Source organism: Spea bombifrons, chromosome 1, assembly GCF_027358695.1.
Source record: "Spea bombifrons isolate aSpeBom1 chromosome 1, aSpeBom1.2.pri, whole genome shotgun sequence".
NCBI lineage: Eukaryota > Metazoa > Chordata > Amphibia > Anura > Pelobatidae > Spea > Spea bombifrons.
Window position 1 is genome coordinate 119151266 of NC_071087.1, and position 72089 is coordinate 119223354.

Genomic DNA, 72089 nt, shown 5'->3' on the forward strand with positions numbered 1-72089 from the left:
GTATTATTAAATGCAAGGTATTATTGAGGTTCTTTCCTGGAGGGTTCCTGCGAGTACAGCTACAAAGTGCTATGGGATATTGGGAATTCTGTGCAGTTACTGCAGGTGCGAGATCTCATTCCATTTATTAAATCTTTATTAAAAAACATTCCTATACCAAGGGGCCGCTGCTCGGATCAGAGATGCAATACATACAAGGTCAGGAAAGTTTTAAGCATGTAGAGATTTCCGTACGGGCTTTGCAATCGTTATGGGGGGGGGACATTTGTTTGAACTTTTCCTAAATTGAAAACTGTGGTATTTGAATAGTTATAACATACACAACATAGTGAAAAACATAATGACGATTAATATTAACAACATATATAACACTATTAAAGCAGAATAAATGTATTTAGATATAATTCTCCTTAAAAAAAAAAAAAGCGTAGGTTGTGCCACTGGAACAATGAGAGGAAGTTGTTGGTCCCAGGGACCAGATCTTCTGCCCAATAAAGTCTCTTTAAGGCCAGTGGCCACCAACTAACGTAAGTGTGACCACACATGACATTTTAATGCACGTCGCAGGATGCGGCTGTGTATACCCAACAGGTAGCTGCACACTGTAGGACCCGATCTGCCACTGGAGCAGCAGTGTCGGTAGGTATGTCGCCCTATCAGCCACCGGCCCATTCGGTGTGCAAGATGGCCAGTTCAGGCCTGGTACTATACAGGTCCTTTTACACAAAAAGCTGTTTGTGTTATTTTGGATCTGCTGCAGCACAGGGAACTAAGTAAACCCAATTGAGGTTAGAGATATCCTTGAAAAATTCCACACATTGACCTCAAAGGATACATTTGGCAAGATTCAAGGGAAAATGCAAGTAATCGTTACAACATCAGCAATCGATGGTCGATATACTCCTTGGAGACAAGGCTTTCCCACACTCTCAAACTATTTATATTATGAACTCTCATCTAATCCGCTCCCCTGTATAACATCACAGAAAGCTTTTTAGTCTTTTGTATCCAAGTAATGATTTAATGTCAGTCTACGTAATTTTCCTTTCTCACTGCGCCGTGTTCAGGATAGATAAATGGATACATGATCATACCCTTGTGAATCTTTCTAAGAAATTTGGTTTATTTATCTGTGTGCAATATGATTTACTTTGAAAGCACCTGTGAATCAGTACCAGACTGGAGCTGTAAAATCAGCCCTATTGCTTTTATTAGCCAGCGGACAATAAATCGAAGACATGATGCTGCACACTTAGGGTTTGCCGCCATTTCCTGAGCGGTTTCCTGGATGCTATCGGGTGTGGGCAGGTGTGGCCATGGATGTGGTTTTACTGGTGACAGCTAAAATGTTTAGTTTATTACATATAAAGTTAAAAAAGGAGAGACAAGAAAGAAACAGAGAAATAAAGAAATGAGGGGAAGGAAATCAAACTAGAGGAGAAATACAAACAGAGAGGGGGCGAGAAGAGAGAAAGGGAAGATAAGAGAAAAGAATGGGTAAGAGAGTGAGATGGCTAATAGAAAGAGATGGGAGAAGGAAAGAAAGAGTGAAAAATAAGAGAGAAATGAAGAGAAAGATATAAACAAAAAAGATAGAGATGAGAGAAAGAACAGAGGAGAGGGAAAAAAGGAAAAGAAGAAAGAGAAGGAGGAGAGGAGATAGAAAAAGGGAAGGCCTATTTGCCCACACCAGTTTAAAACTGCCATCTAATAAGAAATGTTCAGCTCTTTGACTTGCCATAGTTAAAAAAATGCAGAGTAAATCATTTCAACTGGCTAACTTCACTCTGGTTGCTTACTCAAATAAGAGGGGGGTTACAGGAGAGTTGCAATATACATTATGAAGAGCTAAACCCAATGAAGCAGCTTATAGGCTAATCTTACTGGACCTTTCTGCTGCTTTTGACACTGTGGACCACCCTCTTCACTTCAAATACTTCATGATCTTGGCCTCCATGATACTGCTCTCTCCTGGCTCACTTCCTACCTCTCTGATCGTACCTTCAGCGTCTCTGTCTCCAGTAACACTTCCCCTCCCTTTCTCAGTTGGGGTACCATAAGGCTCAGTTTTAGGACCCCTTCTGTTCTCTCTTTACACTTCCACAATTGGCAAACTGATCTCATCCTTTGGCTTTCACTACCACCTGTATGCTGATGACACCCAGATCTATCTATCCTCCCCTGATCTCTCTCCCATTGTCTTAGATCATGTAACTAACTGCCTTGCATCTGTCTCTACCTGGATGTCTGCACGTTTCTTCCTCTCCAAAACTGAACTCCTCATCTTCCCTCCCTCCAATGCTAAGATTCCCCCATCTATCTCCCTCATTGTTAATGGTGCCATCATCTCCCCGTCTACTCATGCACGCTGTCTTGGTGTCACCCTTGACTCCGACCTTTTGTTCACACCCCATTTTCAGTCTGTCTCTAAAAACTGTCGTCTCCATCTTAAAAACATTGCCCGCATCCGCTCCTTCCTAACACAGCATGCCACTAAGGCTCTTGTCCATGCCCTAATTCTCTCCCGTCTTGATTACTGTAACTCTGTCTTAGCTACCAGACTTATCTTCCTCTCCCATCGCTTTACTAGCGTCTCTCCCCTCTGTCACTCTCTTCACTAGCTGCCTGTGCGCTTCAGATTTCATTTCAAAATCCTCACTCTTACTTTCAAAGCCCTTCACAGCGGTTCCCCTCCTTACATCTCCTCACTCATCTCTAAATACATTCCTAACCGGTCTCTCCGCTCATCCAACGATCTCCTTCTATCCTCTCCTCTGATTTCTAGCTCTCATGCTGCTTACAAGATTTCTCCAGGGCTGCCCCTATCCTCTGGAATGCCCTCCCCCGGCCTCTCCGTCTCTCCACCTGCCTTTATTCCTTCAAAAAATCCCTCAAGACCCACTTCTTTAAGGATGCTTACAACATAGCACATTAACGCCCTTCCATATTCTTTTAGCTCACCTTTCCTAGTCCCTCTCCTGCAATACTTTCACTAGTGTGGCTGGTCTATCCCTAACAACGGCACTTTTACCTATTGTGTAATACACCCTAACTCTCTCTAGATTGTAAGCTCGTTTGAGCAGGGCCCTCCTCACCTGTTCTCTCTGTTAGTCAATTTGTTATATTACATTATTATTATTTTATTATTATTTATTGTTTTATATAGCACCATCAAATTCTGTAGCGCTGTACAATGGGTAGACAGGGCATAACAAGTAGTATGTAACATGCCAAATTGAGTAACAGAGACAACAGGTGAGGGGGGCCCTGCTCAAACGAGCTTACAGTTAAGCATATTAGCATGTACAGTGTAGCATATTACATGCTACTTGGTATGTCCTGTCTTCCGTTGTACAGCGCTATGGAATTTGATATAAAACAATAAATAATAATAAATAATAATAATATATGACTCTATATTAAATGTACAGTTAAATCAATGAGGTTTTTTAAATACACAAGGGGGCAATAGGACAAGCATAGGATAGTTTACAACATATTTAACACTGCTTTTATGTGAGTTTAGATATATAACATCTTAAAAATACTATTTTCTGGTTATCTTGGGTATTATATCTATGTACATCCATATATATTCCTTAAAACTGTAAGGTTACATTGTTAATATAGCTGTCAAATTGTAGTATTTTCTATTGTATTGTATTGTGTTGCATTCAGTTATTTGCCAAATGTTGCTGTTTTGTATGTTTGTATTAAATAGTTTGTCATTCAAGAAGTACAATGGTAATCAAATAATGCAAATAATGATTTAAATATAAAAAGACCTACTTTAAAAAACTGTGATTTTTTTTGCCCCCTGTAATAAGGAAGCTTTAATAACAAAAAATACAAAACAACTATATTCAGAATATGAAAAGAAGTGGTGGATTTAGAAAATTAAGGTGAAGAGGTGAAAAAAGAGACATTTAATTTACAGAAGAGATGCTTTGGGAAGTGTACATAGATGAATGTTGAAAAGCAAGTAATGTGATGCATTGTAGGTTGTAACTTTTCTTATGTAAAACTTTTAATGGTTTTCTAATGTTAATGATTATTGCTTCTTTCTTTTCATTTACGTATTTGCTCGATTATAAGACGAGGTTTTTTCCAGAGCAAATGCTCTGAAAAATACCCCTCGTCTTATAATCGGGGTCGTCTTCTAATCAGACCCCAAAAAAATGGCTGGGGCCATGCTGCTTACCGGTCGCGAGCAGCGTCTCTTCCATTAGAAGCAGGAGGACAGGAAGCTTGTAGCTTCCTCACAGAACTCTATCTCCCCCTCCCTCCTCTGGGGGCGGGGCCAGAGAAGTTGCTGGTACAGCCGGTCCCCTGCAGAAGTCTTCGAGTGAGAGATCTGCAGTTCAGGTAAGGGGGTGGGGGAGGATTTTTGGGTAAGTATGTGTGATTAATGGAATGAATGAGTATTTAAATGTTTGTGAATGTGTGTTTGTGTGTGATAGCATGGATGTGTAAGGGGGGTGGGGGTTGTAGCATGGCATAGGGAGGCTGTAATCCCACTACTATCATCCCCAGGTTCCAGCATGTACTGGCTGCCTTGGCTTGATAGGAGTGTGATTGCTGTTAGCAACAATCACACTCCTATCAAGCCAAGGCAGCCAGTACATGCTGGGTTAAAAGGCATATCATGGGGCTGAGTGGCATATAGGGGGTTAAAATGCATTTCTGGACCTCCAGAAATGCATTTTAACCCCCTATATGCCACTCAGCCCCATGATATGCATATATATACCTCCAGAAATGCATTTTAACCCCCTATATGCCACTCAGCCCCATGATATGCCTTTTAACCCCCTATATGCCAGAGTGGCATATAGGGGTATAAGGCATATCATGGGGCAGAGTGGCAAATAGGGGGGGTATAAAGCATTTCTGGGGGCAGAGTGGCATAACTGGGGGGGGCAGGTTGGCAAATAAAAGGAAATTTAAAAAATATATTTACATGAATTAATATTTACTGGTAAAACTTTTTTTCCTATAGGGTCGTCTTATATTCAGGCTTTTTGTTTTTTTCCTAAATTAATATTTTGATTTTGGGGGGTCGTCTTATAATCGGGGTCGTCTTATAATCGAGCAAATACGGTAATTTGCGTAACCGCCTTAACTCTACTTTTGATAGTTGGAAGTAAGCATATGGAATTGGGTTTAAAATATGCTGTTTCCTTCCTAGCCAACAATAACAAAATTCAATACAAATGACTTAGAAACATGGAATTTGATGGCAGATACAAATTATTTGGCCCATCTAGTCTGCCAGAAGTAGAGACCCAGACCTTAATCAGTTCTTGGCCTACCTTAGATTCATGCCTATCCCATGCATGTTTAAACTACCTCTTTGTATTAGCCTCTACCACTTCTGCTGGGAAGCTGTTCCACTTATCTACCAGTATAAGGATACATTAGGCAAGAGATATGGAGGCATAACACAATTTGGTTCACTGTGCCCTGAAAAAACTGACATAAATATGTATTAATAATTCTAGTTGCTAAGACAACAATGACTACAGGTCAAACATTAAGTGCTTAATTTAAACCTAAATAAATGCTGTGATTTTTAAATTATGATTATAATTACCTGTCCAATAAATTAGGTTTTATGACCAGAAAGAAGGAAGCATATTTTAATTGTTCTTCTAATAGAGCAGACCCTGCTGATGAGTGGATACACCCAATCATTTTAGGATTACCTGCCGTCCTTCAAGCAAGTAATTGTAATTTTTCTACTGCGTAGACTCACATAAAGAGGCAAATTGATAGAGCTTTGACGTGCAGTGCTTGTTTATAATATATAGATATCCCAGACCGCCTTTGAAAACATATTTAAGATTTGTATCTCGTCAGCACAATATACTGTGGTGTGTTTTTGTGTTTTATAAGAGAAAGCCTTTAGTGAGTAGGAACTAGGCTGGGAGCAAGCGAAAGAAGACAGGGAGTATCCCACTCCAACCCTGAGAAAAAGAAAAAGCTGACCCGGGAAAGCAAGGCTTCACTCATGGACTCTTGGTCAAACCCTTGGTGTTCCCAGCTATGGTAATCTGTATTTCTAAAGCTTGTTTGGGTACCACAAAGGATGTCAACAAAGGTACACAATGGCAAGTCACAACTTCTGCTTGATTATATGTGTGACTTCCTGCAAAATGCTTTTTAATACCGGAACAAAGCCACAAGCAGTGGTCTTGGTGGCTAAACTCAGCAAATGCCCCAGCATATGCATTATTACACAGCACCATACACCACTGGTAGACTTTGTGTCATACAACATGTCTATGTTGAGCATATAGTAAAGGTTAACAAGTCATCTTGCATGAGTACCAGAAAATGTAACACTTTCTTAGGCCACATCCTGCCATAAATGCTATCTGGAGACCTGGGCAGACCCCATCATAAAATCAGTGGAACATGAAGAGCACCAAAGCAGGGTATCTTCAAAGGATGCCAGATGTTCTGTCCCGGGTGCCATAAAACCCTACAGAGGACCAGGCACTGGGGTCACACAGAGGACACGGCATCTAGCATCTTCAGAGTTCCCTCAGAAATACAGTTGGGTTTTTATTATAGAATTATGACATAAAGATTTCTGTGTACTGACAGTGTGCCCTCCATAATGATAGGAAGCATGGCAGGAGGGGGTTAATTTGGACATAAGAAATAGCAATGGGTCACCTAGCTATGATTGTTTAGTACCCGTATATTTATAATGACATAGGGGACAGGATCAGCCCAGAGTTATTAACGTACAAGGTACCATAAAATTGTCATTGCTCATTTCTAGCTGTAAAATGATATCATGTTGCATTTAACTCCTGTTGCTCTGAGAGTTCATTCATCCAGGACATCTGGGGAAATCAATTATTATAATTTATTGACTACTGGAGTTTGTCATCATGGTGGAACTGCTTAACAAAAAGACTGGAAAGGATGCTTGATGATGCTTTGTTAAGTAAATGGGTGTATACATATGTTGTTCCCAGGATTTGTTTACTATAGAACTTGTATTCTTAGTTTTACTTTAGAGATGCAACAGTATTAATTGTATTGTAAACAGTGTTGAAATTGCATTGGCTCAATATTCTTGAGGAAAAAAAAATCTACATTTTCTATTTAAAAGCAGACAGTAGCTTGTTCAGTTATTGTTAATCCATCAGTTGAAACAGGTGAATAACAGTAGTTTATAACCCGTTCTCTGCCACGTCCACCTATCCCAATGCATTGCGTTCATCCGAATCTAGAATTTCAGAGATACAGTATTTTCGGGAGTGAGTTGGAGGAATCCATTACTAATAAACGATGCTGTGCTCCTATGAATTCACATTAATTGCACATGTCTGGATCCCCTGGGTGAATCTCGTATCGGACCAGATGTTGTTGATTGTAAATAGCTTACAGAGTGTGCAGAACATCTGTGAGGTGCTGGGAATATGGGGCTGCCTTGGTGTTAAGCTACGCATGTATCAGTTTTGATGAAGGGATAGATGACGTGTCAACAATTTGTAATCTGAAGCAATCCGGAACCGCTTTCACTATAGTGGCTGATTGAATTCTGCATTTCTACAGAATGGATGTAGAACTGGAAAGGAAAGATGGGGACTGACTGAAAGATTCTGTTTGGAAAACATGCCAATAGATGTTGGGACTGAGAGGCAGTTGTTGTGGGTCTTGTACCCCCCTGTTCTGATTGGAAGATTTTGGGCTAATTCCTGAAGCCTGTTCTATATTTTACTTGCAGTTCCACATATAGCCATAAGGGTTGAGTAATATGTCTGAAGACAGCATTTACACCATAACTGCATCCTTTCTATGCTTCTTTATGGCTTTCCCAATTTCAGTAAATCTTTTCAACAGGAACGCAATCCATACTGAGTGTGTTGTCTGACAGATATGCCTTGGGCTGCTTTACTATTGGAATGAACCTGGCCCTCAAAGTGTATGTTTCCAGCCATAACTCCCTGGGTCATAGTGATCTGCCTATGTTGCCCTGGGGTAAAGACAGCCCTGAATGGTCGAATGCAGAGCCACGAAGGAGTATTGTGTATTGACAAAAGTTGCCATCTAGTAATATATTTGGAGTGAGATACAAAATCAACGTAACTGTTTCTTTGCTCACTTCTATCCCACTCTCTTTTTCTCTCTCATAGTTTTTGTTACGCTCTCGATTATTTTACACATGATACACCATTGCTTGCATCCTGCCACTTTAAATAGCTTTACAGCTTCCATTGACCACTTTTTTCCAGTGCCCAAGTGCACAAAGCAAGGTCCATAAAGACATGGTTGGATACGTTTTGGTTTGGGAGAACTTGACTGGCCCGTACAGAGCCCTGACCTCAGCCCCATCCAACATATTTGGGACGAATTGGAATGGTGATTGGCTTTCTCGTCCAACATCAATGCCTGACCTCACAAGAGCTCTACTGGGTGAATGGGCAAAAATGCCCGCAGAAACTCTCCAAAATCTTGTGGAAAGCCTTACCAAAAGAGTGAACGCTGTTAAAGCTGTGAAGGGGGATCAACTACATATTAATGTCTATATATTTAAAATGCGATTTCATAAAAGTCCCTGTGGATGTAATGGTCAGGTGTCTCAATTCTTTTGTCCATGTAGTATAGCTCCACCTTTCCCTGCAGCCCCTTCCAGGATTTAGAGACCATGCATATTGTATGCATTTGAAACCTAGACTGTTGTTATTCGAGTTGCTCTAGACAAAGATTCTCTTATTCTGGATAACTTGCTGTTTCCAGCTATGCTGCCTCTTGATCACTGGCTTGTCTGACATTTCCCTTGGCCTAGCCATCTAGTCCTGATTAACATTAAGGAATCTATTACACAATCCAGCATCCATACAAAACTTTAGGCTGAGCTCCTCCATACAGTGTCCCTGCATTGGGCGCAGGAACATAAATCGGGTGGACATGGGACAGAATTGTACACAAATAATTTCCTGACCACTGTTGAGGACACTGCCATTTCCCTCTCACATAAATGTGTATATTTGACATTTTAAACTATACAAACGCAAACGTATTGTGTGGGCACAGGATGGGCAAACATGTTTTTTTTTAATTATTTTTGACATTTCAATACCAAAACAAAGCAAACATACCCATGATAAACACATGTCTAACAAAAATATAAATTCTAAAATGCACCTTTTCGTACATTGTGTACCACCCTATTTGGTTTGCCTTTGTCTCTCAGCCATCTGATTGCCGTCAGTAAACAAGTCCAGCTGTCACCCCCACCACAGTGGGACAAAGAGAATGTAGAACACAGCTGGGCCTGCATAAAATGCAAATTGTAGCCAGTGTCACGCACCTGTAGGGCGCTGTTTCGGTACATATACTTTGGTGGTATTAATCTACGTAAATGTACCCCATATTATAGTACCCAACAAATCTTAGAGCACAATGGAATAAATCTGGCTATGCCTCTCAGCTTAGTGATTCTGCAACATCCATGAATTAATGGTGTTAATTGTAATCACCTACCTAGCATTAACCTGCTGCATTGCACTAAGATTCAGATATTGGGGTGAATATGCATATTTGGGGATACTAAGGGGTTGAAGCTGGAATACTCAATTATCATTTGTTTCAAAAGCAAACAATGTACTTGAGATGATCCGACCCTGACCCAAGTGGCAGCTCTGATATGGTGAGGTTGCAACACCATGGAGTCCTGACTTGAGGACTAATACCACAGATCATAATAATATTTGTTTTTACTTTCTATAACTCCAGCACATAACCTTAGTTCATGCTTTGTTTTAGAACAGGAACCCTTTAAACTTTCCGTCAATCCCATAGCATAACTGTAAATAAAAGCATGATGTAAACGATAAACCTATGCAATTGCTGAGGGGATTTGCTAAATACCTGCAGGTAAATGTTATATAGAAGGCATGGACCTTACTTTCATCCAATTGTTTATGGATCCTACCATGCATCATCCAAGGATGCTCGTGATAAGGAACCACTCTGCTATGCATATATAAAGTGAATCTGGAAGTGATGCTAGTTCACAAATATCATTAATGTACCTTTTCAAATGTATAAAATCCATATATTTACCAGCACAGCAGCAAAAATAAACCAATGGGGCTTGGGTTTGTTTACTTTAACAAATACCATCTTCAGAAGTAGATCTCCTCTCTTTTCCCCCCTAAATTCTGCAGCCATATCAAAGTTGAGTACCAGAAGCAAGAAAAGGCTGTTTGTTTACGGCTCTTGATATTTTAGCTCCCTCTAGTGCCCAAAAGATAATCTGCATGAAGAGGGACAACAGAGCTTCACGGTAACTGTGTTTAAAAAGATTTAGTAGCAAAATAGCCAGACACTGGTGTAAACATAAAATACCATTTTTATTACACCAGTAACACAATAAAAGGCAATGTTTATTCACGCCAAATCTTACTTAGGTACAATGTTTCTACACTGGTGTAAAAATAAAATAAAAATTTTATTACATGAGTAACACAATAAAAGGCAATGTTTATTCACGCCAAATCTTACTTACGTACAATGTTTCTACTAATTTAAATGGCTAAAGTCGGACATTTCTGTTCTAAGGATGTAGCTGGTTTGGGGGAAGGTTTTTTATGAAGACTTTATTAGACTTCCTGATCTTAATATTTATAACAAGTTCAGCCATTCAGGGTAACAGGCACACCCGACTGGCCATCTGGCACACCAGGCAAATGCGAGTATAAAAATGTAGTGTGTGGCCAAAATCAAACTAAAGAACATGTGTGCCTATGTGTTCTAAAGGGTTTCTGGGGGACCTTCAGGTCCACCACACATGGAAGTTTGTTCCTGGAGAACCACATGCCATCCAGCTGTGGCCGTCACCTGCATTCGGTATAGCTTTGTAGGAGTGATGTACCACTGCATCAGTGCTCTGCAGGCAGTTCCTTGTGTGTGGTACACATGGAGATCACTGCCAGTCTTGCCCTTCCATGAATTGACCAATGTCCTCCTCCCATTTTTTGATGTACTGGAGGCGAGTTCTCTGTCTGTCCCTGTTTAAAAGTGCTTTGTATATCTGGGAGATTCAACCTTTCAGAAGTATGGCATCTGTACATTGCCTTTCAAAGCAGGTGAGGGGAAAATTTTCTGCGGCCCTGACCTCTGTGGAAATGTTGAGGGGGGTGCAGGTTTTCAGGGAGCCTAAGGTCCTCCACCAGAGTGACATCTCCCAGTGTATATTTGTCAAAGGTTTGAGGAATCATACCTGGGGGGGGCTGTTTTTAACAATAGGTATGAGTGGGGGAAAAGCTGTAGTGCATGTTTCAGTGAATACCGGATGTAAAGGGAATAAAGAATGGTGGGGCAGCTGGTACGTTGGTATGTCTTGCTACTTTAGGTGTCCAGATGTATCTATGGAGCGTATCCTGTCCCAGCATAACATGTTCAATGTCCACCCATCTGGGATCTATAGGGAAGGCATGTGTTGAAACAATGTGAACTGTACAGACATTTTTACAACACATTCAAAAAAAGAAAATGCATAGAAATCCTTAATAGGAGTATAGAAATGATCTACTCATCATGACTAAAGTCCTGCTCAGCTTACTTACCCTGGTGACTATTTGTAAATTTGCAAAGAAATGCAAAACAGCTAAACAAAAAAAGCATAGAAAAAGCTAGTAGTAGTGGTAAAAAAAGTAGCTTTCCCAACTCCATTGTCAGCGCTACTCTGCAAAGTGTGTATAACGTACTAATACAAGCAAATACAAAACATCAAGAAGAAAAATATATCATAAGGTTAGCTTATGTATATCAAGGGGGAAGTAGAAGCATTGCAAATAAGGTCAACAAATATCAACTTTTGTCTCTATATCCACTTTATCCATGGATCCCTTGAGAGTAATTGCCCACTGTAAAGGACACCCTTTAGACAAACCCCGGGTAAGAGGTGCAATAGCCAGATCACCACTCATGGACAGCTGTTTCATCCTTAATGGGATTCGTCAGCATGAGGTTGTGATACTGGCTTAATACTTGAGGCTTGGGGTAGCCAAAAAATACCATTACATAAGTTATGGTGGGTAAAGGTGATGGGAAACCCTTCCATTAAAATTAAGGGGGTAGTAGAAGCATTATTAGACACTCATTAGTATATCAGTATACTCTAACATTAACCAGAATGTGCCTTTATTTCCTAAATGTAAAAACTCTTCTAATTCACAAACGCAGACAAAAGGAAGAGGAGGCGTGAGATAACGTCAAAAAAACATAACTTCATTAAAAGTGACAGAATAAACACAAGAAAATAAAGCCCCATAAATAGAAGGCAGAGAGGATGTGACTTTGTCAATATATTGGTACTTGTAATACATAAAGGGGATTTGTTACTTTTCTAGATTTTACAGTTTGATATGTACTTCATAAACCTAAACAATGACGTTTAAGGGATGAAATCAAATGAAAAGCCAGTGAGTAAATCCATCATTACTACTTGTCACAATTAACACAGGTTTTTGATTATGTTTGCCTCTTTGGCAGAGAGACTGCCAAAAAGGACGGTGACTTCAAAACAGGGAGATAATTACCGTATTTGCCCGATTATAAGACGAAGCCCCCCAAAATTTGAATATTAATTTAGGAAAAAGAGAAAAGGCCTCACTTTAAGACTACCCTATAGAAAAAATGTTTTACTAGTAAATATTAATTCACATGTAAACTATCTTTTTATATTTAATAAAAACTATGATTGAGCAAAATGCATTTCTTGTTTTTATTTTCTTTTATTTGCCAACCTGCCCCCCTTGTTATGCACATCTGCCCCCAGATTTGCCACTCTGCCCCCCAGATATGCCTTATACCCCCTATTTGCCACTCTGCCTCTCTGATATGCCTTATGCCCCCTATATGCCTCTCTGCCCCCTATATGCCACTTTGCCCCCCCAGGTATGCCTTATACCCTATATGCCACTTTGCCCCCCCAGGTATGCCTTATACCCACTATATGCCACTCTGCACCCCCCAACTTACCAATGCATTCCCAAGCTTCAGACTCCCTGGTGTCTAGTGGGGGCAGGCGGTGAACGACTGCACGATGCGAGTAGACAACCTCCGCTTCTGCCCAGCAATTCCGCTGGGGCTTCTATGACTGAGCACCAGAAAGTCATGTGAAGCCGGCACTCCATCATAGAAGCCCTGGCAGAAGTGCAGGGCAGAAGCGGAGGTTGTCTACACACATCGCACAGACATTTACCTGCTGCCAGAGAGGAGGATCCAGGTCCCCTGCAGCACTTCGGGGCATCTGGATCTTAGTCTTATAGTCAGACCTATATTTGAGTATAGATAAAACAAGGATAAATCCAAAATCCACGTGTGAACAAAATAATACTAATAAAGAATACTCTCCAAGATAGCAGCTTCCAGAAAACACCCTTCCTCAAGGTGCTCAAAGACACAACACGATAACCATGGAGCGCATATACATGGAGAGAAACAAAAACAACACTAATAGTGTAGCAAGTAAACACAAAAAAATAAAAAAGAGGGAGGGGGGGTTTGTGTTTTTTGTGTTTTTTTTTGCATTTTTTTATTTATTTATTTTATTTTTATTTTTATTTTATTTTATTTTTTTATTTTATTTTATTTTTTTATTTTTTTTATTTTTTTGTGTTTACCCCCTATATTTGAGATCTGATTATAAAACAACCTTGAATATAACATAAGGGGTATTTTTCAGAGCATTTTCTCTGAAAAAATTTTGTCTTATATTTGAACAAATACATTAGTTTTGCAGGATTGGTATTTAACTCTGCTGGAATAAACCAAATCCCTAACTAGATGTTTTCGTTGTATTTTCTTAAAAAAATATATTTTATAATTGTTCTCTGATTAAGAAATAAAGAAGCATGATAATCAGATTAAATGTCAACCTTCAAGGAAATTGTGTAATCCAGAATAAAGCTTACTCAGATTATTTTGCAATTTGATGACGTATGAAATGAAGCGTATGAAGTACGTGCTGTTGGAAGGCTATTTTTGCTCTTGCCAGTTTCCTGGTTTTATGGTGCTATGTAGTGATACGGTTGTACTCATAGCAACCCTTAATTGTTCTGATTATATCCCATGTCACTTAATTAATGTTGGTTGAATATTTTGGTTAAAAGTTTGTTCATTTCTAGTAATGATTCCATATTGGCCAGAGTCATTTTTCACTGCCTGTTGTTCTGTCCCATGCAGTCCTACCAACAAATAATGCATTAATATGCATTCTTTATCTTTAGGAGATGCTGCAGTTCCAAAGCTACAGTACACGGCTCTTACTGTGATCTTGTTTTAGCACCACTTTTGGCAAGGGGGTGCCCAACATACCAACTTGGCTGAAGCCCCCCTTTGCATGCAACTGTGTGCGTAGGACTCTGGGGGGAACTTTTTTGTCCAGCTTTTACCCGCACTCCCTCTAGAGCAGTGTGTAATAGGAAAAGTGGGACAGCTCCATTCTTTACAACGGGAATACACCCTTTTCACCTGGATTTTATCAAGTGTATCAAGGAAAACTAACTAGATAGAGTAAAACTGGACTTGCGTTCACCTGGGGTGGTTTAATAAGCTCATCAGAGCCAAGGACATCATGGCGCAGATTCCAGGGCTCCCTGATTCCATAGCAGAGACTGTTTGGACTAACGTGGCATCAAGCCAGTTGACCAATAGACACAAGGACATTGCATGGATGGCCATCAAGGGAGGCCTCCTCCTAAGGACATTCACGCATGCTATGGGGCTGGGCAGATACAGACACGGCCCACAGTGCATTATAATCTAGAATACTTCATTACATTACACTGGCAGTGTTCTTTTGCACCGACTTTGCTGGGATACCTGGAAAATGAACTCAAATACACTCTGTTCTGTATAGACTTTTTCCAGGAACTCACACAGAGGGTCCCATTGAAGAAGCAAATGGTTTGTGTTAAGGACACTTTGTGGTTGGCTAGGAACCGCCTGATGCTATGTAGGGAACAGATCACTGTCACACGTTGATACTCCATCATCGACAGTCTCAAGGAGGAAGACTAACTGCTACAGTACCTTTCATCTGATTCCCTTAACCCCAGGTGTCACTCCTGCCATAACACCACTGCTTCTCTGGAACTGTTTCCTTTTTTGTGCTATGTTGTTGCTTCTTTATAATATGGTACAGACTAATGTGCAGATACTTGTAGGTTATATGCTGCAACACAGTACCTACAAATGCATGATTGTTTATGATGTGAAATATGTTGATTGTACAAATGACATGCCTGTATATACATGGTGAAGTTGTAAAAGTTTGTGTTCTGTGCTTTGTCAAAATGCCTTGTAAATTAAATGTATGTCTGGCGTATGAATAAACTCAGTCGAGCAAGAAAGCACTCCCACTGATAGCAATAGGAACACTTTCTGTATGTGGCCATGGGGGTCTCGTTAGATCCACTAGGAACTCTTGGACAAGTCAGCGCTGCACCTGGCTGGCAGTAAGTGTGCAGTGGTAGCCAGGAGATGTGTTCATTCAAAGACCTAACCTGAAAGCCAATAAGCTATGGGCAGCGAAAGAGGAGAATAGTGGGGGAGGGGATTCTGCAGAACGGCTAAATGCTTACCTATCATATGCACTATAGTGCATACAATAGGTGGGGTGTCCCTTTATTTCTTTCTTTTTTTTCTTTCTTTCTTTTTCTTTCTTTAAAGAAGGGGTGTCCCTTTAAAGACAGGTGGCTTGAAACATAAAACGACCATATGCTTTGCAAAACAGATGAGCTATCCTCTAGCTCTGTGGAAATGCACTCACAACATAAGGAAACCTAATGAGCTTATCCCTGAGTATTAGTCTTCAACATTTCAGTTCTTTGATTACATGTATTTATACAAGTAAAAGGGGTAAGAATAGGAAGTGAGGCAGAGCAATGTATGTAGCGATAATAACAAAAAGGACTACAAACTACCACAAAACAGCATCACAAATGGCAAGTGCAATCAAAAGTACATGCATTCTGTACCTTAAAAAAAGCCACTAGCCTGATAAAGACACTATAGCTCCAGAGCTACAGCACACCACCTCCTCTGCTCTTCATTATTTGCTCCAGTTTTGCCTGCTTACCGGTCAATGATACAAGGTCCACCATGAGCTCATATAAGGTGCTTCCAACCTCAAGAAAAGTGACTATATTTTAAGGATTTTGTTTTCCATTTGGATTAGTTGTGTACATCTCAAAAAACTACACAACTATAGCACATGGTAAGTAGGATGTCAGAGATTTCCCAGCACATTATTATATAACTGTTAGGAATATCTGGAGTGAGAAATCACTCCCTGTGTCTACCTTCTTCTGGATCACACCTCTATACCAGTAATCACATACCAAAAAATCCCTCACGATAACATCTGTTGAATGTGGGAAAAGTGATTATTCCCAGATAGTGGAGGATGCCAAACCCCCATCCATGTCACAAAATATAAGCTTTCTTACTAAAGAGCTGCCAAACCCAATATGTTGCTGCTTGGGCTTCAGTGCATTAAAATCACTGCTACATCTTGACTGCGCATCGCCCCAAACATGGTTTTCAGATAACTGCTACCCAACCACCACATAAACTGACCAATAAACTGAATAATGCATGTGGCGCATTTGAAGGAAACCTAGTCGCTTGTCGATTTCAGACCTTTCATGCTGTATTTACCTTAATGTGTTAATATTTAACAGATAGACAGCTTGCTTTATATATCCCCAGATTTCCTTGTCCGTGGCCAATCTTCCAGCAAGATGCATCAAATTACATCAGCCACACCAACAGCATCATAAAAAATACTAAACTGTACACCAATGGCAACTTCTCGTAAACAAGCGCCTACATTAAAAAAAAATATGTGTGTGAATTCATGTATTGTGCCATTTTACAGCCAAGGCTGATGCTTTGTTTAGATTTTGTGCGCAGGCGCTGCTCAAATCATGTGTATCCGTCCCCGTGGTGAAACAATTGGGGAGAAGGGTGGGCTAGTGCTCCATTCCTGTCACTTTGAACAGACTGGAAGTCCATGGTGAATTTTGAAGGTACAGCCCAAGACTTTGATGAAACCTGCAAAAGATTCAGGAGATGGATATTTGAAGGGGAACCTCCCACCATTTTTTACAACTAGCATAACATAAAAAATGATATCATAATATCAAAAATAATAAAAAAAAATAGTTCTGTTTTTTGCATAATATAATGTTTTCAGGCAGTTACATATTGGAATACTGGGAAAGGGGGTTGTCTGGAGACTCCGAATGAGGTGCCGTTTCCCTGGGTCTCCGGGTCGCTTCAGGGAAACTCCGGGCCTGGCGTTGCCGGAAGCCCCCGCTCCCTGCACATCTCGCCTCCAACAATTGCATGTCATCAGGACTACCCACAACATCAGTGACACCACCCACTGCGATGTCAACTGGACCTCCTACCCGCATCCCACAAGGGGCTCTGGGGTAGCCGGAGCCAGAAAAGTCCCAGGTATGCATATTAGTTATCTATACATGTTCTACCTGTTTTACTGTAGCCTAATCTACTAGACAAACACCCCACTCATACTTTACCTGTGGTAAATAATAGAATGGCTCAGTCTTGATCACATAGATACTGACTAGAGAAAATCTATGGAGGAATAATCTTTGGTTTTGGGTCCAACAACACTGAGTTATCTCTATCAGAATGGAAGCCATCTTTTGGCTAAACAGAAGACATATTTGGGCTGAAAATATTGAATTAATTAACTTGCCACATCTGATTGGTGGCAAAGCTGTACAAAGTTGTATCTGCAAACCAATGATTTTTTCCTAACACAATAGTTGTTGAATTTTAGTTAATTTAAATTATATTTTTTTATTGATGGTTTGCATGAGGATTCATTTTAAAAATATTTGGTTACCATTAACAGGGAGTTACTTTTTTGAATCATTGATGTGTGTTTATTTGTTGTAAGGTTAATAAACAACATCTAACCATATGAATTTGACATTATAGAAGGCTACCGCACCCCTTAGGGCGATAAACCTGCTGACCTGGCTTGCATTATGTATGTTTACTGCAGTGAGATGTCACTTTTCATCTTACTGCAACTCACCTAAAACTCATTATTTGGAGAATAACCCTATTTGCAACGTGCTTTTGAAGTGTTAACACGTAAAAGGATCTCGCTCATCCTAATTTAGAATCATCTCAGATATTGTGCTGTCTAACAGGTATTGGTGAAAACTGTCATACAATGTTTGCGTTTCCTGTAGATTGCGTAGAAACGGATACACATAGGCACTTTATGTTTCACATGAGTTAAAAGTAACAATTATTTGCATCTCTCCCATACAGGCTAACAAACATACTTCCAGCGGGAATGGGGGAGAATTATACAAAAAATGTATGTAACATCCCCTGTCGATAATAAATTAATGGATTAAAAAAAATATATGTATGCAATAAAGACAACATGAAAAAGGCAAAGAAAATTGTGATGATGCCTATGTATCAATAGCGTCGGGATAATATTTCTAGAACCCAACAGTGACACCAAAATGTAAAGCTGTGAAATAAAAAGTTTTAACTGCTGCAGATCCTTAACTCACAGCAATTGACCTGGAAGAACCCTTGAGGTGTTATTTTTTTTATTTAAATTTGTATTTAACGGCATAGGAGGTCCATAGGAGCACAGCATTGACTGATATTTAGTCCCCACAAGCTTGTGGGGACAAATATTACCCCCTGCAATCCCGTCATACACAATTGCGGCATTGAAGAGGTTAACGCTGCACGATCGCTCTTAATGGTGGGGAGGAGCTTCTATGATCGCCCCTGTGGGAGTGATCAAAGGGCTCGTGGGGCCTCTTTTTTGCTGTTGCTGGAGCATGCAGCAGCAGAGCCCCGTATAAAAAGGGTATTAACCCCTAAAATGTCGCATTGAAGGGGTTAATGCTGCACTGTGACTCTCATGGAGCGATTATGCAGCAGGGGAATGTTGTGTTAAAATCACAAACCCCTTCCCTGAATCTGCCTGTGGCAACTGGGAATGCGATTGCCTGCAGAATCACTCTTGTGGGAGTGATCAAAGGCTCGGGGTGGCTGTGCTCGTCTTCCCAGACGCCTGTGCAGCAGCACCCCTGCGATCACAATTGTGGTGACGTGGGGGCATTATTTATGCATGACTTACCAGGTATGTCACAGAACGAATGAGCCCCGCTTAGGCATGACGTACCTGGTACGTCACCGGACGCAAATGGGTTATCTACACATTATACAAGGCCAACAAGCTATTTCTGCAACAGAAGATCATTGCAGTTGCACTTTCTAAATGATTATTGAAGTACCGGAAACCACACAAATTTAGTGAATAGACCCCAAAGGCAACAACATTACATCCGTAGCGCGGCTATGTAAAAGGGTTGATATTTCCTTTTCGCACGTTTTGTTAGTGTTCCATTTTTATATCGCACCCCTATAGTGGATGATGGTTGTAGTCTGTAACACTATAGATATACATTCTAGATATAAACACACTTATTAGCATGTATCTCAGCAGAACATATATAATGACACCTTCAAATCCTTTAAAGGCCCCTCATCACATCCTAAGTAAATACTGCACATGAATAGCTCCCAGCGCATAAGTCTTGTGTAACACCCAGCAACTGATGTGTGTACATGTAAATATACAGGGAGTGTCACTAGTCATGACACATGTATGACACAGAATGCACATTTAATCTTTACTTCATTTTGCTTAACTTAAATTAGAATCTAAGAGACGCTTCATCTACATTACTAACGATCCTACTTTAGGCCATTTATAAAAGTAGGCGTTCACAAGAAATAGATTTATACTGCATTTATTCGAGTTACCGGGCGTCATCTTATGTTCTGTAAACGTTTATATGTGTACAGTGTGAGCTCTACAAACATGTTAGGGATCCAACCGGGTTACCCACATGTTTTAAACACCCCCCTTTTGGTTGCCCGGTGACCCGGCACAGGCGCACCAGGAAGTGCCGGCCCTTTAGCCGCAATGCATTGTGGGGAAATCCACTCAGATCCAAGATGGCGGCCAGCAGGAGGCTGATGAAGGTAATGGTGGGGAGATAGGGCGGCTCTATCATTGAGGCGGCGGGTGTGTAGGGCCGTAGGTTCTTTTAGGATCCCCGACGTGAACCAAATCCCATATCGGAATCCGATACCAGACGTCTGTAAATATAATCGTTGTAGACACAGGCCGCAAATCCTCGGCCTCCACCCGCGCCACCGCTGAGCCCGGCACTCCTTGGCCCAGGGGTAGTGGGTAGCTTGAGTGTGCGGTCTAGTGTAAGCTACGGCGGGAACCTGCGCTGCCGGGCCGCATGGGATTGTGTAAGTGTGGCCCGTGTATCTTCCGCCGGCAAGCCCTGGCTGTCGTTGTGTGGCCTGGGGAGCCTCCGGGTGTAAGATGATGAAATAAGGTTGTGTGACCGGGCTGAGCTGGCTCCTGTATAGTACTGTCTCTCGGGCATGAGTCTCTGGGTCCCACGAGCACCGGAGAGAGAACGCAGCGAGGAGGGATGTATCCGGGTGGAGATGACTCTGAATGCCGGCTGGCGGTGTACATTTCCTGGTGGAAAGTCACAGCGGGTAGTTTCGGTTTCCTCACAGCTCTGTTCACACAGTTGGATCCGGTCCCAAATCTGGTTTCATAGCCGGGTATAAATATCCCTCCTTGATCCATAGACCGGTATACCGGGTGTGTAAATTCGGATCACCCCAGTCAGATGTATGTTAAGGAATAAGCGCTGCTGCTGCAGTGTACACAAAAGGCTCTGCTGGCATGTAGGAAAGTGGCATGCTTTCCTGATCATTTTTATAAATAACAGACTTTAATGTGGAGATTCCGCTTCAAGCTCCTAATTTCTGCTGAGTAATATATAGTGTCGCCCCAGCAATGGCTACCATTATTTTCTCCCCACTGGAAGCCAATTACATTTTTTTACCCTGTGAATTATGAGGGATCTACCGTGTCATGTGAGGAAGTTCTGCTATCGTTACGATGAAGGATAAAGGAACTTACTAAAAAAAAACAAAAAACTAGTCTCGCTTTTGCTTCTAAGTGAAACTGCATTATAATTGCTATGGGATCTAGATGTCATGATAGATTGTTAAAAAAAAATAAACAAAAAAATAGTATAACGTTAATGTTCTTTTATCAAAAGCTACAAAATCCAATGTCTCCAATACTTTTATGACACTTCCCTGGCCTTGATAAGTCTACTTCTCTGCTTCTACTAATCTCAGAAGGGCCGGCTATGCATTACGCAGGGCCGTCTCAGTTCAATGTATAGTGAAGCCTGGGGTGGAGATGTCAGATCTGCCCGTTCCCAATTCAGTGAAAGCTCCTCCATGTCTCCATTCAAAGCATCCACAGGAACAGACGTACTTTGGATCAATTTCTTAACGATATGCCGCTTCCTCCCTCGGCCGGTGCAGATGTACAGGGGGTGCCTGGAGCCCTGGCTGGACAATATTTCAGGCTTACTGTGAAATAACCGATAGGGTCCTTAATTGATATAAAAGCAGATGGCATCCATCCAGTGGCATTCTTAGGGTTGTTTTCCTTCTGATTAATGCTAGGCTTTCTCACTGAGCAACAAGAGAAGACTGCTGCTTCTGTAGCAAGGTTCCTCTGGGGTCTCTTAGGCATGTCTCAAACATATATTTGTTATTCTCCAGCCCTCGTATGCACTCTAATGCATCTAACCGCTGAGTGTTACCTTAAAACAGACCTTCCTTTACATCGCAGAAGATGTATTCTCCTGTTCAGCAGAGCACAATTGCTTGCATTCAGATCCAGCTCTGGCTCAAGCAAGATTTCCAGGGGTCTAATGAGAGCCCCCCTTATGCATACACATTTTCTAATGTCACACCTGCCAGGAGTCTTGGTCAACATAAACAAGCATGGCGTTTTAGGGACTTAACTCACCGGTACTTTTAGCCGTGCTGTGAGTTTGGCAGATTGCACCAGCGTCTGTACTTAATTATTTAAGCTTGTCATGCTTTTTGAAGAGAGTTGAAATTCCTAAAGCAATGAAAGAAAAGCTCTTTAAAAAGTATTGATTTATATAGCGCCATCATATTCTGCAACGCTGTGCAGTGTGTATGCAGGACATAACCATTTGGAGCTACAGAAACAAAAGCTGAGGAGATCCTACTCAACAATCTTATAATCCAGATAGATTTAAGGGGTGATGGTGCATAGGGTGACCACTAGTGGCACTTTTATTACATTGTGGCTGTTTTGTTTTTGGGGGGTGTCTCTGGATTATGTATTCAGGGTTTGTGTCTGAGAAGAGAATTTGATAGATGACCTAACTAAAGTAGTGGCAAACCTGGCTGTTATGTCATGCAGTTGGTGGTAGAGGTGCCTTTGCATGGATGTCTTCATACATGAGGTGACAGTTCTTCTTGAATTTTAAAAACGTCCATCATATATCAAACAAGGAAAAAGATTGGTGGAAGAATTTCCAGTGACACTTTTGTCCATGTGTTTAGATCCTTAGAATCAATAGGATAACTGGTTAACTAACACTTTAAGTTGGACTTGATGTTTATGGTAGAACAGTTTTACAGAAATAATGGTGCACATGGAGAGTCCTGCAGCGTTGATATTGGCAAGGACTGAAGAAATGTGGCTGTCCTTAGGCTAAAACCAGGTTCTGTAAGGTTTTGCTTGCACTGGTAAAAAAAACTCCCACACTAATACATCTAAAAGCACCAAAACTAGTACACTACTTCTTAAAACATTTATAGTCCCTTTTCTGAAGGCAACATTCTTAAAGCCAAATTAACCATGAGGGTACTGGTAATGGGTGACACCCAAGCTCCATGGCTTTGCCAGAGAATCAGGCAAATATCCAGAGGCAGGTAGCTCCTAAAATATTACTCGTTGCCTTTTTTGCGCTGCTTCTTACTGGGCTTGTGGACATTCCTTCCTAAACTGAAAGTTACCTTTTTGTCCAGCCCCCCCCCCCCCGGAGGTTGCTAATGGCCACGAAGGTCTCCTGTTGCTGAATTGAACCATCATCAATTAATATGTTGTTTTCCTTGTCCAGGAGCTTGAAGAGATCCGCAAATCTGGGATGAAAAATTTCCGTAATATTCAGGTGGATGAAGCCAATTTGCTGACCTGGCAGGGACTCATTGTGCCAGTGAGTATATGGCCCATGTATTGGTAGCCTTGGTGGGATGTACATGTGTCTCTGTTTCCTATACATTTATTTCTCCTGTAGTCAGATCGCTGAGCAGTGGATGGTTTGACAGCCTTCACATCCTAGTTTGGTAAATGGTGATGGCTCCACACCTGTATCGCTCATGCTTTAAAGGTCATAGTGTGTGTATATATTATACATACATACATACATACATAAACACACAAGTCCTTTTCTTGCATCACAAGGCTGTTTAACCTGTTATTAATTTATACAAGACTGCACAGAATCCATACATTTTTTGTCCTTTCTTTTAATCTTCCAACTCTATATCGCACATTTTTCTGACAGCACTTTGTAACTGCTGCATTTTACAATCCACCTACCCCCATGTATATATTATTCCTTTTTATAATCCACCAATCCCGTGTATAAATCGTTCACATAAGGTTGCATCCCCTAATTCTAACAACCTCCTCCTCGTCACACCAGGACAATCCTCCATATGACAAAGCCGCTTTTCGGATTGAAATTAACTTTCCAGCGGAGTACCCATTCAAACCACCGAAGATAACATTTAAAACCAAAATCTACCATCCGAATATTGATGAGAAGGGTCAGGTATGCCTGCCAGTGATCAGCGCTGAAAACTGGAAACCAGCAACCAAAACCGACCAAGGTGAGAATCAAAATTTGTTTGAATTATAGGTGCCACCTATTGTGTCACGTGTAATTGGAATTCATGAACCAATATATCAATCTGATTTAAATTCAACTGTCGAGGCATTTTTTAAATGTAAATGTTCTGGCATTCGTTCTTAATCATTTTAGTAATCATGTAGCATGTAATATGTACAATAGTTTAACCGATACATAATATTATGGCAATATCCTTCCTGTCAAAATTATTCCCACAGAATATCTAATAGGTGGTGGTGAATATCTATCATGGAGGATTTTTTTGTTAACTTTTTATTGAAGTCGTACATATTGAATACAAAACTCACATAGTAAGAAGTATTCAATATATATGATCTGAAAGTGCCTTATCCCATACTCCATCTGGGAGAGAGGGTTTTTTTTAGCAATGATCCAATGGCAGATAGGAACCAGTTTGGCCCATCTAGTCTGCTAGTTTGTCCTAATGTACACACTGTCAAACTGTCTAGTCCAATCCCTATCCCATGGATGTTTAATATTATTATTAACCTCTACCACTTCTACTGGGACGATGTTCCACTAATCTACCATCTTCTCAGTAACGTAAACCTTCCTTGAATTATATCCAAGCCTCAGACTTTCTAGTCCTAGAGTATGACCTCTTGTTCTAATATTTATCGTCCCTTGGAATAAACTGCCCTGTTGTGTTTTGTTAAATTGTTTTATATGTTAATGTTTGCATCACAATATCCTTCTGGGGATGAGATGCCCAGAACTGTACACAATTCTCTATAAGGTGTGACCAGTCATCTGTAATGCTACTAATGCCACTAGTCATACAACCCAGCACCCTGTGTCCTGTTAGTGTGCACTATTCCTCCTGTGTGAACTGTGTAGTGCTGATTCAACGTGTATTGGTCCACAAATACACCTTAGTTTTCAAGTTTCAAATATTTCAGTATATACTACTATAGCTTATTCTATTTTATTTTATTCCCAACAGTATTCATTCAGTGTTTTTCCACTAGCTAGCTCTAGCACAGTAATGATGAACTTATATAAAGGCAATGTATTAAGAAAGCAGCATTTGTGGAGCTATGGTGATTTACTGTAAGAGTAGTGGGACAATAATGCTTTTTGAATGGTGTAAGGTTATGATTTTAGCACAAATACAAAGGTCAGTGCAGGATAAAGTGTGAAAGGGTAGAGCAGAATCCAATTCATACATAAGCAAGCTCTACAGTCCAAAGCTTTTATATAATGTATAATTTATCATTGCAAAGTAGCAGTTGGAAGTTATGCTTGTCAGTGGTATTTTAAATGAATTGCCTCTCGGGAAGCTGCAAGCTGGAATTGGCCTTCGGGGAAACAATTTTGTAAGGATGGCGTGGTGCATTCATCGAGATGATTTTTTTTCCCACTTTCACCGGTTTAATCTCATTGTGTTCATTCTTGTCCTAGTCATCCAGTCTCTCATCGCCCTGGTCAACGACCCACAACCCGAGCACCCACTGCGTGCAGATCTAGCCGAAGAATACTCAAAGGACCGTAAAAAATTCTGTAAGAATGCCGAAGAGTTTACAAAGAAATATGGAGAGAAGCGGCCAGTGGACTAGAAATTTGGGGCCGAGTGCCAGAGGAAAACACACACACACAAAAAAAACACAAACACAAATTCAAAAAAACGCAACTAAAGAAATGGAGTCAGTGAGTTCAGAATCCCCTCCCTCACCCCACCATGAAATTAACACATGAGGCAGGACTCCGAGGGATCATGGAACGGAGGCACAGAGTCAACCCTGCGGTTAAGCTCTTCACCAAACTCTATCTAGATAAACTTGTAAAGAGGAGGATTAAAACATGGGAGTACAGTTCTGCTTTTATGTGTTAAAACAAAGTCCCAACAAATTAATTTACTACTTTGCCATACTTAATGTTCTACATTTTTTTTCTCTCCTGTTTTTCTTACTCAAAATGTTCTCGCAAAAACATTTGCATTTGTTATCCTAGGGTTTCAGTGTATAGCTGCATTTTAAAAAAAATATCTTCCACCAATTACATTGTGGACACTCCTAGACAAAGGTCCTTTATTTGATTTTAGTTTGTCACTACTCCTCCCGCTGTTATCCTTTCAGTGTCAGAGAAAGTGTCCTACGCCTGACACCGAAGGGTGTACAATCACCTGGCCCTCGCAGACCCCTTCCAAGGGAGGGTATAGTTGAACATTTGGCTCTTAGTTTTCCTTTCTTTCAATGTTGCACTGTGCTTTGTGGGACGCGGTAAGTTCTCCTTCAGTTTGTAACATAAAGATAATAAAAAAAATAAAAAAGGAAAAAAATTCTAAATGCTGGAAATGAGCCCGTTTTTCTGTAAATCTGGCCGATGTTGTAATAGTTAAATGAAGGGGAATATTGATTTGCTGGGTTGGGTCTGAATCTTCAGGTGGTTTCTCTCAACAGATTTTACACCTTACTAACACGCAAGGGTTCAAAGTACATTGAAGGCAGGTGGTTTGGGGGGGCTGAGTAGAGACGCTTCTGTATTTGTATATTAATGGTGAATAAGATGAGGGTTTAGATGTATTCAGAACTTGTTACAACTGTTTATAAAACTCACTGCAACCAGAATCTTGGCGCTATTTTTTCCTTGTTGCTGTTGTCTCGGAGGAGCATTTTAGCTCCATTTGGCATGGACATTAATTTATAGGGAAGAGCAAAAAATAGTTGCGTAAAAGAACCAACATAAGTGCGCCCATGTTTTTGAGACATACAGAAAACAATGTTTATCCAGTCTACTTTTTATAATAGAAATAAATGAACATCTGATTTCTTCAAAAGACCAGTAGTGACAGTTGTATTGAGCAAACCTTTGATATATTGGTAATATATAAATAAAAATTGAGTGAGATCACAGATTTTTTTTTTTTTATGGTTGCATATTTTATATACCCAATTATGGTTCTGTTTTTGTGAGCACCCACCCACAACATCCCCACGGCCTAGGCATTTGTACCGTAGTTCTAGGAGATATTAGGTAACAGAATTGATTTTTATTATAAGCGTTTTTAAGGGGTTCTTCAGCAATGCCAACTCGGATCACTGGGTGTAGGTTTGTTGGTTAGACTTATTTATGAACTTATCGCAATTCTTTACCTTAACGACAACCAATTATACATTGGTTGAGGTTTTTTGTGTGTGACATATAGTTATTCAGTAGATGACATAAGGACCTGAAGATTGCACGGTGTCTTTCTAAAATATAACCGGCTGTATGGTTTACATTTCTCTGCAATCTTATTAAACACTCAAACCTCCTCTATATAGTGCAAAGGTATGCATGTTCCAGAGAAACATTTCATTTTATACATTTTCTTTCTGGTAGATGAATATTTGTGGCATTCTTCTCAACATTTTTACAGCTTTAAGAAGCAGTGGCACCAAAATCCTAATGTGTCCATGCTGAGCAGCTGCTTTTAAACGCATATAACATTCTGAGATGACAAATGGACCTGCAAGACCCAAATTGGCATCACGGTTCCTATAAGTCTATAAGGGGATATATAATTCAAGAATCCCAGAAAACTATCGTCTTGGTTTGGCATGCATTTACCCGATGGTAGGCTTTTCATTTACTAGCAATAGTACATTTGTATGGATAATTGAAGTTGCTAATTAGTTGACAACTGGAATAAGTCGTGTTCCTGTTGACAAGGTTACTTTTGTAATATGTATGAAATTGCAACCCATTAGACATTTTTACTGGTCATGTAGAATGAGAAGTTCCTGCAATATCAGGCTAACTTATACCTTTGGCTGTTGCGCATAGAAATATATTAAATAAGTTAATGTTTTAAATGTATAACCAGCCCTCTATAGTTTGTAAAAACAAAGGTGATTTTTATTATTATAAAGGTGACAAGTGTGAAAATGCATTATACACATAAAATTATGATTTTGGAATGGATCAGTCACATCAAATTTGGATATGTGAACAAAAAGGTGAGAATCAAGTCATAGCATGTCATATAAATATTTGTCAGTTTTTTGTTTAAAAAACAAAACCATCAACAAAAGGAAGTACAAAAGCTCCAAATTCTGTTTCCACTTGCCATTATCCTCCATGCACAATGTTAGGCATTGGATCGACACGTAGTTGCAGTACCTATATAAATCACCCCAATATATTTAGTGATTTTTATTGTTATTATTTAGATCCAAAAATATGTTTATTTGCGGTTGTTACATTTGAAAGGCTATTGGTTTTCTCTTATAAATTATTAAATAAACCACTTATTTGCAGTACTGTTGCACTTGGCCATGTGTAACATTTAATAGGAGATCTTACGTCAACTGTATATGAGCAGGGCTCAGTGCGGTCTTAACACATGGGCACGCTGGGCAGTTGCCCAGTGGCCGAGCCCCTAGAACACCAGCATATCGATATGGGGGCGAACGGTGAGGCTGCCTCCCCTGGGCCAGTCGTCTGGGCCACATCAAGGCAGGTGGACGCTTGTCATCTGCCCTGGGGCACCTGCTTCCCAAACCAGCGCTTGTGGTGGCTTAGTACAGTGCGCATCCAGGCACCGTGACTGGTGGTGTGGGTAGGAGGCGCAGCTAAGCAGGGCCTGTTGGGGAGATCGCAATCTCCCTCTTTCCAGCCCAACATTAAAGGAGCGCGAGGTTCATCACTTAGACCCTGGCTTCTGTGCTCCCTAATCGCTACACCCTGACAATTGATGCTGAGCTACGTCGTATCCCAGCACTCTGCATCAATTGCGGGCGCATGGTGATTAGAAAGCACCAAAACAGAGGTTTGGAGTGAGGTGGAAGACGGAAGATGGATGAGTAGAAAGGTAGGCGATTGGGAGAAAGGGGTGCTGTAATGGCAAGTATGACCCTGTATGTGCGTAAGGGCAGTGTATGTGTACATGTGTGTGTATGGGCAGGCGTGTGTACTAGCAGTGTATGTTTATATGTGTGCGTATGGGCAGGCATGTGTAAAGTTAATGCTGTTATGTTACAGTGATGCATTCATGCAGGCCCCACTTCACTACTTACAGGACTTAAAGGATCTGCTGCTAATGTCTTGGTGCCAGATACCACAGCACGCCTTCAGAGCTCTAGTGGAGTCCATGCCTCAACAGGTTGATGTTGATGTTCCCTGATGTAAAGACTTAATTAGTTCCTGGTAATAATGTAATCATATCCCATGCGTGTTTGCATCCCCTTACTGTAACCCCTGCCAAATCTCTGAAAGGTTGTTCTGCTGATCTACCACCTCTACATTATCTTATTATTACTCACTATACAGTGGAGTTCCCAAGGCAACTGCTCAGAACAGCATAAGATCTGGTAGGTGACTCCATACATCACCTGTTCCTATACACACTGTTTAACCAATTCACCTTATACCTTTTCTTATCCTAAATTACTACTGAACCTACACCTTTCTTCTCCATGAGACTGGACTTTGAACCTCTGTACAGAGACATCAACAAGGAAGATGGAAGGAACCCCTGTAGAGCATGTAATACACCCAGGGGGCGTACCTAGAGTATTTGGCAGATCCTGTATGTGACACCACCCAACACAAAAAAAATTAATGTTGGCAAGAATATTTGTCACAAATTGGTAAACTGTATGTCAACTGGAAAAAAATAGGAATCTTAAAAAACAAATAAATGATAAATAAGTTTAAAAAAATAACATTAACAATCACTGTATACTGAGCTAGACATTGATGGTGGTACAGCGTAACTCCTATCACTATACACTGAGCCAGACATTGACGTGGTAGGCCTCTGCCCCTGAAACAGCATGCCTGTGCCACCTCTGCTCCTGAAACAGTCTGCCTATGCCACCTCTGCCCCTAAAGCAGTCCGCTTGACCGGCTTTAAATATGTCCCAAATAGGACATGGGGCAGAATAACCAGATTTTTTTAAAAAAATGGTTTTGAAATAACAATATGCTTACCTATAACAACCTCTACAGATCATCCTGACTCGATCAACTCATCCATATCCAAGCAAGCAGTGCTCTCTCCTACCACCGACTAGATTGTAAGCTCGCAAAAGCAGGGCTGTCTTCTCCTTTACCTTTCCAGTATGTTATTGTTTGTGATTTTAAATTATTGTACTGACTGTAAAACTGCTACAGAATCTAAGGCGGCTATGAAAAAAAAGGTCATGTAAGATCTGAGTGTCTCCATCAGAAAGAAATAGGTAGACTGGATGTGCTTAGTTGTTCTTACCTGCTGTGAAATTATACGTTTGTATCGTTAAAATCTAGCCTGTTGCAGAAAATTGAGACTTAATGCTAAAATCAAGTGAGCAATTCAAATCCCCAGAAATTATTATTCGATACTCATAGCGTGGCAGGTACTGTTTCCAACAGCCAGAATCTAATAAGATCATGGGAAAACTTCAATATGACACAACCAATAGTGAATGAATAGATGCATATCAATTGTGTGCTTTTGCAGTAATTCATATATATAGTGGTCTATTGATTACAATGTAGCTGTGCTTTCTTTCTTAGTCCGGAGTTGCTATTTGGGGTTTAACCTGTTCCTCCATAGATTTTCATGATTAATTTTCTCTGGTTATCAAGGTTGAGCCATTCTTTGGTTTAGTACGAAGAAGTATGACAATAACAACGGCACAGTATTTTTTGACTTAATTTTAATATGCTAGTAATTAAAAACAATTGTGGGAGTTCTGCTTTCACCTGCTTACTGGCTGCCGCCTTTCATTCTTCTTGGTGAATGTGTGTCAGACAGGAAAAAAGAGATTGGGGATTGGGTAGGCCAAATGCGTTCTGGACTGCAACATCATCGGGATGTTTGGCTGGGCTTGGTCCCGGGCCGAATGCTGCCAGTATTCCCTTGGATTCATTTACCAGTTTTTATAAAAAAAAATACAAACGCATAATGTATACAATATTTATCATTATAGAATGTAATTATTAAAACTGACATGGATATTTCACTTTTTTATTATGGCTGCAATTCACTTGATCAGTAGAAAGCATAGGCCAAGGCATTTACCAAGGCTGCAGCGCTTCACACTTACATTTCGAGAGGTTGTGTGTACCCTCGCTAATTATGGATGTGAATTAACGCCCTTCACCTGATTAAAATGTAATCTGCTGGTTTCTGGTGTAGGTTACCATACAACCTGTTAATCAGACGCAACCCCTGACATCAGCTGCTGGCCAAAAAAAAGAAAAATGGTTCAAGGTAAAATAGAACCAGCCAGTGCTAGTCTCTTACACTTGTTGTGTCAGTAGAAGCCAAGTTATGTATATTCTCAAAAGATCTACATTTGGGCAGCCCTGAACTACTGGAGGAGGTAGATGGTACTAGAACAATGTTGAAAACCAGTACATAGCACGCATCAGTGATGATTAAGAGGCACAAGATGATTATTTTGTGGTGTTTCATTTGTCAAAGGTCTTTGAAACTACACAGGCACATTCCAGTTTTATTAAAATAACTCTGTAATAATGAGGATTTTAGCACCTCTAACTCGTGAAGTCTTTCACTTGACTGTGAGAAATCATCTGGACCCTCTCCACAGCCCCCTTCATGGGGCAAGCTAGGGTACCCCGGATGTGTCATGAGTTCAATGCTTACACTGGTACCAGGCTGCCAAGGCAGGCTCTGCATTGAATGCACTTCGGATAGGCTGCTGTCCAGTGACTCTATTCCATATTCAATGGCTCTCTGAATGTTAAATACGGACATTTTGTTCCCCATGGTGCTAAGGCCAATGTATAGGTTGGGCCACCTGTAAAACACAAGTGAATTGATTATTAATCACTGCATCAGATCTCGTAAGGGAGGATAATCCATCTGATCTGCACTGGATTTTGTTTGGGATTTTAAGACGCTTCAACAAAAAGTCCTCTTATTTAAAGATAAAAAACATTGTAACATGCAGCAGATGAGTCTTTGGTGGCATTGAATGCATTCTGTTTCACTTTATATATTTACCATTATCAACAGAGGCTAAGGGAACGTAATATGTATAGCATACATATTGGAAGGAACAGTAAAATGAGATGTTGATTTAGCAAAGTGCAGTAGGGAAGTTTATTTCAGAGGAGATTTGTTAGAACAAGAGGTCAGTCAAAAACTAGAGAGTCAGAGTTTAGTACGGAAGTTACAGGGTAGTAGTGAATGGAAAAGCCTCTCAGCAGAAGCAGTAGATGCTAATACAGCGAGAATTTAAACATGCACGGGGCAGTCATAAACCCATCCTGAATCCAATACAAGAGTCTTGAGTCATAGCAGGAAAAACAAGCAGACTTCATTTGCTGTCATATTCTAGATTTCTATCAAATTACACTCCGCGCAGAAACAATGTAACTGCCGACTTGACTCCCTGCACAGCTACCCCACAACGCAGCTATGTCAGGATGGGTTAGTGTGATGTACTCAGCTTTTATATTTCCAGGAACGGAAGGGACACTCCATTGTTCCAGACAGCCTTTCTAAAGAATATTAGTAGTACTTTGTAACTGTACTGTACCCCTGTAACACTCACTGGGTCAGTGATATTACTGACTGCGGTTCAGCTGAACACACCTACTTGCAAAGCAAATAGCCGGGGAGCAGGGAAAGAGACAAGTTCATGCATATCTGAAGGGACCACTCGGCTATTATATGCATTAAAGCACATATGATGGCTGGAGTGTCCCTTTAACATACACACTCACTAGGTACAAGTAACATTTGAATGTTAATGTAAATGCTCTGCAGCAGTACAGCATGGAAGGATATGCCTGCATGCATGTGTGTGTGTGATCCGATTATATGCATAGCATTTACATGTTACCATACATAACAGTTAGGAGTTGCCAAGTTTGGCTGGATAGATTTAATATGACTGGATAGATTTAATATTTTAATCTGAGACAGGTGTCACAGGTTTTGAATACCCCCTGCAGATATCTCACCTTATGGCATGGCTCCTGAACACCTCCACTGAATTCAGGGCATCTTTCTCTACCCCTCTGTTGAACTCCATCAGTTCCTCCCGGATCCAGATGCACCTGTGAAGTCCTAGCTCAACCGGCAGGCGTGTGTAACGAACGTCATTCTCCTGGAGCACACGAGCAAACTCTTCTCTGATTCCTGCTCACACGAATACCGAGTTAAAAGACAGCCGCGCTGGATTTATGTGATGCACTAACAATACCAGAGCATGCAAAATATTCCATAGTGATTTATTAGTGATTGACAAATACTGACACAAAAGCGCCACCAGAGGAAACAGAATTAGACAGAACACAGGCATTGAATCATTACGTGGCACAGACACAGCGCTTTTCCCGATAACGTTTTTCAGTGTGTTTTCGGAAGCAAGGCTACTTATGTAATGACGTCAGATCAGATATTGTTCATTCACAGCATGTGAAAAAACAAAACACATTTGATTTTGGTGTTGTCATGGAGGCTCCATAAACACTACCTGCCCACTGACCCTCACGTGACATTAAAACCCTTAAAGACAGGGCTGTTTTATTTTTGTACCCTTCATGACAATGGCTGCCTTATGATTCTGCGGTGTTTGTGTTTAAGTGTACCCACACAAAATATATTTTTCCAGGACAAGAAGGGCATTACAGCCATATCAGCTGAGTGAAGAAAGCAATCGTTCTTTCGTTTCTATGCTTGTTTAACCCCATGACATACCGGGCATGTCAGCTGTCCACAAGGGAATGCATTTCCATGGAATTTAAGGGGAACTTGTGAGTAAAAGAGTCAATGGGGGGGGGGACCCACAGCCTCACTTGCTTTTAACCCCAAATCTGTTCACCCTAAACCACCCACCTTCCGTCATTTGGGGAGGCACTTTAGAACACTCCTAATGAGTTGTGTCATATTTTGTTGCTAAGGTACCTTGTATGTTAAATTTGGGGTGATCATGTCCCACATGTTACAAATATTGCAAACGTGTAAGTGGTGAACGTCAGTTAGGGTAGGGATTTAAAGGCTCAGACCTCTGTGATCAGCATTCTAGCATCTAGTCAGTGTCTGCTTCAGTCGTCAGCAATAATTCGCAAGGAGATCGCTGCTAGCAGCAGCCCAATAGAGAGCGGCTTTATAAATTCTTATCAGCGGCGTGCAGGACTACACTGTATCTACAGCATAGCAGTTAGAGGCTCTTCTCTTCATGGAGATGTCACTCATTAACCGTTTGGTCTCCTGCATGTTGAGCGGTTTAGGCAGGCTCTATTTAAGATATCCAGCCTAATTAATAGAATAAAAGTTCTGTTTTACTTTTTGTATAGGCTACACCTTGATCAATTGGTACCAAACACCCCCTATCTACCTGTCAGCTTGATGGGCCATTGTTATTTCTCAGGCTCAGTTTAACCCCTTCCTGCCATGTTTCCTATCATACTTGAGGCCACCATATTTCTAACATAACTCTGAAGATGCTAGGTGCTGTGTCCCCTGTTGGATTTAATGGCACCCAGGACAGGACATCTGGTATTCTTCGAGGATTCCCTGCTTGAATGCTGTTCATGTTCCACTGATTTTATAGTGGCGTCTAGCTAGTTTTACAGATAACACTCATGGGAGGATGTGTCCTAAGAAAGTTTTTTCTTTTCTTATTCATACAAGATGCCTTGCTAACCCTTAAACATAGGCAAAAAGGTTCTGTTCTGCCTTCTCTGGTCAAATCCTGATCAGTGTAGAAGCGCTACAGAATTTGATGGTGCTATATAAAACAAATAATAATCATGTCAGATTTTGCCTGTAGTCCTGATGTGTTGGAAACTATGATATGCTGGAGGTAACTCTTCCCATGCCCTCATTTTATTCGGTCCAAGTGGTGTTACACCAATACTGATTTATTGACCTTTGGAAATATGATTATGTTTTAACATGTTAATGCTGTCCATTCGTATATTGCCAATTTTACAGTTTTTGTTAGTTTTGACTCCCCTTTCGTAAAAGCTCTACCGAATCTGTTAGTGCTCTATAAATAACATGTAATATCGTGATTACTGTTGCGGTTACCCGTGCAGGCTTTGTCTTTCCATATTGTAGATCCACTGTACTAAAACGTCTATGTGGAAAGAACAATTTATACCATTCCCAGATCAGCAGTATTAGTAAACTAAATACTATGTGATAATCTTTAATTGGGAGCAAAGCCTAAATAAACAAGTGTAATACACAGAACATGCAACAGCAATCCACAATAACCGACAGTATGGGAAAAAAGTGGTTCTGACTAGACACAATGGCACCAGATTTTCAGAGAGAAGCCTGATCCAAACCCCAAGTGGTAGGTCCGGTGACTTCACATGCTGATAGATTTAAGTATCTTGTGGAACTAAGGTAAGATAGGTGGAAAGATGTGTTTGTTCAAAACATTTTGAGAGAGATTTTTTTAATAATTTCCCAATATTTATATTGGTAAATGATAATAAAAAGTATGTTATTACTACAAGTTTATAATAATACAAATGTTTCATTCTTCTCATGTCATCTTTTTCAGCTAGTGTAGGTTATGGTATGTGAAGTTCTGCTTCCAAACACGGTTAGATGTAATATTTGGGCTGGGCACCTTACCTGGTAATATATGAACATGTTGATGTCCATCCATATGTTGAGGATTCTGTCCTGTCAACACACGAAATAAACTGATCTGTGCCTGCAACTCCTGCCGAACCTACAAACATTCATTACAACTTAATTAGACCTGTATATACCTTCAAAAATTACTACAGCAAATCCTCATCCTGTAAGCAGATTGTAATACTGATTGTATTCATGTGTTCCTGAGACTTTCCTGTCTATTACATTTACCCAAGTCAACCCCAGTGGGTCGCTGCTAACACGCACTCCTAAAATTCAAGACACATTTACCGGTTTCTATAACATATGTAAAATGGACCCACCTCTGACATGTTTAGTAGTCCCTGTGCCAGCGATTTGCGTATACCCATCTTCCCAAGAAAGACACCCTGAGCGTTGATGAGGGTGGAGTTCTGCCGAAGCTCTGCACATACCGGTAATCCTTCTGAGAGGTTGGCATGAAGACCAATGGGAATCTTAAACCTGGAAAAAAGGTGATACATTGGTACCTGAATGTATTTCTGTATTGCATAACACTACTGAATGGAAAAAAGTCATGTGGGAGTGATAAGGAACTGTCTAAAATAACTGCAGACGGAAGGAACAGACTTATCAATCACTATATTCTGTATTCAAATACATTTTTTTCAGAACCACAATGCCCCAAATTAACTATTTCTAGGCCAAAAACCAGATGTTCTCCCATGGTCCACCCATAGTGTAATGCTGTGCCAAACACCTACTGCATGAACTGAAGAATGTACTTTCCATAAGAAATTTAGAAGTGACAAGGCTGCCCTATCCAGGGACAGTGTACATCCATTCTAACCTAGAAACAACACTTTCATTTTATTTATTGTTTTTCATTTTTATGATACGCACCACAGAAGAGAAGAAGGGTCACACTACAAGTTTCCCAAACTCATAGTCATGCGTTTGCCAACAATTACAACAAAGTATAATGTTCATTTTATTTACACATTCAAAAAAAATAAATAAAAAAACCGCTCTATTGATCATTTAGTATTGTTAATTAATTTTAAAAAGACACTCACACTTACAAAAAATAAAAAAAAAGTTTCCTTGTTTGCAAGGTAAACAGACTAATTTGTTTGCTTTCCATGTTGGCTGAAGTCTTACCTCCTTGCTAGGTCAGCCGCACTAGCTGCAGAACTACCATTCACCAGAAGAGAGACGTTGGACAGGCCTCCAGCATGGAAACACTCGACAATGCCCATATCTCTACGAGGACAGTATCCAAAATCATCTCCGGTCACCACCAGCTTGATCTCTGCACTCGGAGACATTCCATGGAGGTTTGGTCTGCAAGTGGAACCAACACGGAAAACATTTTTTGGCAAGGCAAATTGTACAAATTGTTACTAAATATTTCATTACATTACTTGCTTCTGCCAACAGCTAAAGTTCAAGGCGTTTAAGCATTAAAGGTGCTGTTCTACAAAACATTAACACATTCTTTAATATATTAAGCAATATTTTTTCTGAAGGCTTTAATCACATAATAAAAAAAAACTCAACCAAAGCTTCTAAAAAGAAACTTATGTTTCTATGGTAGAAACCTATCATTGACTATTTATGTCACGTGACAACCCGTTCCCCTCAAAAATTATCCCTGGGACAAAAATTAACATTTTATTTAATATTACAAGATTTATTGGAAAGGTTTGGGCATCCAAAAATACTAGCAACAATGTTTTGAATAGGACAGAATCTATAAGAGGCTGATTTAGAGATTTAAGAACTAATTTAAAAATAAGACAAATCATAACCCAAATATTTGGTTCATTCCACTTGGTGCCTGTGTTGCCACATCTCAAATTATAAAAAGTGTGCTTATTTTTTCACCAATTCTGCTTTTTATATATCAAATTAACGTTTAAAGTGCATTTTAGTAATTTTGGACCTTGGTAGTGCTTGATATGCCATAGCTTGCAATCCTAACACACAAACCATTTTATTTTGTTTTTATGTTTTCAAAATAAAAAGGGTGTTTTTTTGTGATTATCAAATTAAAAATTGTAAACATTTTACAAATATTTAGCGTCAAAGTCTACTTTTTTTTCCTGGCCAGGCTTAAGGAGAATAAACTACCATGAAAGAGCGGATTTTGGATCAGTTCCACATCACCGGTAAAAAGATTAAGTTTATAATCTAGAGATCAAAAGGATTCAGCCACTTTTCAGAGTCACTAGCGCCTAGCATCTCCTTTCTTCTACCTTTCTTCTATCCACTCTACTGTTTTGGAGTAATAGTGGTGCTTACCTTCCGCTCTTGTGTAACGTGGAGCACTCGCTTTAGAATGTGCAAGTCACAGTAACAGGGAACCTTAGATAACTTTCCATTACGTGTCACATGCCCTCCCATGGTTAAAGTCTGACTCCATTTAAAAAAAGTTTTACAGCTGTTTGCCAATCAGCTTTATTTCCAGTCACACCCACAGCCTCCTATTATGCAGAAAACAAATTAAAAAAAAAAAAAAAAGCTTTTTTTGGAACAAACCCCTCAGGCTTTTTTTTCCCCAAGGAGGAGCATCATATGACCTCCCAACATCACCCCAGTTACCATCAACTAAACTACTTAACTTTCCCTCCAGGAATGTAAAAAGCTATGTAATGAGTAGTACAGAGACACAGTTCCAAGAGACACAAATCATTGGAGTTCTGATGAATGAGATCCAAAAGGGACGAGAGGAAGAAAGATCCCAGCCTCTAGAATAATGGAGGAGAGGGGGCTGGATTCTTGGAAAGAGAGAAGAGAATGTGAAATAGTTCTAGACATCTAGATTGTAAGCTTGTTGAGCCGGGCCCTTCTCACCTGTTGTTTCTGTAAGGCAAAATATGTTATATACTACATGTTTGTCCATTGTACAGCGTTACGGAATATGGTTGCGCTATATAAGGAGTAATGAATAATAAAGAGAGACATAAAATACTGGAAGAGGACAGGCGGTTACAGGGCGCTATAAAGATGGGTAGACAGAGACGGGTAAGAAGGTATTTGGTAACGGGTGGCACGGACCGGCTCTGGTCTGCAGCATGGATATATTGTAATTAGAGGCGTAAAGCAGAGAGTTTTTATAATAATAAATAGCGGCATGTGGCTGCATTGAGAAGAGTAAGAGAGATAAGCAGGGGGAGCCTGCCTGCATGTAACCAGTAGCATACAGCTTCCCGGGCCCTCACACATAGGGGGCAGCGTGCCTCATAAACCGCCCCCCGTGCATGCCTGCTCTATTTCTAATCCCACGTACCTGCCCTGTATCCTCGCCGGGCTGCCCATGCCTCGGCCACGCTCTTCCCGGTGCTTTCATTTCCTCCAGCACGCACCGGTTCTGCGGGTTATTCTTTCCCACGCCCACAACTGCTGACGTCACCAGCCCTAAGGCTCCTCCCAGTCCCCCCCACGCTACAGCTGAACCTACCCTATCACTTACAGGCGTCATGGCGGAGTCGGGTAGTCGCAGACCCCACTGACATGCCAAAGCGTGCCACGCAAGGGTTAATTAAGATACGCTCCCGTTCCTTGTATATGCTCAGTGGGTTTGAATCGGTATGTGTTGCAGCGGTGAGCGCTTTTTGCTGTAATTCCGTTTATACCTAGCAGAATGTCATCCATCTGTAAGTGGAAATGTTTCTCTGGAGGGTATTCACGAAGCATACCTGCCAGCATTTCCAATAGCCAAAGAGCTTGCGTGGCACGTTTCAACTATAGTGTGATTTTATGATTATAATAATTATTAATAATGTGGTTTTATCATAATGATAATAATAATGGAATTTCATGATCTCTTTGTGGACTTTTATTTTATTAAAGAATTTAGAGAATACTCCATTTACCTAAATTAGAGAAACATCCCCTTGTGTTAAAGCCACATTTCACTTTCGTTGCCATCCAGGATGTCTGCGTGAAGGCGAGCATTATAATGGGTAGCGACAGGTTCAGTACAGAAACACAGGGCTGCACTGGGAATGAAAAGCAGCCCTGGGTGTGCCAGCCCCATACATTTTATATGTTTTTTATTATTATAATCCCAGGAACCAAAAGTGTTCCAAATATGGCCAAATAAGTACCTGGGGAACAACCACCCTTACTTCCCTAGCATATACCACAGTGCCATCTTTGCCCTCAAACAGCATATCTGTGCCATCTTTACCCCAAAACAGCCTGCTGGTGCTATTTTTGTCCCTAAACAGCGTGCCTGTGCCTTCAGTGTCTGTCTGTGCCATTTCTGCCCCTAAATAGCCTGCCTGTGCTATTTCACCCCCCAAACAGTCTGCATGCGCTCTTTTAGGGGAAGCCAGAACACAGCAAAGTCTCACTACATGACTGTGGTAGGTTGCGGGCTCATGCATGCAGACAAGCAGTGGCTGCATTAATAAAAGGCGGCCATCGGGCCACATAGATGTCAGTGGTGCCACCTCTGCCCCCTAATCAGCCTGCCTGTGCCCTCTGCCCCCCAATCAGCCTTCCTGTGCCACCTCAACCCCCAATCAGCATACCTGTGCCATTTCTGCCCCTAAACACTTACGTACTCACTACTAACTTACTAACTTCATTCAATCACCCACTAACTAACATTCATTCACCCACTCACCTATTCACTCTCCCGCACCTCCTTACCTCTGTTACAGATTTTACTGCTCCGTGGTCCGGCTGAGCATCAATGGGGGGCCGTGCGCCTAACGCGGGTCTGCAGGTTACTTTTGCACTGTACAAGGAAACTATATTTCCGCCCATGTTCCTACTCCCACTGTGCGGGAAAAGAGTTTCCTCATGCAGTACGCACGCGATACAGCAATAAGCTGCGGGCCCACGTTTAGCAGCTGTCAAGCCGCCGGATGAGTGGCACCCGGGGCGGACCGCCCTGCTTGCCCCACTTTAGGTACGCTACTGCTTGGGGTGGCAAAGTGCCACCTGGGGCAATTGCCCTGCTCTGCTCCATGGCAGGGCCAGCCCTGCACCCCACCTTTCTCCTCTCCTACCCAATACCTCCTTACCTCCCTATTGCTTACCTTTGTCGGCTCAGTAGATATTTATGTGTGTATGTATGTACTGTATGTATATATGTATGTATGTATGTGTGTGGTCATTTACTCAAGATCCAAATAGGACCAATGCCTACATTTATGTTTATATACTTTTTCTTTATGCATTTTCAGTGTGTAGCAGGGAAGGTATCTCTAATGGTTTGTTGTTGTAGGTGGCCAGTAAAGCTTTAGGAACACCACCCTCCAAAATATTCAATAGTGAGTCATGCACCAATATGGTCCCAATTGCATCTCCAACTACAGCCTCCATCAGCTCTGACCTCAACAGAATGGCAACTTATGTAAGAGCCTCTCGTTACCTACGTGTGGCAGATACTGTGGCATAGGGTTATAAAGAAGAATATAAACCAATCGAAGATGACCACTATCACCCCGTCTCCAGGATTTCCTAAAGGCCTTCAGAATTATTGAAACAATTCGGGTCTTCAGCTATCCTATACCAAATAAATCCCCAATGCTGCTGAACCAGATGAAAGGAGGCCACTCTTTTCTGAATAAAAGGGGTTCTGGCCAAAGCATTGCCTCCATAGAGTTATTTTTTGGCTATGAACTATGCTTTTAATTAGATCCCAGCCTTAAGCAGAAGTTAATGTTCTTAATCATTGACTGTGTGTTTTTTTTCTTCATTTAGAATGTGTATCAGAAATCTCGAAACGTTTGGAATCCTATAAATTATCCAACCCTGGAGGAACCTGGGAAAGTTGGGTACGTACCCGACGTTCAGGAGGAGGCTACTCTGGCGTCAATCTATAAGGGGCAGCTGTAAGAGTCGCTCTTGCAGACTTATAACTCCTGGCACCAAAGGGAGGAATGTGAATTTGAGTCCCCCCCCCCCGGCAAACATTTTACAAGTTATTTAAGCATTGTGATAAGTGCGTAACATTTCCCTTTATTTTGTTAAGGCTGTTCGAGAACCTCCACTATTTTTGTTGACCTCAGATCGCTGATGAATCAATCCTTCCACTAATGATTGCCACGTTTCTGTCTTTGCAGTGTCCTCTGGATCGCAGGATGTATTAGGCGGCATCCATTCTTTCAGAACATTGATTGGGAGGATATAGAGAGCCGCCGTTCAACTCCTCCGTACCAGCCATCAATACCAAATCTCCGCTTGCAGGAGATTCCGTTAGTTTTGGACACCACAGAGGACTCTTCATCTTACATGTCCTCTTCATGTGACATGTCCTCTGCATCTTGCACGTCCTCTTCATCAGGCAGCCGGAGTCTTTCTGGCTTCTCCTTTGTCACTCCAGACTGGATGGCCTGAAGGATGGACGGAGCCCTGGCCAAGTGTTTCAAGATCGGTTGTTTCCAAGTAACATAAAATCATAATAAATTTGAGAAACACCTATATTTTTGTTATAGTTTCCTTCGTGTTGTATAACTACAGGTACTATTGTTTACATAGATTGTGTATTGTAATTTAAGGAGACAGGAATGTCCAAAATAAAACTGAATTTTAAGCAATCCACTTTATATGTAATAAAATGTAATGTAATTCATGTGATATCATACCCTATAATTCTTCATTCCTAAAGGTTTCTAGTTTTCCATGATGAGCAAATTATGCATTTTGAAATAACATCCACTACTCAACGTTCAACTGCTATCACTGTAGTTCTTTGATTCCTTGGCATTTCTTTTATAACATTCAAGTACAAATCCATCACATCCTTCCTCATTAGCATCTCCTATTTCCAAGGCTGAGACCAGTATTATTGGACCCTTCAATGGACTCCACACCCCTCCTATATGTATACATTTGACTATGGATGTGTTAATGCTATATAGTACCAGTAACAATGTACTATTAACATTATTACATCACAACCTCTTCCCGTATCACATTAGACCAATAGCTTGCAATCGCCAAATTCAATTAACATGGCTCATCATTAGCAGTTAGCCTTAATCTCTACCCATATGCAGTGTATAAAACAGACATATTAAGGGGCTGGGCTTTAGTAAGAAATTTGATTCAGTGGCCTATTGATAGTGATCTATGCACATGGGGAAACATTTAAAAGAAAGAATGTGTTTTTAATTTAAATTTAATTTTAATTGGATTTGAAAGAGGGACTGTCCATTTACTACCATGATTTGGGGTCACTTTCTGGGTGTAACATAATTGCAAAAAGGTTTCTAATGATCAATTAGCCTTTTAAACTTAAACTTGGATCAGCAAATGAGTGATGGGAGTGATAAAGGGCCTCTGTAAGCCTATGCAGAGATTCCATTGAAAATCAGTCGTTTCCAGGTACAATAGTCAGTTACACCAGCTTGATTGTGTTACTTTGTGACTCCTAAATTTTTGACAAATGTATTAAAGGCAATTACATGGAAAACACTGAGAATGTCCACCCCTAAAGCGTTTGAATATTTTCACAATTATATTATTGGGTAGGGGATATATTTTCCTTTTAACCACAATTTAAATTCTCCCTATTGTAATTTGAATTACAAACTTTATTAAACGTCTTTATTCTTAACCTAGAAAGTCAGTCTTCAACACTGAGAAAGAGGTCCAATATTTTGGGCAAATCATATACCTTGTTTCTTTTGTATCTTTTAATAAAATAATGTCTTGTCATTAGTTCCTGAGACCAGCTCTACAACTCCACAGTTCAACATCATGCTACCTTCTGGAGATATTCCACGCTGTTGGCATGAAAAAGGATGTTTTTTTGTGTTGCCAAGATATACTTTTGTAGCCACTTTGTTGTAGAAAATTGTAGATTTTTCTAGTTACAGTTTTCTAATTATCTGGAAGATGCTTGAACATGTTTGAATGATGTACTAATATTTACCAATATATTTAAATTAAAGAAGTTTTTTTTTTTTTGCACACGCCAATTTGGTAAAATAAATAAGTGAAATAAAGAAAAATATCTGAAAATATCAGCTTCTTACACATACATTTTTATTTGAAATAATATTTGAATTCAAGAATTTAATCAGTAGCTTAAACAGGCATTTTTTTAATTAAAATTTAGTTTCCTTTTAGTAAAATTGAGATTTTTTTTTAAACCAAAATACCAATTTATCCTGCCTAAAATAAGATATAGATCAGTCGGTGATAAACTTTTCTGAAATGTACGTGATTATTTCTAGGATTCCAGATTATTGTTTTTTTCTCAAATAATACACCCCCAAAACCTAACAATGTAGGTTATGTTTAGTAGCCAGTAAAGTGGGCTATTTATAGTAGGACGTCTTTAGTTGATCTGAAATCTCTTGTAGTTATATTATTACATTGCTACAAATGTTTAGAATAGTACAAAAAAGTAACTTTGTATTACATTTCCCCAATAATATGAATATTGTTACCTTAAACCTATGTGAAAATCTCATTTTTCCTTATAGACAATTACATGACTAGATTCAATAACAGGAGATAATATTATCTCAGAAAAGTCAGTACCAATTCTATAAGACTACAATTAAAAAACATAAAATATTATAGTTATGTGGGCACCTGAATCATTATAATATATAACATAAATTGAATATGCAGATACTGAAGTAACAGAATCGGGTCTTGAAATACAGCATTTAAGCATTTAAGATAATCTAGAAAAGAGACCACAAAGCCTGCAGTGTAATCTAATTTAAAAATCAAAAATTGAGACTATCGCATATTATATGGTTGATTAAAATAGATTAAAAAACATGTATTTTGTAAAATTCCTTCTTTTTGTCCAGTATTTATCAAAGAAGCAAAAAGCATACACCTACTATGATAGCAGCATAGTGATCAATTTTGCCCAAGCTGCTTTCTGAGGGGTAAAAAGGATGGGTTAAATCCTCTCCAGGTTTTCTTTTGTATTAAAAAATTAAAGGAAGAAAAAGCTGCCTGCATGCAAGGAGGTGATCAGTCCTCATATAGCCCAGGTGAGTGCTGATTCCAATGCTCCTTCCACCCCAGACACTGCTCTCAGTGTTGCTGCCTATCCACTTCTGCTGGACCACCAGCTGACGTCACAGCCGCTCAATTAACCCCTTCCACTCAGGGACTCTCCTTGGATGGGGGTATGTTCTTATATATACCTATACTATATATCACAAAACGTGGAAAAATTACTGATTTTTAGAATGTTATCTTTACAGCAGTTATTTGGGCCCTTTTAATAAAATTGTTTGACATTTTAGGCGAAAAATATATGATCATTTAAATTACAAATCCCATTAATAAAGTGACATATAAATATATGTCTAAACAGCTGATGATTAAATAATAATTATTTAATAATAATAAAATAAAGCGAGGGGTTTTTTGTTTGTTTTTTTAAATCGTATTTCGTTATGGTGTGTAACTAACAACTCACTGGGGATGATTAATGACAGAATTATAGGCATTGATAGAAATCTATTTAGCTTACTAAAAAAAAAAAAAAAAAACCTGGATCTGGTAAAACGGAATTTACACAAAATGTGAAATATTTTTTTATTTTATTTTTTTAGTACAAAACAATTATTGATAGTTACAAAAGGGGGTATTACCAACATAAAGGCTGATTCTAACTGGGATATGGTTGGTAAGTTTGTAGTCCGGCAGCTGCAGGTGAATAGGGAGGAGCTGAGAGAGAAGAAGAGCCTCCAACATCTGAAGAGCACAAGCACCTCTCTGCTGTCCGAGATCGAGCAGAGTATAGAGACTGAGGAGCAGGAAAGAGAACAGCTAAATACCATCTCCTCTGTGCGACGGCTCCAGCAGCGGGGATCTGATACTTTAATACTCTCAAGCCTATCTCATACGAGGAATGTTTGTTCTGTTGTGAGCTGCTTACCGTCACATTATTTTGGTACCTTAATTAATATAGATGGTAAATGTCTTTCACAGGTCACTACACCGAATAAATAAATAGTGCTTCCAGATTAAAATAAGCAACGTCTCGACCTGCTTGATCATTCCTGCCCTTTAAGTTATCTCTCCTCTGTTGTTAAGTTGCTGATTGTTGTTGATTGGTTCAGGCAGCCTTTTGCAAGGCTGGGAGAGAAGAAATGGGAGCTTTGGACAATTCTGATTGGACAAGAAACTGATTACAGAATAATAGAATCGTCCATGATTCTAAACTCAAATATCGTCATGGTGTGTGGCGACCTCACAACGGATCCTCTTTAATAATCTGCAGTATAAGCATTTTTCAAAACATTAAGAATGACATCATAGTATGGATCTAACTTTTTTTTTAGAACCTATAGGTCTCTTTTCCCTCTTTTCCCTCACTAACTTATATTACTAGCCCAGGATTTATTACCCATCAAAGCCAATAGTTTTAAAACCAAGAACTATAGGGAGATAAGAATTACAAACAGCCGCTGCCTTTCAACCAACATATTATCTTAAAGCATAATTAGATTTGGTTACAATAATAACTGTTTAGGAATAAAACTGTTAAAATGTATTTAATGTAAAAATTATTTAATTTTATTTATTTTTTAAGTTTTACTTTAAGATTTTTTTTGTGGACAAAATACTCCACTTTCTAATTCTACCAATTGTGTGATATCTTTTAGAGGAACCAGCATTCAAAGAGAAGATATAGAGTAGAATAAGCTTCGGAGACCTAGGTGGTCCTTCCTTCTTTGCATGCAATTTTTTTTAGTTTTTTTTTTTGGGGGGGGTTCCCATATGTTATATAAAAGCCTATATCAATGACATCCCGTTGAAAAAGACTTAGGATTCCACCAGCTGCAAAAGTTCTCAGAAGTCTTGGCCGGGTCTGCTGAGAACAACCCCTCAAAGAAGTACAGTCCAAAAAAAATACTATTAAAGAATTATTCAAATATTAAGATTCTTTTAATGTTTCCCCAGATTCAAAATAAAAATAAAAGTTTTGTTAGGTTTTTTCTTTTCCAGAATATTATGATATAAAGTATTGTGTTATAATACAAATACCCATAGTCTCTTATATCCAAAATACATTTATATTTTAGCATTTAAAAAAAAATTTGTATACTTTTTATTTAATTTTTTATGTTTTTATGGAAAACAAGGACATTTTTGGCTGTAACGTAATTTGCAAAAGGGTTTTTTTTTCTAACAATCAATAAGCCTTTTAAACTTAAACTTGGATCAGCGAACACATCGTGCCATTGGAACACAGGAGTGATGGGAGTGATAAAGGGCTAGGGCCGGCCTTAGGGGTGTGCGACCTGTGCGACCGCACAGGGCGCCATGGCAACAGGGGCGCCAGCCCGTGACTTAAATGAAAACATCGTTGTTTTTTTTTTTTAATTTAACATCCTTCATATTAAATAAATAAAAAAAGAAAACAATGCTTTCATTTAAGTCCCGGGCAGGGGCGCCGAGAGGTTGCTCGTGAAGTTTTCAGCAACCGCTCGGCGCCCCTCACTCTCAGTGACTCCGTCGCGGTGCCGGCATTTCATGTTGAGCGCCGGAATATGGCATCATATTCCAGCGCTCAACATGAAATGCCGGCAGAGCGGGAAGACGGATGCCTCCCGCTCCCACCGCAGGACTCCAGCAACAAGATAAGTGAGGATAATGAGAAGTAGGGAGAGGAAGTAGATAGTTAGAAGGGGCAGAGGGGGGGGTAGTGAGAAGGGGCAGAGGGGGGGTAGTGGGAAGGGGGGCGCCAGAAGAGTAGTCCACACAGGGTGCCAGAACACTTAAGGCCGGCTCTGTAAAGGGCCATTGGAACACAGGAGGGATGGGAGTGATAAAGGGCCATTGGAACACAGGAGGGATGGGAGTGATAAAGGGCCATTGGAACACAGGAGTGATGGGATTGATAAAGGGCAATTGGAACACAGGAGTGATGGGAGTGATAGAGGGCCACTGGAACACAGGAGTGATGGGAGTGATAAAGAGCCATTTCATGTTATTTTGATGGACAAAATGTGCTTTTTTCAAAAACAAGGAAATTTCTAAGTAACCCCAAACTTTTTGTGCAGGTGATTTAAGTAAAAATGTATTTTAATATTTACATTTTAATTTTAAAATGTAATAAAATATATTGGTTGTTTTCATTATTTAATATTTACATTTTGGCCACATATTATCTTTAAAAGTAAGAATCATAACATTTATCCAAATATTTTTTTTTAAAATATTTTTAATATTTTGCCTATTTTGGGGTTTATTTTCTTAGAATTTTTAATAAGTTTGCTAGTTTACTTAAATGCATGGAAGGGTAACCCAGCAGAGGTGGTTAGTTTCTTTGTTTAAGCATTCAATGAAGCAATCTGAGGTTGATTTAAATGTGTTTCTTTCCAAGGATTGATTAATTTTAATAATAAGTTATATAGACACTTGGGAACTAGCTTGGCACTCAAATACAACACTTCTGAATTAAGTCACCCCTACTCAAGCAGGGGTATGTTTCATTAATGTTCGTGAGCTCAGCTGCTCTGAGAAAAGTTAAAAGGTACGCTAATTCACTTATACAATAAAACGTTTTATAAACGTGTAAAATAATGGACTTTGAGCCAAAAGGTTTCTGATTATGCTTAGCTTGCTGTGTGATTTTTAACTCAGAAGTGCACAGACTTCGATAGTCTCTTTCTTTGTAAAAGTTCATGATTGCCTAATACTCATGAGTGGCAGTGCGGGAAGAGGAAAATGACTACTTTTTTATGCCCTTTCTATAGCAGATTATACAAACAGGACCTATGAGATCATCATGGTGTCTATCGCAGAAAGTATTATGCTGGTATCTGGTGTTATCTTATTGCTGGCAATCATGAAAAGGTACGTCATGTGGCATTGATAAAGATTCCGCAGAAGACCCAGACAGATAAGGGCGATTTTAAGGATTGGGGACCAGCTGATCACCATGATTTTCTCATTTCTCATGATATGAGGTCTTGCACTGGCACCTTGTTTTTTTTTTACTTGTAATTATATGTTTCCCCTGGTCTTATACATATTTGGGAGGGACACATAACCTACCTCCTCATCCTTGTGCTGAGTGTAATCTTGCAGTATCAGGAAATGACTTCACATAATAATGCCTCCAGAGTTCACACAGGTTGGCCCAAGTGGTATTAGGAAGGTCTGTGCCTGCTGAGATGTCCAATACACAGGAAAGTCTAGTATAGTTTTTAGTTTAGTTTTATTTTGTGAGTGCTGATGCTGTCAAGCGAGTATTGAGATTGTTCATAATGTGCTTTTATTCAGCCCAACAGTGGCAAGGATGATAGATATTACATCAAAGACGATGCTTTATTGGGCCAACATACAAAACGATGTAAAGTTACAAAGGTTTTCAGAAAAGCAAGGGTCTCTTCTTCAGATGTAACATTTTCTGTGAATATCACTTGTTTAAATGGTTCTTTGTCCTTCGTACAGACGTTGGGGTGGCTGTGACTCCTCTTACAAAGAGTACGCAGAAGAAACAGGAGTCTCAAGTGTCAACATAAACACATGACATCATCTCCACAACTACAAAGAAAAGGAATCCCAGGACTCCAAACAGCTTCCAATCTTTAGGACACTTTATTTAGAGAAAGCAAAAAAGAGCAATGTTTCGGCCAAACAGAACCATTTTTTCTTTTTTAACATCTCCACAACTAACTTTAAAGGCCCGGGGTATTTAACTTATGTTACAGAGAAAGAGAAACCACGCTCGGAGATTCCCATCAGTAGGGTGAAGCTATCCAGAGATGCTCTTCCCTATATTTCTCTGATAACCTGTACGAACCTTCCTGATGACATTGATTCAGAAGAAACTCTTTGAAGATGACAATGCATAAACATGCATCCTAGAATCCTGACTTGGTTGGCCAAAAACCACTTGGTATGGCCACTTTCACGTTCCCATGAAACCACCAAGCAGTTTAAGGACACTTGGACAGTGTACTGTATATATGTCTAGAAGAACGCTCAAATTATCCCGTACCTAATTACCACTTACCACGTCTTACCATGTCGAAAACATAGCAGACATCAATGTGATGAAAATGAATTATATCGTTAATTAGAGAGAAACAAGTATTGAAAAAACTGAAAAAAGTGCATTGATATTCAATAGATGAATAAGAAAGAGTTGAATTCAGAGTTCACACTAGAAAACTCCTTCAAGGCTCCACAATATAATGATATCTCCATTTGTTGGGCCTTTGTATTGTACCCACTTGCCATAGCAGATTAAATTGAAGATCTGTAATCAATGTGATCAAAACCAGGAATACATTTCTCATAATGGGATTCAGATTGAATTAATGTATTTTTATTTATGTATATTTTGAAGAAGCCAGGCTTTGTATCTTTAAAACAATGTTTTAAAGATGTTGTCAGTTCCATTGCACAGTTGTGTCTATGTTAAGTATCGATTGTGTATTTAAAATATTTGAAATAAAGTTAAAGGTGTAGCAAAGTCTTGGTATTGTTCTTACAGAGCTCCACAAACAAAATGGACACTTAACTGCATAAGTTGTATGATTTATATTGATAGGTGTGTGTTTGGACATCAGAGGTCTCTCCAATAGAAGAAATGTTGAGAAAAAGACCTCTGAGGTCCAGAAAGCTTATGCGCCTATGGAACAGGTTAAAATAAAGTATAAAGATCAGTGGGTGCAGGGTTATGTAGCAAGAAGGAAAAATAAGAAACTAGAAATGTATGTACCTTAGGTATCCATGTAGATAATTCCGATACCAGCCTGGAGTTGTTTATTTTTTTTTTATATATGACACCCCAGCCTAAAAAGCTTCCCTCCACCAATTGGTGTACCCAAAACAAGAGTGCTTTGTGAAGACATTCTGGCTGTTAAGTACCAGCCAGACATGTAGAGTATGTTCTGGTGCTGGTACATGTCAGAGGTAAGGGTGATGCACAGTTCCCAAACCCACAGTGCAATAACAATAAAACATGGTGGGGTATACCTTTCCAATCAAAGTAAACAGCCCTACCTACTGTTAGGCAAGACCACAACATGGTATACAAAAGTTGTGATCAACCTGACCCATAGGTGCTTTAAGATAAATTTGGAACTGGAAAGAGGTACACTTTCCTACAGTTCCGGCTATTTTGAGAAACATCCTCTGATCCAAAGACAAAAATGTCATATCTTGCTGGTGGGCATTTTCCTTGTACAACCCCCCACCAAATGCACAAAAACTCTGCTATAAAAAAGGTATTAGGACAGACTCCTTAGGTACCACTGCCCTTCCTGTCCCTCTCCACCACGACTCTGTATAAAGAATTTTTTTTCATACAAAAGTAGGGAATATTTTTCAATAATATATATTGTTTTTGCTTTAACAGTAGGATTGCTGCAACTTAGTAAACTCTAAGCAGCTATCAAAAAGTTTGTTCCAGGCAAATTCCCCCCAAAAATCTAAAAAAAAAACCCTATGCATGTGGGGTATTTTCATAATCTAAAAACATGTACTGGATTTCTCTGCCATAACACATAACCTGTGCCGAAAAATTCAAAACAACACAGAAGCGTTGGTGAAAAAAGTTCAGGAAATTATTTCTATAGCTAATTTTGGCAGTGATTTCCAGTTACAAAAAATATGGGGTTTTAGTATTTTTTATAACATTACTCATGCTTAATATTTAACTATGATGTGTGTGAAGATTTAAATGACTTCTATACATGACAACATAGACCCACTGATGCAACTTTGTAACCTTTTAAATTCATACATTATCCTTTTTGTACACTTGTGCATTGGTGTTTTTCAATGAAGCATGAAATGTCTGGCAAAGGGCCCTAATGAATCCAGTCCTGCAGCTCTTTAGCGTACACACTGGTTGGACCGCATCCATTGGTCTGGATAAACACCGTTCATTTTTGCTATTACATGTGGTTACAACTACATTTAGTCAATAGTATCAAAAACCACAAAAGACAAAATGGTCACTTAATTTCATTTATTTATTATTAATTACAACATTCATTAATAGTCCAATGAATTAGGCCACACTGAGCAGATCATGGTGACAGCTACCTCTGGACTCACGAAGAGTCACCTTTCAGCACACAGGAGAGGAAAAACCCCCTTAAGGGGAAACCTCTGGGGAACCATGGCTGGAAAGATTGTCCTTCCCTCTGGACACTAAGAGGTTAACTGTGTATTTATAACTGTAGAGAAGAAATAAGCAAAGCGTAACTGACAAACAGCTCAACACGGAAGCACAAAGCCTCAGTGGATAATTATGCCTCCACCACAAGCTCATTCCCTCAAATAGTCTTAACATCATCAGTTCAATACAAATGGACATAGCATTAAACATGGAGATAGCATTACACATGGACATAACATTAAACATGAAGATAGCATTAAAGATAGACATAGCATTACACATGGACATAGCATTACACATAGACATGGCATTCAACATGGACACAGGATTAAACATGGACATATCACTACTCATGGACATAGCACTAAACATGGACACAGCATTACACATGGACATAGCAAAAAAACGTAGACATAGCATTACACATGGACATAGCATTACACATGGACATGGCATTAAACATGGACTTAGATTTACACATGGGGATAGCATTACACATAGACATAGCATTAGACATGGACATAGCATTATACATGGATCAAGTATTACACATGGAAATAGCAATGCAAATGGGCATAGCATTAAACATGGAGATAGCATTAAACATGGACATAGAATTAAACATGGACATGGCATTACACATGGACATGGCATTAAACATGGAGATAGCAGTACACATGGAGTTAGCATTAAACATGGACTTAGAATTACACATGGACATATCATTAAACAAGGACATGGCATTACACATGGACATGGCATTAAACATGGACACATCATTAAACACGTAGATGGCATTAAACATGGAGTTAGCATTAAACATGGACTTAGAATTACACATGGACATATCATTAAACATAGCATTAAACATGGAGATAACATTAAACATGGGAATAGCATTACCTATAGATATAACAGTAAACATGGAAATAGCATTCAACAAAGATACAGCATTACACGTAGAGATAATATTAAACATGGAGATAGCATTAAACATGGATAAACCATTACACATGGAGATAACATTAAAAACATGGATATAGCATTAAATATGGACATATCATTAAACGTGGACATTGCATTAAACATGGATATAGCATTAAACATGGAGATAGCATTACACATGGATATAGCATTAAACATGGATATAGCATTTAACATAGCATTTTACATGGATATAGTATTAAACACGGACATATAATTACACGTGGATATAGCATTAAACATAGATATAGCATTAAACACGGACATAGTATTACACATAGAGATAACATTAAATATTGATATATAGTTAAATATGGACATAACATTACACATAGATATGGCATTAAATATGGACATAACACTGAACATGGAGAGAGCATTAAACATGGATATAGCATTAAACATGGAGATAACATTAAACATGGATATAACATTAAACATATATATAGCATTACACATAAAGATAACATTAAACATGGGCATAGAATTAAACATGGAAAAAGCATTGGATATGGAGATAGCATTACACATAGATATGGCATTAAACATGGACATAGCATCAAACATGGACATTGCATTACACATGGATATTATAGGAAACATGGATGTAGCATTACACATGGAAATAGCATTAAAGATGGACCTAGCATTAAACATATGCATAGCATTACACATAGAGATAACATAAAACATGGACACAACATTACACATAGAGTTAACATTAAACATGGACATTGCATTACAAATGGACAGGGCAGTAAACATGGGCACAGCATTACACATAGAGAAAGCATTAAACATGGAGATACCATTGAATATGGGTATTGCACTACACATGTATTTAGCATTAAACACGGACATAGCATTACACATATAGATAACATTAAACATGGATAGCATTACACATAGAGTTAGCATTAAGCATGGGTATAGCATTAAACATGGACACAGCATTAAACATGGGCACAGCATTACACATAAAGATAGAATTAAACATTGACATAGCATTACACGTAGAGATAACATGAAAAATTTACATAGCGTTAAACATGGATATATCATTACACATAGATATGGCATTAAAAATGGACATATCATTACACATGGATATAGCATTACATGTGGATATCGCATTAAACATGCACAAAGCATTAAACATGGACACAGCATTAAACATGAACATAGCATTACACGTGGAAATAGCATTAAAAATGCACATAGCATTAAACATGGACATAGCATTACACATAGAGATAACATTAAACATGAATATAGCATTATACATAGAGTTAACATTAAGCATGGATATAGCATTAAACATGGACATTGCATTACACATAGAGATAACATTAAACATGGACATAGCATTATACATAGAGTTAACATTAAGCATGGATATAGCATTAAACATTGACATTGCATTACACATAGAGTTAACATTAAACATGGACATTGCATTACACATAGAGATAGCATTAAACATGAAGATAGCATTACACATATATATGGCATTTAACATGGATACACCATCATACATGGACATAGCTTTACTCATGGAAATAACATTAAACATGCAGATAGCATTAAGCATGGAGAAAGCATTAAACATGGACATAGCATTAAACATGGAGATAACATTAAACATGGATATATCAGTAAAAATGGTTATAACATTAAACATCGATATAGCATTAAATATGGATATAGCATTACAGGTGGAGATACAATGAAACATGGACATAGCATTAAACATGGTCATAGCATTACAGATGGAGATACGATTAAACATGGACATAGCATTACACGTGGACATAGCATTACACGTGGACATAGCATTAAACATGGACATAGCATTAAACATGGACATAGCATTAAACATGGATATAGCATTAAACATGAACATAGCTTTACACATGGAGATAGCTTTACACATAGATATGGCATTAAACATGGATATAGCTTTAAACATAGAGATAACATTAAACATAGACATAGCATTAATCATGGACATAACATTACACATGGATATAGCATTACATATGGAAATAGCATAACACATGGGCATACCATTAAACATGGACATAGCATTAAACATGGACATAACATAACACATGGCGATAGCATTAAACATGGAGATAACATGAAACATGGAGATAGCATTAAACATGGATAATAGCATTAAATATGGATATAACATTACAGTTGGAGATAGCATTAAACATGGATATGGCATTAAACATGTACATGGCATCAAAAACAGATATAGCTTTAAACATGGACATAGCACTACTCATGGAAATGGAATTAAACATGGGGATAGCATTTAACATAGACATAGTATTAAACATGGACATAGCATTAAACACAGAGATAATATGAAACATGAACACAGTATTAAACATTGACATAACACTACTCATAGACATAGCATTAAACATGGGGAAAGCATTAAACATGGACATAACATTACACATAGAAATAGCATTAATCATGGAAAGAGCATTACACATAGAGATAACATTAAACATGGACATAGCATGAAACATGGTAATAGCATTACACATACAGATAACATTTAACATGGACATAGCATTACACATAGAGATAACATTAAACATGAACATAGCATTAAAAGTGGACATAGCATTAAAAATGGACATAGCAATATACTTAGAGATAACATTAAACATGGAGAAAGCATTAAATATGAACATAGCATTACACATGGCTATAGCATTAAATATGGCTATAGTATTAAACACAGATATAGCGTTAAACATGGATATAGCATTAAACATGGACATGGCATTAAACATGGAGATAGCATTAAACATGGAGATATCATTAAATATTGACATAGCATTGAAAAGGACATACCACCACTAATGGAGATAGCATTAAACATGGACATAGCACTACTCATGGAGAGAGCATTAAAAAGGAATATAGCATTAAACATGGAGATACCATAAAACATTGACATATAATTACACATGGAGATAGCATTACACATTGATATGGCATTAAACATAGACATGGAATTACACATAGAGATAACATTAGACATGGACAAAGCATTACACATGAACATAGTATTAAACATGAATATATCATTTAACATGGACATAGCATTAAACATGGATATAACATTAAATATTGACATAGCATTAAACATGGAGATAACATGAAACATGGAGATAGCATTAAACATGGATACATCATTAAATATGGACATATGATTACACATGGAGATAACATTAAACATGGATATGACATTAAACATGGACATAGCATTACACATAGAGATAGCATTAAACATGGACATAGCATTACACATGGGGATTGCATTACACATGGGGATTGCATTACACATGGATATGGCATTAAACATGGAGATGTCATTAAACATGGACAAGGCATTACAGATGGAGATAGCATTAAACATGGACATAGCATTAAACACAGATATAGCACTAAATATGGACATAGCATTAAACATGAACATAACACTACAAATGGAGATAGCATTTAAAATTGATATAGCATTATCATAGAGATAGCATTATATATGGACATAGCATTAAATATGGATTTATGATTAAACATGGAGATATCATTAAACATGGACATAGCATTAAACATGGATATAACATTAAACATGGATATAGCATTAAATATGGACATAGCACTACTCATGGAGATAGCATTAAACAGGAATATAGCATTAAACATGGACATATAATTACACATGGATAGGGCATTAAATATAGACATGGAATTACACATAGGGATAATATTAAACATGGACATAGCATTAAACATGGACATTGCATTAAACATGGAAATAGCATTAAACATTAATATAGCATTTAACATGGACATAGCATTAAACACAGGTATACCATTAATAATGGATATAGCATTAAACATGGACATAGTATTACACATGGGCATAGCAATACATATGGATATAGCATTAAACATGGAGGTAACATTAAACATGGACATATCATTAAACATGGACATAACATTAAACATGGACATAACATTAAACATGGACATATCATTAAACATTGAGATAGCGTTACACATAGAGATCACTTTAAACATGAAGATAGCAGTACACCTAAAGATATAATTAAACATGGATATAGCATTAAACATGGAAATAGCATTAAACGTGGACATAGAATTACACAGGGCCGGCCCAAGGTATAATGTCGCCTGAGGCGAAGTTTAAAGTGCCGCCCACCCCCATTATATACCCTTCCTCTGCCCACGCTTGTACTTACCTTTAAGCAGTCCTGCGGCGAGTATCTCTGCTCGGTCTCGGTGCCGGCTTGTAATGCTGAGCGCCGGAAATGAAGTCATCTTCCGCCGCTCAGCATTACAAGCCGGCACCGAGACCGAGCTAGAGGACTCGCAGAGGAGAGAGAGGGGCGCCGAGCAGGTAAGCGAAAACCACTCGGCGCCCCTCTCTCTCCTCCTCTTTAAAAAAAAATAATAATAAAAAAGGCCGGCCCTGTCATTACACATGGATATAGCGTTAAAAATGCACATAGCAATATACTTAGAGATAGCATTAAACATGGACATAGCATTATATATGGAGATAGCGTTAAACATGGATATAGCATTACACATGGATATAGCATTAAACATGGATATAGCATTAAATATGGACATAGCATTAAACAGGGACATAGCACTACTCATGGAGATTGCATTAAAAAGGAATATAGCATTACACATGGAGATAGCATTAAACATGGACATATAATTACACGTGGAGATAGCATTAAACATGGACATATCATTAAACATGGATATATCGTAAAACATGGACAAGGCATTACAGATGGACATAGCATTAAATATGGATATAGCATTAAACATGGATATGGCATTAAACATGGACATAGCATTAAACATGAACATAGCTTTTAACATGGATATAGCATTAAACACGGATATAGTATTAAACAAGGACATAACATTAAACATAGAGATTACATTAAACATGGACACAGCATTAAACATGGATATAGCATTACATATTGACATAGCATTAAAAAGGACATACCACCACTCATGGAGATAGCATTAAACATGGACACAGCATTTAACATGGACATAGCACTACATATTCAGATAGCATTAAACATGGACATAGCATTATAAATGGATATATAATTAAACATGGACATAGCACTACTCATGGATTTAGAATTAAACATGGATTAAACATGGATATAGCAGTACACATAGAGATAACATTAAACATGGACATAACATTACATATAAAGACAGTATTAATCATGGACATAGCATTACATATAGAGATAACATTAAACATGGACATAGCATTAAACATGGACATAGCATTAAACATGGACATAGCATTACTCATAGACATAACATTGAACATGGACATATCATTACACATGGACATGACATTAAATGTGGACATAGCATTACACATAGATATAGCATTAAACATGGACATAGCACTACTCATGGAGATAGCATTAAACATGGACATAGCACTACACATTGAGATAGCATTAAACATGGACATAGCATTATAAATGGACATAGCATTAAACATATATATAGCATTAAAGATGGGCATAGCACTACTCATGGATATAGAATTAAACATGGATATAGCATTGAACATGGACATGGCATTAAATGTGGACATAGCATTACACATGAATATAGCATTAAAAATGGCTATAGCATTAAACATGGAGATAGCATTAAAATGGCTATAGCATTATACATTGACATAGCATTACACATAGAGATTACATTAAACATGGATACAGCATTAAACATAGATATGGCATTAAACATAGAGATAGCATTAAATATTGACATAATATTAAAAAGGACATACCATTAAACATGGACGTATCATTAAACATGGATATATCATTAAACATGGACAAACATTACAGAAGGAGATAGCATTAAAAAGGAATATAGCATTAAACGTGGAGGTAGCATTAAACATGGACATATAATTACACATGGAGATAGCATTACACATGGATGTGGCATTAAACATAGACATGGAATTACACATAGAGATAACATTAAACATGGACATAGCATCACACATGGACATAGCATTAAACATGGATATAGCATTAAACATGGACATAGCATTACACATGGATATGTCATTATACATGGACATTTCATTAAACATGGACATAGCACTACTCATGGAGATAGCATTACACATAGAAATAACATTAAACATGGAGATATAATTAAACATGGGGAGAGCATTTAACATCTACATAGCATTAAACATGGAAATAACATTAAACATGGATATAGCATTACTCATGGAGATAGACTTAAACATGGAGACAGCACTACTCATGGAGTAAGTATTAAACATGGATATAGCATTTAACATGGAGATAGCTTTGAACATAGAAATAGCATTAAACAAGGACATAGCATTATATATAGAGATAGCATTAAACATAGTCATTGCATTAAACACGGATATAGCATTAAACATGGAGATAGCGTTAAACATGGAGATAGCGTTAAACATGGAGATATCATTAAACATGGACAAGGCATTACAGAAGGACATAGCATTAAACATGGACATAGCATGAAACATGGACATAGCATTAAATATGGACATAGCATGATACATGGACATAGCATTAAAAAGGAATATAGCATTAAACATGGAGCTAGCATTAAACATGGATATGGCATTAAACAGAGACATGGAATTACACATAGAGATAACATTACACATGGACATAGCATTAAACATGGATATAGCATTAGACATGGACATAGCATTAAACATGGACATAATACTAGAAATGGAGATAGCATTTAAAATTGATATAGCATTACACATAGAGATAGCATTAAACATGGACATAGCATTAAACATGGACATAGCATTAAACATGGAGATATCATTAAACATGGACATAGCATTAAACATGAATATAGCATGAAACATGGATATAGCATTACACATAGCGATTACATTAAAGATGGACACAGCATTAAACAGGGATATAGCATTAAACATGGAGATAACAGTACAAATGGAGATAGCATTTAAAATTGATATAGCATTACACATAGAGATGGAATTACACATAGATAGGGCATTTAACATGGACATCACATTAAACATGGGTATAGCATTTAACATGGACATAGCATTAAAAATGGACATAGCATTACACATGGACATAGCATTAAAAATGGACATAGCATTAAACATGGATATAGCATTAAAAATGGACATAGTAATATACTTAGAGACAGCATTAAACATAGTCATAGCATTAAACACGGATATAGCATTAAACATGGAGATAGCATTAAACACGGATATAGCATTAAAAATAGACATAGCATGAAACATGGACATAAAATTAAACATGGACATAGCACTACTCATGAGAGATAGCATTAAAAAGGAATATAGCATTAAACATGGATATATCATAAAACATGGACATAGCATTAAACATGGACATAGCATGACACATGGATATAGCATTAAAAATAGACATAGCATTAAACATGGATATGGCATTATACATGGACATAACATTAAACATGGAGATAGCATTAAATATTGACATACCATTAAAACGGACATACCACCACTCATGGAGATAGCATTAAACATGGATATAGCATTAAACATGGATATAGCATTAAACATGGACATAGCACTACTAATGCATATAGAATTAAACATGGATATAGCAGTACACATAGACATACATTAAACATGGACATAGCAGTACAAATAGAGATAACATTAAACATGGACCCAGGATTAAACATGGACATAGCATTAAACATTGATAAAGCATTAAAAATGGACATAGCATTACACATGGAGATAGCATTTAACATGTACATAACATTAAACATGCAGATAGCATTACACATTTGCATTGCATTAAACATGGAGATAGCATTAAACATGGAATTCGCATTACACATAGAGACAACACTAAACATGGCCATAGCATTAAACAGATCTAGTGTTAATCATGAAGATAGCAGTAAACATGGACATAGCATTACACATAGAGGTAACATTAAACATGGAGATATCATTAAACATGGGGACAGCATTTAATATGTACGTAACATTAAACATGGAGACAGCATTACACATTGGCATAGCATTAAACATGGACATAGCAATAATCATGGAGATAGCATTAAACATGGACACAGCACTAGTCATGGAGATCATGGAGAGTATTAAACATGGAGATAGCATTACATATGGAGATAGCATTACACATAGTCATAGCATTATACACAAATATAGCATTAAACATGGATATACCATTAAATATGGACATAGCATGAAACATGGAGATACCATGAAACATAGACATAGCATGAAACATGGACATAGCATTAAACATGGAGATATCATTAAACATGGACATAGCATTACACATGGAGTTTGCATTACACATGGATATGGCATTAAACATGGATATAGCATTACACATAGGGATATAATTAAACATTAATATAGCATTACACATAGAGGTAACCTTAAACATGGATATATCATTAAACATGGGGATAGCATTTAAGATGTACATAGCATTAAACATGGACATAACATTAAACATGGAGATAGAATTACACATGGAAATAGCATTACACATCGGCATAGCATTAAACATGGACATAGCATTACTCATAGAGATAGCATTAATCATAGTCATAGCATTAAACATGGACATAGCATTAAACATGGACATTGCATTACACATTGACATAGCATTAAACATGGACATAGCATTACACATGGAGAAAGCATTTAACATGGAGATAGCATTACACATGGATATAGCATTACACATTGGCATAGCATTAAACATGGACATAGAATTACTAATGGAGATAGCATTAAACACGGAGATAGCATTAAACACGGAGATAGCATTAATCATGGACAAAGCATTAAACAAGGACATATCATTACATATGGAGATAGCATTAAACATAGCCATAGCATTATTAGCGTGATGATGTAAGACGCCAGAGGGGCGGCATCCCGAGTTCGCGGGCAAACTAAGCTCTGCATAGTTCTACCGGGAAAATGCCTGACTGACGCCGGGTGAAAGATAGAGCCTTACCGAAGACATCTTTTCGCTATCTGAAATATTGATGCCCTTTGCGGGACCAAAAAAATCCAAGTGCCGAATTGATCGGGTGAAAATATCTACTACAACCGCAGCACCAAAGGTAAAAATGGTGGAGAGTATGAACTAAAGGAGCAGACTTGATGCGAAGGTGAACCCGGAGCTTATAAATCACCTCTTTAGGACAACCAAGCAGAATTGCTACAAGCAACTGGTCTATTTTGAGATTTTCTGCGAGTGATGCCGGTACCTGAGCACAGTGAGTCATTATATATTAAATACTTACCGCTCCGATAGACATTACATACACCTCAAAACAACGGCAGTGCTATTTCCCCATTACTATATACTGCTAAATATTAAATATATTTACCTTTGGGAAAACTAAAGACCAAAGATACATAGAGAAGATAAGGCACAGAGGAAGCGAAAGAGAAGCTCTGTTATAGTAAAATAAAATAATAATTATGTCAAGTAATCATCCGAGGACATAAAAATTTATATACATTCAACCACAGTCAGACCTACAAAGAAAAAGTAAGAAAATTATATGCAGAAATAACATAAAAAAAAAAAGAAAAAAAAAATCAGAATTGCATAAGGGGAAGAAAAAAAGGACACACAAAACATATTAAGAAAGCATAAACAATGTCTCAAAGAAGAAATGCTGAGGAAAAGAGGAAGGAAAGAAATGCTGATCCAAAAAAAGAAAGAAAAACAGCCTCCATATTCTCCAAATTTAACAAAAAAACAACATATAAATCATGATGATTCAATCTCTACCACAATATCTTCTATACTAGAAGATTCAGAGGTGTACCCAGAGACAACATCTCAAGAGAAAGTCATAAAAACTTTAAAAACACAAGAGGATTTATTCTCTCAAACTAAAATGCAAGAATGCATACAGTCTTGTGCGGAGCACCAATTAACTCAGATAAAATTAGAACTACAAAACCATCATGAAGAATTGTCTAAAAAATGACTGCTATTGGTGAACATATGTCCTTAATAGAGAACAAAATGGATAAATTGGAACTCGATTTAAAGGATACCTCAGATAAATTAAAAATCTCAGAAGATAAAATATTAAAATTAGAAATGCAAATAACTACTTTGGAAGATATTAGTCGCCGTAAAAATATTCGAATCAGAGGACTACCAGAGCAATCTAGGCCGTCGGATCTCCTTTTACAACTTACGGCACTATTTCAGGAAATAGGCATTGAGACAACTCAAGAGATGCCGATAATAAAACGAGCTTATAGAATAACAAAACCTCAACAAATTTCAGCAGATGTACCAAGGGACATAATAGTTCGATTTTCAACGATCCAAGCTCGACAGAAAGTTTACCAAGCTTCAAGATCTTACACCGCAGTGGATGCTAGATTTAAAAATATAATTTTTCTACAAGACCTGTCTAGGAAAACAAGAAATCTGCGTACCCAATACAAAGATTTAACTCAAATTCTACGAGAGAATCAAATTAGATACAAATGGGATACAGCTTCCAATCTTTTGATATTCAATGGAAATCAATTTCTTACCTTTAACTCATTAAGAGCTGCTCAAAGTTGGTGGGACACTAATCATACTAATAGATAAATGGACAAACTAATGTTTATATCTATTGATAAATTATGCACTTCTATATGTATTTAATAATTAAGCACTTTAAATATCTATTCTAAAGCACTCCATCAAAGGAAATGATATGAGGTAGCACGCCGCACTTTTATATTAATTGATGAATTTATAATTATAATTAAAAAGTAATAAATTATTTTCTGAAACTTTAACATATGCACTTAAAATTATCTAATTTCTTTTTTTTTTTTTTATATTCTCACGATAAGTACTTTAAATATGTATTCTAAAGCATTCCATCAAAGGAAAGATATGATGTAGCACCTTACACTTTGAAATCAATTGATGAATTTATAATTATAATCAATAGGAAATGAACTATTTATTGAAACTCTAACATACGCACTTTAAATTATTATTGTTTATGAATTAATTCATGTATTTAATAGTAATGCACATTATTTTTTATTTACTATTCTAATTTAGATGGAAACGTATTATTTAATGAAATTTTTATTTTATGCACGTTAATCTATTATCTCATGATAGTTTACAGCACCATAAATGTGTGATAAAGTACTTACCATATCTAAAAGAGGAAAAGACTGTTTAGCAAAATATTTTACCAAAGGAAAGGATACATGGTAACGTTTGCAGTTCTTTCTTTTTTTTTTTTTTTTTCTTTCCTTTTTGCACTTTATATACTTTTATTATAGCACTTTATTGAAAGATTTTAGGGGGCAAGAGGTTAGACAACGTTTGTAAATATTCACATTTTCGAATTGATTCCACTATAGGCACTTTAATTATAGCACCTTCTTAAAGGAAAAGTTGTACGACGTCGGATACTGCACTTTAGTATTACTGGATGAATTATATGATGATTATTTATTAGAAATGATTTATTTAACGAAACTTATTAGCTCCTATTTTAGTATTACTTGATGAATTATATGATGATTATTTATTAGAAATGATGTATTTAAAGAAATTTATTAGTCCCCACTTTTACTTTAAATTAATATTCCTAATTTAATATTTATTGGCTTTTGATATAAAATAATGGGTAAGATATTCTGAGTAAGAATGTATAGATCAATCTCCCTCCTTTAATTGGCAATTCTGTTGATTATATTGTTTTAAATAGCCCCCGAACTCTAACAAAGGGACCACGCAATATGTAAGCCTCATTAACTGACAAAATCATAGTATGGGGTACAGGAATTTCGGTTCAGGTAGAGGGGAGGAACCGCACACGGCTATTTTAACCTTATGTTATATAGCCTTGGGAAATAGGATATACTTTTTCCTTTTCCTTCTTAATCTTTTTTTTGTCTGTTTATGTACTTATATTTTATTTATTATGTTTTTTTTTCTTTTTCTGAGCCGAGGGTATAATTGGGAAACACGAAAAAGATGGTATGTTTTATTTCTTTAAATACCCAGGGATTAAACAGTCCTCAAAAAAGAGCCTCACTAATGAAACTAATGAAAAAGGAGAAAATTGATATATGTCTCTTACAAGAAACTCATTGGCTTAATTCTCAGGATAACCTTTTTAAGGGTAGACAAATTTCAAGTGTTATTGCCTCTTCTTTACAGTTTAAAAAAAAGAGAGGAGTAGCGATCATTGTTTCAACGGGCATTAAATTTGAAATTTTATTTAAAGATATTGATATAGAGGCTAGATATATCATAATGGTCTGCAAGATAGAGGACCAATTATATACTATAATCAATTTATATGCTCCAAATAAGGATCCAATTAAATTTATAGAAGAGCTGTTTGAAAAAGCAGAAAAATATATTAGGGGTGTTTTAGTCATGGCAGGTGATTTCAATTCAATTCCAGAAGATAGTATGGATAAAATCTTAAGAAGAGGTGAGAACATTGATCAAAGAATAACAAGATCGGCAAAACGTTTATGTCAGTTTCTCAAAAAAAATAATCTATATGATAATTGGAGGGTTTTTAATCCTATGTTGAAGGAATTTACTCATTTCTCCGCACCTCATGCCTCGTATGCGCGCATAGATTTGATGATTGGAAATTATTCCCTAATTAATAATACTAAAAAGATTTTTATTAAAGATATATTATGGTCAGATCACAATGCCATTGTTTGCGAGACTTTTTCTAACTATCCGAAAATTTTTTCAAGAGATTGGAGACTAAATCACTCCATTTTGAATAAACAATATCATACTCAATCTCTGAAAAGATTAATAGATTTATATTTTCAAGAAAACGACGACAAATTAATATCTCGATCTACATTATGGTGCGCCTTTAAGAGTGTTGTCCGGGGTTATCTTATAAAAATAAGTAAACAAGAAAATAGTAAAAGAGGCCCAGAACTATCAACTCTATATATTAACTTATATGATTTGACTAAATTAAATAAATTATCACCAACTAAATTTAGATCAAACAAGATTCAACAACTAAAGACAAAAATAAAAGACCTGGAATTTGACAAAATTAGTAGAAATCTTGAAAAATTAAAACAAAAGTGGTATTTCAAAAATAACAGAGTGGATAAAGCATTAACTAATAGACTTAAGAAAAAACAAGCTAATAAGCGTATATACAAAATTGTAGAAAACAATAGGATATATACTTCTCCAGAATCCATAGGGCAAGCCTTTAATAGATATTATGCCAACCTATATAATTTGAATAATAACACCAAATCTGAAGAAATCTATGACTATTTGAAAACAATACCTATACCCAAATTGAATATAGACCAAATAAATCAATTAAATAAACCAATAGAAGAGTCAGAAGTCTTCAAGATAATAGCCAAGAGTAAGAATAATAAAAGTCCAGGCCCTGATGGATTTAGTGAATTTGTTTACATAATATTTAAACAGGAGATTGTGACATACTTAACTGCCTTATTTAATGAATTAATGAATAAAGGTCATGCTCCGGAGGAATTATTAAGAGCTAACATCTTCCCTATACTTAAACCAAATAAAAATGCGGAAATTGTTACTAATTATAGGCCAATCTCACTCATTAATGTAGATATGAAGTTATTTGCAGGAATATTAGCAGATAGATTGAAACAGGTTATTACTACATTAATACACCCGGATCAAATAGGTTTTATTCCTAATAGATACACATATAACAACGTTAGACGTCTTATTGATATTATTGACCTTGCTAATGTAGAGAGCAGACAAATATGTTTATTGGCACTAGACGCTGAGAAAGCGTTCGACCGCATTAATTGGAACTTTATGTTCCAAACTTGCAGTTCTTACGGTATAAAAGGAAGCTTCCTTATGGCAATAAAAGCTCTTTATTCAAAACCTACGGGTAGAATTGTGGGGCAGGACATTAAATCGAATTGGTTTAATATTAACAATGGCACACGACAAGGATGCCCATTGTCTCCAATATTATATATACTAACTATTGAGATTTTAGCAACATTAATAAGGCTAAATGAAAAGATAAAAGGTATGTCTTATAAACAAGAAGAGCTAAAAATTTGTCTATACGCGGACGATATTCTATTGACTGTAGAAGACCCAGCTAAATCTATTAAAGAAATATTGGAAACTATAAATAAACATGCAGTAGTTTCAAATTATAAATTAAACATAGACAAATCAGAAATACTTTATCTAAATATTCCAGGACAAACTTAGCATATAATACAAGGAGAATACAAATTTAAAGAAGTATCACAGGAGTTAAATTACTTAGGTCTGAAATTAACAAAAAAGTAGAAAATTTATTGGAAAGAAATTTCCTCTCATGTATCAAAGAAACTAATTATTTACTAAATAATTGGAAAAATACCTTGAATTCATGGGTTGGCAGAATTAATATAATAAATGCATACATCCTACCTAAATGGACGTACCTCTTTAGACATCTCCCTTTAAAAATGCCCGTTCCATGTTTAAATATGATTCAAACTGCCTTTAATAAATTTATTAATAAGGGTAAAAAAACAAGATTGGGAATTAAACTTCTCTCACAAAAAACGAACAGAGGAGGTCTAAATTACCCTAGAATAGTGCGCGCATACGAGGCATGTATGATATTACACATTTACAACACACAATTAGATATAAGTGTCAACCAACCATGGTATAAAATAGAAGAATCAGGTATTCAAAACTTAAATATAGGAATATGGGAATTTCAATCTAAATTGAAAACAAAGATTCATACAGGTAGTAATTTTATTATTAAAGATATAATGCAGGAATGGTTTAAAATCAAGAAAAAATTTGGTCTAAAAGACAAAATATTACATACAGCTGGACTGAATATTATAGAACTTAATCTTCCAGATATATCCATGATGAAATGGAAAAGATTAGGTATTATGAATCTCAAAGATATTCTGCTTGAAAACTCTATAAAACCATTCGTTCAACTAGTTCAGCAATATAATTTACCATCAACAGAAATATTCCCCTATTTAAGACTAAAATTTTTTTTTTAAATCTTCTCTTTTTAGAGATGACCCGGATAACCAATTAAAACTAGGCTATATACTGAATGGAAAAGAAATTAAGAAAATACTGACTAAAATATACGAAGTATTAAAAAAGAAAGATGAAGTGGATCCTAGTAATACTATTTCAAGATGGTCCAAAGTAATCCGCACACCGATTACAAAAAAGAATTGGCAAAACACTATTTCTATAACCTATAGTACTATACACTCAATTTCTTTAAGAGAGAACTTTTTTAAAATGATAAATCATTGGTACTTAACTCCTTCGAGATTATGTTCTATGTACCCAGGAGTTTCTGATAATTGTTGGAGATGTAATAGAGAAAAAGGCAATTATATACATATTTGGTGGTCATGTATTAAGATTAGCCAGATGTGGGATAAGGTATTTGACTTATTTATTAAACTCTCCAAATGCAAGATAGAAAAATCTCCAGAAATTGCCCTTCTACATATACTTCCTTTCAACCTCTCCAAAGACAAAGAAATATTAATAATTCATTTTGTAACAGCCGCAAAAATTTTGATCGCTAGGCATTGGAGACAAGATTATACTTTCTCCTGGATACAATTTAAAAACCAATTATTATATCAACTACACATGGAAAAAGGTTTAGGTTGGATTAATCAGACTCTTTATAAAAGAATCTCAATTTATGAGGACTGGATCCTACAATTAAATAATTGCTAGTACATATCTTAAATATAAAAAATACCCTCGGCTCCATATAAATTTTTTTTTATTTTTTTATTTTTTTTTCCTTTCTCTTGTATTTGCAGAAAACATATGAGATTAAATGAAGATTATCTTAAATATCTCTAATGAAATTCATGTGTCAATAAATTCATGTAATTTATTGACACTTTTCTACTTTTTATATTATGTTTCTAATTTTTGTAGATTGTATTGTATTGTATTTTTTTTTTTAATCTGTTTATTGTCTTATATAAAACCAAATAAACAAAACTTTAAATTAAAAAAAAAGGACATACCACCACTCATGGAGATAGCATTAAACATGGACACAGCATTTAACATGGACATAGCACTACATATTCAGATAGCATTAAACATGGACATAGCATTATAAATGGATATATAATTAAACATGGACATAGCACTACTCATGGATTTAGAATTAAACATGGATTAAACATGGATATAGCAGTACACATAGAGATAACATTAAACATGGACATAACATTACATATAAAGACAGTATTAATCATGGACATAGCATTACATATAGAGATAACATTAAACATGGACATAGCATTAAACATGGACCTAGCATTACTCATAGACATAACATTGAACATGGACATAGCATTACACATGGACATGACATTAAATGTGGACATAGCATTACACATGAATATAGCATTACACATAGAGATTAAATTAAACATGGGCACAGCATTAAACATAGATATAGCATTAAACATGGAGATAGCATTAAACATGGAGATAGCATTAAATATTGACATAGCATTAAAAAGGACATACCACCACTCATGGACATAGCATTAAACATGGACATAGCACTACACATTGAGATAGCATTAAACATGGACATAGCATTATAAATGGACATAGCATTAAACATATATATAGCATTAAAAATGGGCATAGCACTACTCATGGATATAGAATTAAACATGTATATAGCATTGAACATGGACATGGCATTAAATGTGGACATAGCATTACACATGAATATAGCATTCAAAATGGCTATAGCATTAAACATGTATATAGCATTAAACATGAATATAGCATTAAACATGAATATAGCATTTAACATGGACATAGCATTAAACAAGGACATAGCATTACACATAGAGATTACATTAAACATGGATACAGCATTAAACATAGATATGGCATTAAACATAGAGATAGCATTAAATATTGACATAATACTAAAAAGGACATACCATTAAACATGGACGTATCATTAAACATGGATATATCATTAAACATGGACAAAGCATTACAGAAGGAGATAGCATTAAAAAGGAATATAGCATTAAACGTGGAGGTAGCATTAAACATGGATGTGGCATTAAACATAGACATGGAATTACACATAGAGATAACATTAAACATGGACATAGCATCACACATGGACATAGCATTAAACATGGATAGAGCATTAAACATGGATATAGCATTAAACATGGATATAGCATTAAACATGGACATTTCATTAAACATGGACATAGCACTACTCATGGAGATAGCATTACACATAGAAATAACATTAAACATGGAGATATAATTAAACATGGGGAGAGCATTTAACATCTACATAGCATTAAACATGGAAATAACATTAAACATGGATATAGCATTACTCATGGAGATAGACTTAAACATGGAGACAGCACTACTCATGGAGTAAGTATTAAACATGGATATAGCATTTAACATGGAGATAGCTTTGAACATAGAAATAGCATTAAACAAGGACATAGCATTATATATAGAGATACCATTAAACATAGTCATTGCATTAAACACGGATATAGCATTAAACATGGAGATAGCGTTAAACATGGAGATATCATTAAACATGGACAAGGCATTACAGAAGGAGATAGCATTAAACATGGACATAGCATTAAACATGGACATAGCATGAAACATGGACATAGCATTAAATATGGACATAGCATGATACATGGACATAGCATTAAAAAGGAATATAGCATTAAACATGGAGCTAGCATTAAACATGGATATGGCATTAAACAGAGACATGGAATTACACATAGAGATAACATTACACATGGACATAGCATTAAACATGGATATAGCATTTAACATGGACATAGCATTAAACATGGATATAGCATTAGACATGGACATAGCATTAAACATGGACATAATACTAGAAATGGAGATAGCATTTAAAATTGATATAGCATTACACATAGAGACAGCATTAAACATGGACATAGCATTACACATGGGGATTTCATTACACATGGATATGGCATTAAACATGGACATAGCATTACACATAGCGATTACATTAAAGATGGACACAGCATTAAACAGGGATATAGCATTAAACATGGAGATAACAGTACAAATGGAGATAGCATTTAAAATTGATATAGCATTACACATAGAGATGGAATTACACATAAATAGGGCATTTAACATGGACATCACATTAAACATGGATATAGCATTTAACATGGACATAGCATTAAACATGGACATAGCATTAAACGTGGACATAGCATTACACATGGATATAGCATTAAAAATGGACATAGCAATATACTTAGAGACAGCATTAAACATAGTCATAGCATTAAACACGGATATAGCATTAAACATGGAGATAGCATTAAACATGGACATAGCATTAAACACGGATATAGCATTAAACATGGAGATAGCATTAAACATGGACATATAATTAAACATGGATATATCATAAAACATGGACATAGCATGACACATGGATATAGCATTAAAAATAGACATAGCATTAAACATGGAGATAGCATTAAATATGGATATAGCATTAAACATGGAGATAGCATTAAATATTGACATACCATTAAAAAGGACATACCACCACTCATGGAGATAGCATTAAACATGGATATAGCATTAGACATGGACATAGCACTACTAATGCATATAGAATTAAACATGGATATACCAGTACACATAGACATAACATTAAACATGGACATAGCACTACAAATAGAGATAACATTAAACATGGACCCAGGATTAAACATGGACATAGGATTAAACATGGACATAGCATTAAACATTGATAAAGCATTAAAAATGGACATAGCATTACACATGGAGATAGCATTTAACATGTACATAACATTAAACATGGAGATAGCATTACACATTGGCATAGCATTAAACATGGAGATAGCATTAAACATGGAATTCGCATTACACATAGAGACAACACTAAACATGGTCATAGCATTAAACAGATCTAGCGTTAATCATGAAGATAGCATTAAACACGGACATAGCATTAAACATGGACATAGCATTACACATAGAGGTAACATTAAACATGGAGATATCATTAAACATGGGGACAGCATTTAATATGTACATAACATTAAACATGGAGACAGCATTACACATTGGCATAGCATTTAACATGGACACAGCACTAGTCATGGAGATAGTATTAAACATGGAGATAGCATTACATATGGAGATAGCATGAAACATGGAGATAGCATGAAACATAGACATAGCATGAAACATGGACATTGCATTAAACATAGATATGGCATTAAACATGGACATATCATTAAACA

General features: G+C 37.5%; 3 protein-coding genes across 4 annotated transcripts in view; 1 reads left to right on the top strand and 2 right to left on the bottom strand.

Annotated features, from left to right (window-relative positions):
* Positions 1-20036: 20036 nt before the first annotated feature.
* UBE2L3 (ubiquitin conjugating enzyme E2 L3) lies at positions 20037-25502 on the top strand. Its single transcript, XM_053470880.1, has 4 exons — positions 20037-20094; positions 23103-23198; positions 23691-23877; positions 25320-25502. Exons 1-4 carry the CDS (start codon positions 20068-20070, stop codon positions 25472-25474), a joined length of 465 nt encoding a protein of 154 aa, XP_053326855.1. The 5' UTR covers positions 20037-20067; the 3' UTR covers positions 25475-25502.
* Positions 25503-30521: 5019 nt separating this feature from the next.
* On the bottom strand, positions 30522-38841 carry YDJC (YdjC chitooligosaccharide deacetylase homolog). 2 transcript variants are annotated; one of them, XM_053457384.1, is made up of 6 exons: positions 38726-38841; positions 36595-36777; positions 35778-35937; positions 35449-35548; positions 32817-32994; positions 30522-31645 (listed from the first exon to the last, which is right to left on the bottom strand). In XM_053457384.1, exons 1-6 carry the CDS (start codon positions 38752-38754, stop codon positions 31303-31305), a joined length of 993 nt encoding a protein of 330 aa, XP_053313359.1. In that variant the 5' UTR covers positions 38755-38841; the 3' UTR covers positions 30522-31302. The 2 variants fall into 2 exon arrangements, with proteins under 2 accessions (XP_053313359.1, XP_053313366.1); XM_053457391.1 differs by lacking the exon at positions 38726-38841 and adding an exon at positions 37738-37914.
* Positions 38842-65659: 26818 nt separating this feature from the next.
* C1H22orf39 (chromosome 1 C22orf39 homolog) overlaps positions 65660-72089 on the bottom strand; it is a 255521-nt gene continuing 249091 nt past the window's right edge. Inside the window, exon 4 of the transcript XR_008355043.1 lies at positions 65660-65671. The gene's annotated coding sequence lies outside the window, so the exon portion shown is untranslated. The remainder of the gene's footprint in view (positions 65672-72089) is intronic.

What these genes read in the sequence shown, in the direction of transcription:
- YDJC (XM_053457384.1), bottom strand. Translation starts at nt 38,754, where the DNA reads ATGGGCAGCCCGGCGAGGATACAGGGCAG. An exon ending in CCGGCGAGGATACAGGGCAG is followed by an intron (nt 36,778 to 38,725) that starts GTACGTGGGATT and finishes TTCCACTTGCAG; the next exon opens with ACCAAACCTCCATGGAATGT. An exon ending in GCGGCTGACCTAGCAAGGAG is followed by an intron (nt 35,938 to 36,594) that starts GTAAGACTTCAG and finishes CCTTTTTTCCAG; the next exon opens with GTTTAAGATTCCCATTGGTC.
- UBE2L3 (XM_053470880.1), top strand. Translation starts at nt 20,068, where the DNA reads ATGGCGGCCAGCAGGAGGCTGATGAAG. An exon ending in CCAGCAGGAGGCTGATGAAG is followed by an intron (nt 20,095 to 23,102) that starts GTAATGGTGGGG and finishes TTCCTTGTCCAG; the next exon opens with GAGCTTGAAGAGATCCGCAA. An exon ending in AGCAACCAAAACCGACCAAG is followed by an intron (nt 23,878 to 25,319) that starts GTGAGAATCAAA and finishes TTCTTGTCCTAG; the next exon opens with TCATCCAGTCTCTCATCGCC.